General features: G+C 40.6%; 1 protein-coding gene and 1 pseudogene across 1 annotated transcript; one reads left to right on the top strand and one right to left on the bottom strand.

Moving 5' to 3' along the window:
• Positions 1-32,977: 32,977 nt before the first annotated feature.
• LOC100687334 lies at positions 32,978-42,958 on the bottom strand (annotated as a pseudogene).
• A 12,961-nt stretch (positions 42,959-55,919) lies between these two features.
• LOC106557605 (translation initiation factor IF-2-like) lies at positions 55,920-56,552 on the top strand. The gene has a single exon (XM_038571337.1). It carries the CDS (start codon positions 55,920-55,922, stop codon positions 56,550-56,552), a length of 633 nt encoding a protein of 210 aa, XP_038427265.1.
• The last annotated feature ends 15,537 nt before the right edge of the window (positions 56,553-72,089 follow it).

The raw sequence follows: 72,089 nt of genomic DNA, 5'->3' as shown, positions 1-72,089 counted from the left end.
ACACCTGCACCCCACTGTTCACAGCAGCAATGTCCACAATAGCCAAACTGTGGAAGGAGCCTCGGTGTCCATAGACAGATGAATGGATAAAGATGTGGTCGATGTATACAGTGGAATATTCCTCAGCCATTAGAAACGATGAATACCCACCATTTGCTTCGATGTGGATGGAACTGGAGGGTGAGTGAAGAATGTCAGTCGGAGAAGGACAAACATTATATGGTCTCATTCATTTGGGGAATATAAAAATAGTTAAAGGGAATAAAGGGGAAAGGAGAGAAAATGAGTGGGAAATATCAGTGAGGGTTATAGAACATGAGAGACTCCTAACTGGGAAATGAACAAGGGGAGGTGGGGGGCGGTGGGGTGACTGGGTGACGGGCACTGAAGGGGGCACTTGACGGGATGAGCACTGGGTGTTTTGCTATATGTTGGCAAATCAAATTCCAATTAAAAATATATACAAATAAATAAATATTTTTTTGTTTATTGTATATTCTTGGCACCCTTGTTGAAGATAAATTGATTATATATGAGTAGGTTTATTTCTGGTCTTTCTATTCCTAAGTATCTTGTTCCATGTGTCTGTTTCTATGCCAGTACCACATGGTTTTGATCATTATAGCTTTCTAATGTTGTCAGAAAATATGATGCCTCCAGCTTTGTTCTTCTTGATCAAGATTACCTTAGCTGATCAGAGCTTTCGTGGTTCCATAAGAATTTTAGGATTAAAAAATTCTATGAAAAATGGCATTGTAATTTCAATAGAAATTACAGAATCTACAGATCACTTTGGATAGTATGGGCATTTCAACAAGATTAATTCTTCCAATCCCAAAACATGAAATATCTGTATCTTTTAAATTATTTCTGGCTTCTACACTTGGTTTCATCAATGTCTTATCAATGTACAGCTCTTTCACTTCCTTGGTTAAATCTATTCCTAAGTATTTTATTGTTTATGATACTATTATAAATAGGATTGCTTTCTTAATTTTTCTTTCAGATATTTGTTAGTATATAGAAATGGAGCTGATTTTTGAACATTAATTTTTTTATCCTGCAAGTTCACTGAATTCATTTATTAGTTCTAGCAGCTCTTTAGTGGAGTCTTTGGGGTCTTTATATACAAGATAAAGTCATCTGCAGATAAAGATAATTTTATGTCTTTCTTTCCAATTTGGATGCTTTTTTTCCCCTTTTTCTTGCCTAATTACTGTGGTAGTACTTCCAGACTATGTTGAATAAAAGTGGCAAGAATGAGCATTGATGTTCCTTGTTCCTCTTTTCACCGTTGAAAATGATGATAGTTATGGACTTGTCTTACATGGCCATTATGTTGAAGTTTATTCTTTTTACACACAATTTTTTGAGTGTTTTTATCATGAAAAGCTGTTACATTTTGTCAAATAGTTTTTCTGCATATATTGAGATGATGAAATGATTTTTATCCTTCATTCTGTTAAGGTATCCTTCATTCTATTGATTGAGTGTTGAACTATTCTTACATCCCAGGAATAAATCCCACTGAATCATAGCGTATGATCCTTTTAATGTGCTTTTAAATTTGGTTTGCTATTATTTTGTTGAAGATTCTTTTGTCTGTTTATCAAGTATATTGGCCTAGAATTTTCTTTTCTTGTAGTGTCCTTATCTGGCTTTGGTATCAGGGTAATACTGGCCTCATAAAATGATTTTGGAAATGTTCCTTCCTTTTTTATTTTTATTTTTTTAGAAAAGTTTGATAAGGATTGGTATTACCATAGGACCAGTGAAACCATCTAGTTCTATGCTTTTATTTCTCAGGAGATTTTTTTATTATTCATTCAATCTTCTTCTTTGCTATTGGTCTGTCCAAACTTAGTTATTTTAAAAGAAAATAAACATTGAATCCAGGGGGAAAATTAGAACTGTGAGCAACTATATCCATCAGGAATGAGTTAGTCTGTAACAAGAGACTCAAAGCAGCATGGCTTAGACAAGATAAAAGGTTATTTCTCTCTCTGGTGAAAGGCTGGAGCTTTTTATTTGGGAGCTTATGTGGTGAGCTCTCCTACAAAGTCTCCAGGTTCCTCCCAGTTCCTTGCAGTGCCACTCCAGTGTGGTCCAAGCAGGTGACCCTCACATCCCATTCCAGGCACAAGAGGAAGAAGCGACCAAGAAGAGAAAAGGGAGAAGGACAAAGGTGATGCACAAGCTGTTTTGAAGGAAGGCTCCAAGTAATTGTCATGTCACTAATTTAGTTACATCCCGTTAGTCCAGTCTGAATCCCATGACATGCCATATTCAGGAAAGGCTAGAAACATAGTCTGCTTTCTGTGTGACCATATGCCCAGCTAGAAATCCTCTCACTGAAGAAGAAGGAGAATATGGATACAGCCCCCCAGGCTACAGCAAACTTTGCTGGTCACCTTTTAATTGTGGATTCTTAGCCAAAGGTGGTTGAGTGCATGTGGAGAACATAAACTATATCTCATATATGTTCTGAGCATTAAATTACCACCCACTCCTGTGTCCTCCCATCTCACATGACAGCAGGGCATCTCATCCTTGCAGCAGTGCGAATGGTGTCCCATCCCCTCCTTTCGACCCTCCTGAGTTCACTTACAGCTGTGGGGGACAGTTCCTGCATGACAACTGCCACCTCTGGTGGACATGTGTCTCCTTCTCTCTACCTAAGACTTCCTCTCTCTAGCACATGAGAACTTGTTCCACCACAAGCAGGTACAAGTGATGTTTGGAGGCATTAATATGCCTGGAGCAACCCTCAAAGAAGGGACCTAAGAGTCAGTGGGTTCATGCCCGCCCCAGGGTCCCCAGCCTACAGCAGGAGAATTCTAAGGGTGTTCATCACAGTTTCTCAGACATGACCCAGCAGGACTGATGCCAGGTGACCAATAGTTTTCACACCCATTACTGTTATTTTCTCCCCCATGCTTCATTTCTCCCCCACTATGTTACCCAAATAAACTCCCTGCACCCGGGTCCTTATCTGAGGGTCAGCTTTTGGAGGAACCCAAATGAAGACACCTTCACATGCCTTCCCTGTGGCCACCTAATTGGTGGCTAAATCAGAATTCAAACTCAGATCTCTAGATTTTTAGACCAAGTGTTTTTGTTTTTTTTTTCCCCACAGTTCTAGAACAAGAACATGGGAACATTTTAAAAACCACTACCCTGTCAGCAAATTGCATTCTGAAACTGTTGACCTGATTTCTGAATCAAATCCTAGGCCCACAAAGAGTGAATGGAGTAGATGAACATGCACTGAAGACTCAGTCTACTTATTAAAGATAATAGGCAGGATTGGTCTTGCTAATAAATGAGGCCTGTGCCTCCTCCTGCCGGTCATTCTGGGGACAGCTGTTAGATTTGATTTATTGTGTTTTTCTTTATTAGGATGCTGTGCACAGTGGCAGGAGCTACTGTGCTGAGAGGGAGGAACTCTGCCCTGGTAAACCCCAGAGACTGTGCATCCTAAGGCTAGGACAGAAAGAGACACTTTGGGGAACTGCCAAGGTCATCCATGACCTCAGCTGACCCTGTGCCACGGGAGGTAGGCATACAGCCTCCCACAGCCAATGCTTCCATCCATTCCCTGTCAAACACATATACAAGATAAACTGAGGCAAATGACTGAGAACTCATCAGGATACTGGGATTGGAGTCTTGAATAGCGAAGGAGCAGATGAAGGGGGTGACAGTCAGATGGGGCCAGATAGAGAGCCTGGTAAACGTGGCCCTGAGATCCTGCCCCCCGTCCTGTCCCAAGCTGGCATCTCCTCAGCTCCTACCTCCCTGGCTCTGGATTATTGTTTATGAGCTGCAGCTTATACATTTGTCTCAATAGATTTGGTACTTCCAGCATTAATAATAATTATTATTATTATTTTACTATAAGTATAATAATGTTGATAGCATCAACTACTGCTTTCTTTGGCTGAGTGTTTATATGGCAATGGCTTTACTTTTAATACTCCCTTTGAGCCTGACAACAATCCCATTTTACAGATGAGTAAACTGAGCCTGAACAGGGCTAAGTAACCTGTCCAAGGCCACATAGCCTAGTTCCAGTCTGTCTGCACCCAAGGCCATGGCCTTCTGGTGGGTTTTACTGGGACATCAGGTGTTACAGTGCTAAGACCCCAATAGAAATGTTGGTTTTGACTCTCACCTAGGAAGACCAGATAACCTGATTCCCTGCCTGCCCTGCCAAGTTAGGAGGCTGAGGACATGGGTTGAGGTGGGTGAAGGGGAACCAGGCTCTGCTTACTCTTCAGCCTGCCAGTGAAGCCTGTTCCCCCTTCCCGAGGTACCTTGAGTTAAACCTCGGGAAGCCCTGCCTGGGACCACGGAAGGCCTTGGAAGGGACTGAGACCTTCCAACAGGCAAGGTGGGCTTCATCCCTGGGCAGCTGTAACTGTCCTGGCCCTGGAGTGGGCCCAGCAATCCCTACACCTGCCTCAGGCTTTCTTCAAAACATGTTCCAAAACTGCACTTTCTTGGAGAAATGAGGGTTATGAGAGGGGAGAAAGAAAGAACAAAAGTGAGGGCAGAAGTATTAACAAATGATCTGGGATTCATTTCTTTGAGACAGCAGACTCCTTAAATTTTTATATGTGGCAACTTGGTGATTAAGTGTTGCTGGTGCCAGAGGCTTCTGAGAATGAGCAGGGTGCTGGGGACAGAAGGGAGGGCCATCCTGCCCAGCCTGCAAGCCTACTTCCACAGGGTCTGAACATCAAGGACATGCCCATGCTCCTTTGGGCTCTCCTCTGCATTCCAAATCATTAGCTGTACCTCTTCAGGCCCTGGTTCCTTCTACTGAACGTGTGTGTGGTGGGGGCAAGGTGGCTAGTGCACTGTGTTTTGGCTGTTTCTTGATAAAATGGAGAGGTTGGTGTGCGTTCTTGAATACCAAGGAGCAGAGTAGCGACTGGAGCCAGGGTTTTCCTGATACTATTAAAGGGCTAGTGAGCAGAGGGCTGTCTGCTCTTAACCTCTAGAAAATGAACACAGCAGCTCAGCAGCCTGTGATGGATGGGGGCTGGTGCACTAACGACTCTGCAGAAGACGGGAATCTGGGACAGGTCTGCGCTTCCTGGTCCACAACCTGAAACGTGCAAAAGGAGGTTTTCTTTGTTCCTTATGCACCAATTACAAGAGGCCAAACCCCAAAGCCTGGTGCACATTTGCCAACATCCTATTGGTCAAAATGCTGTGTTAGTCCTATCAATACAATGGCTGGGTTGAGACATTTCCCACTGCTTTATTTTTCTCTTGCGTTTTAGGATACAACAGAGGAGGGTTGGAAGTGTTACTCAAAAAAGGATTTCATTTTAACTCCAAGAGAAATCCAGTGTCGTTCTGACTCTGTATTGTTCTTATTAGTAACTAGAAATATCTACTCATCTGGAGGCTCTAGGGCAGGGATATTTGGATATCTGATAGGAGGTCAACAGAGCACTCTGGACTGGAGAGAATTTCTTCAGGAGACACTAGGTGATCTGAACTAGAGAGTCCTTGGGAGAAAGTAGAACCTGCCACAATGGTTATTTGGGAGTGCTCTCAGGGGAGCAGAGGAGAGTAAGGGGAGGAACTGAGCAGAGATGTGGTGAGCTCAGCCTGTCTGCATGGCATCTCCAGAGCATGAATTACACTGGAGTTGTCCCACCTTGAGGGAAAAGGACTTACCTTACTGACCTTAGCAATCTCATGTCACGCAGTCACTGGCCAGATTGGTGGGGGTCAAGGTGACCCTTAATCTTGTCGGATGTTGGGGTGGGAGAGGGCTCCTATTCCTCTGGGAGGGGCCGGCTATGTGCCATCAACGGCCAACACTCAGAGCTGCTGAGGACAGGTGCACTTGCCCTGCAAAGGGATCTGAGTGGGCCACCAATATTACCCACTGCCAAAGGAAACCCCACATTTCATCCACATGAGTAGCTAGCACCAATAAACACACCCAAATCACTGACAAGTAAGATTTATTGTGTGATCTTGGCACTAACAAACACTACTGGTTCCCAGCTTATCATAAAAGATGGGTTCCTTAACTGCTTTATCTCAGTTTCCTGTGGGTAAAGTAAGATCCTCTACGTACTTCCCATCCATTAGATCCTGATATTTTAAATATTCTAATCAATAGCCAGACTATTTGGCTCTGTTGAGCTTTCCATTTTGAAATGTGTGTTTCTGAGCTACTGCTTAGATGAGCCTGGGTCTTAAACAACCCAACTGCGAACCAAAACCAAGAGGAAAGAAAAAGGTAGTTTTCTAAATCCAAATGGAACCAAATCCAAAGTCTTTTAACTGGAGCATGAATCAGAAACGTAAATGACAAACAGATTCATATACTTTCCGAAACTACTGAAGCAAAGAAAAGCCTGCATGTTGAAATAATCTCAAATTTTTGGTGCAATTTCATTTGGTGTGAGTCACTTGTGGACATTTGTCTCTAATCATCAGCTGCTTCAGTTTTGTCATGATGTTCTTATCTCAGTCCTATTTCATCACTATTCACTCAAAAGCTCCCCGTTTACCTTTTCAGTTTGCCTCTTGAAGGTGGAGGAGGAAAGGACGGGAGGAGGCTAGTTTTAGAATCTGCTGAGTATGTTGACAGGAAGAAAGAACTCTTGTTTAGCTGCAAACTTCTCTGGTTGTTTTACTGGCATATTAACAAAATTGACTCCTTCCTGCCTCTCTTGTCCTCATCCTTTGCTCCTAGAAGTAAACCACACTGGAATCATTTTGGCATTGCCATACACACACTACCTTCTAGGCCTCGCCCTGGAAGACTGCAACCAAATAGAGCACAGTCATCTCTGCAGCTCAGGTCGCGTGCAGCTTCAGGACCCATTCGTTTCCAGGCAAGTGCCAAGGGAACTAAGACCACTTCATTTTCCTGAGGACTTCCAGGCGGCGCTGAGACTGGGACTGGCTATCACTTGTGTTTCCCTGGACTACAAAGGGACACGGGCCTGCTGTTCATTCTGGCAGGATCTCGTCAATTAGTTTATAATGCTGTCTCAAGATGACTTCCCCTCTTTTCTTTGAAATATTTGCTTACATACATTTTCTCACTTTTCTTTCTGCCTTCCCATCCTTCCCACATACACACTCAGAAATAGCTCACTGCTCCAGAGCGGCAAGCTGGGGCCCCAGGCTCTCCGGGTAGGGCTGTGGAAACCTATGGTCGCTCCTTGGAGCTGGCTAGCAGCCAGGGAGGGAGATGGGGCTCTGGCCTCGAACCAAGGACGTAATTACTGACATGCTTAGCATCCATTGACTCCTCTCCTGTGAGGGCGTCGCTAATGAGATAATCCACCACACAGGACTTTTGCTGGCTTCATGTTGCAAAGAGAAAGAGAGCAAGAGAGAGAATTGGGACCCAAAGATTCAAAGCCCAGGAATGAGCTCACACAGCCATTTGGAAGCTTCATGAAAAATGTAAGCAAAGCCTAAGCCCCTTAAACAAGCGAAGTCCAGACTTAAGTACCTATACTCGTAACATGCACTTACATCACAAAAATCCCTCCTACAAAAAAAAAGATTAAATATTCGACTCTAAAATTAAGTGAACTCATGCTCAGAGATGAGGGATATGCTGAATGACATCTGAAATCCAAAAATTCCGTGGGAGATGTTTGAGACACCAGATATATTCATGGCACATCACTAGTGCAAGTGCAAATGACCATGATTAAGTGATTGATGTTGGCTGGGTAGGGACCATGGTGAATGAAGAACATGTGTCAGGTAAATGAGGCACCTGTTACATTGCTCCAGGTAAATTTAGCCGCATGTAAGAAAACAGCCAGAGGTGTGAAAAGCTGGCGCTTTTTTTTTTTAAGATTTTATTTATTTATGAGAGACACAGGGAGAGAGAGAGAGGCAGAGACACAGCAGAGGGAGAAGCAGGCTCCATGCAGGAGCTGGATGTGGGACTCGATCCCGGGTCTCCAGGATTGTGCCCTGGGCCGAAGGCAGGCGCTAAACCCCTGAGCCACCCAGGGATCCCAAGCTGGCGCTTTTTAAAAGAGAAGCTAGAAATTCAATATTTTATATGAAATCTCTGATTTTTAAATGCTGTGTCTAAATATTTTTAGACACTGTACAGACCAAATAATGTCTGTATGTGTTAGATCTGGCCTGAAGCCTTTGAGTGAATAAAAGCTTCAAAGAGAAAGTCCTAATGTCCATGAACTTTGCAGACCTTCACAGAGATTGTCCACACCACTCCAGGGAGATGCTAGAGACCTTATTTACATTACCTGCTATTAGGGTTCTGCAATGATATCTGGACACTAAAGGAAGCCAGACCTGCAACGTGAGGCTGTGTTTCTCCATCAGGCCAGGATGACTCAGGGAGCCTGGCTTGGCTGAGCCAAAATCACTGCAGACTCGCTCACTCAGGCAACCGTTCGATGCCTGTGGAAGGAGAGCAGAGGACAGTGCTCCACCCACAGCCACCCACTGCTCAGAGGTCTCTCTGAGCATGGTGTGACCCTCTAGTCTACAGATTCCATATGGAACCCTAATATCAAACTGATACATGACAGGCCTGAGGAGCAGAGGTTCCCCCAGTGAGCCCCTCCTGCTGTCTCATAGACACAGTCCGCAGCCCCAGAACCTCACCTGACATGCAGCCAGCAAACTTGCCTCAGTGCCCCTGGTCTCTTTGGAAGCCTACACCCCTCCCCTGTGATGTCTACTGCATTCCTGAGCCCTGTGTTCCAGCTTCCCTTGGGCGGCTTCTGTTCTATTCCACCTCTACAGTTGCCAAATATTTTAATAGATTCTTCTAAAGACACAAAAGAACATGATCAACATCTTTTACCTCCCAGGCATCTTCCTCCTTCCCCTACTATCAGGAGGGATGCAAATCCCTCCCCACATGGCACATATAGCAGCATGGCAAGTGTGGTGTTTTCGAGCTCTTACATCTACCCTTGAGGACTCACCTGCTTCCCCCTAGCTACCTATTTAAGGACTACCTCTTGGGGTTGCTTCGTGGGCCTGTGACCCATACAGTTGCTCAGGACCCCACATCTAAATGGTCCTACACTTGATTTAAGTCTCTGCTGTCACCATCTAAAAATTCTTAATAATTTTTGAATAAAGGGCTCCACATTTTCTTTGCATCAGGCCTGGCCAATCTTGGGCAGTCAGTCTTGGCTGTACTCCTTTAACCCACACAGTGCCCTAGGAGGATGGTAGAATATGAGGATACAGCTCACCAGGCCTCAGTCTCTTCACCTACAAAAGGTATCAGGGAGCAAAAATCCCTGTCCCGTTCAAGGTCCTTCTAGCCAGACGAAGAAGCAAGTTGACATAAAACAGATTAACAGGAGAAAATCAAATTTAACAGCATACACAGGGAATCCACACAGATAGGGAAATTCCAAAGACAGTCAGGCACAATGAGGTCTCTATGCCATCCTGAACTAAGGAGAAGGGGTAGGGGTCTGGGTCTTCAAAAGGAAGGAATACAATTCATAGGAAGATTTTAAAAAGTATATGTTGATAAACAACTGTTTATTGGGCCACTCAGAAACAATGGGACACAGAGGACTGATCAAACAGTCCTTAAAAAACAAAAAACAGGCCTGGCCGGGTTCTTCCCTGTCCACCATCCTTAGTTGACATCATGATGTAGTTGTCTGTGACAGCACACTTCCCTGACAGCACACTTCCCAGAGCAGGTCCTCTGTCTAAATTCTTTTAGGCAGTTGTGAGGGAGGTAAAGAGTTTTTCCAGAATCTACTGGGTTTTGATTGCTTTTTAACTCAAAATAATCTTGCCAAAGTGGCCCATCCTGGGCCACCTGCCTTTGATTTCCAACATGACATTATCAATCTTAAAGGACACTTACAAGGATTAGATGTGACCATGGTAGGAGGGTTGGCAAAGGGCCAGCACAGAGCAGGAGCTGGTCATTACCCTGCAGGCAAAGCAGAACAGAGTCACGATGGGGAAGCTGTGGGGCACAGGCCATATGCAAGTGGCCTACTCCACAGAGGGAGGGGCTCTGAACTACAGACTCCATGAGGAGGTTCCCTGCTAATAATAAAAATAACATTTACTGGAAACATATTGTGTGTCAGGCACTTTTCATCCTTACAGCTTTCTGAAAAATATGCAGTATGTGATGTTCCCATTTTATAGATGGGAAACTGAGTCACAGAGGGCAATTTACTCAGGTCCAGAATGCTGAGTGGCCGAACCAGAATCCAGACCTCATTCTGTCTGTCTGCAAACCCCCTGCTCTTTCTGCTCTGCCATGCATGGGGAATGAAAATACAGTATCATCACCCCTTCTCTGAGCCTGAGAAAACTTGCTGCCAATCCTGGCACGAACAAGCTCAGAGCGTTGGCTCAGCAGGTCTACAGCAAATGTCTGACCTATGAATGACAAGAAACATCAGAAGAAAGAGAAGTGGAGTGACCACATCACTGAGCATCCAAACCAGGACACTTCTGAGATTGGTTACAAGGACCAACAAAGACTGTACCAAGTCCACCGGGGCATCTGGTTACCCTGGAGAGAACTGAGCTCACTGGCATTGTCATTATTCATAGAGATTTATTTTTTCACTGTTTAAATATTCTAAGAAGATATCCAACTCACTTTTTTTGTTTGTTTGGTTTGTTTTTTTGTTTTGTTTTGTTTTGTTTTGTTTTTTGTTCTCCTCTGGGCTGGCCTCTCCTCCAGTTGGTTCCTGCATTCTGCACAAGCCATTCACTGGAGAGGGTTTTTTTTTCCTGTGTCTAGTTGGCCCTCACCCAGCCCACACACACAGCATCTCCATTGCAAACAGGAGGGACCATGCTGGACACTGTGGCCTGCCATTGGAATGTTTCAGGGTTGGATGATGCCCTGGTGTGCCCACTAGACTAACTTCGAGGCTATACAAACTGATCCGTTGCTCCAAGGTAGAGCACTCAGGCAGTCTTCCACAGTAGACAAGTATTACTTGTCTTGTATTCGCTGCTGCCCAGGAGATGATGGCAGCCTGTTTCTAGGCCCATTTATGGATGCCAGAGACAGTGATTCTCGAAGAAGTTTCCAGTTTCTTGATCATTTTTCTTCCCATAAATGTAAATTTTAGAATCTTAAACATAGAGAAAAGTTGCAAGTCTAGGACAAGGAATACCCATACACTCTTTATTTAGATTCACTGAGTTTTAATTTTAACTTTGTTCCTCCAACACTTCCATTTATGCATGTGCACGCAGGGCTTATCTAGACATATGCCTGTGAACAATAAAAAAGAAGAAGCAGGATTGAGCAGCAAGCCCATCCACTTGCTGTGCAACTGGGCCAAAGTTTTGGGCAACCCAAAACAGAGTTTCAGAGCAGAGAGTGGCTGTTACAAAAGTCCTGTGCTGGGACAGATAGTCGGCCCATGCTCACTCATCAGCTGGGCTGGCGTGTGTGTCAACTTAAGGCTGGGGGTGCTCACTGCATCCTCCTAGCTTGGGGCAAGACCTTTCTTGAGGGAAGATCCAGGTGCAGCCCTGCGACTTCCAGAGAGCCTCACCACTGCACATAACTGTACCAGAGTCTTAGCAACACCTGCAACATTTCCTATTTGCACATAAACCCCACATGTCCTTGACCCAGGGAGCAGATGTGATGGATACCAGCCCATAGGGCACAGTGCTCACCTGTACATGCAACCTACCCAGTGAACACTTGCAACTCTGGCTGAAAGCACTTTGGGGGTACAAGAGCATGTTCTGTGCATAGATGGGGAAAGCCAGAAATGCTGGAGAGTTGCTGGCCCTGGAAGCAGCCCTCCCCTGAGGACCAATGGGACTTGGTGGGTACCTGTCCCAGCTTCCTTGCCAGCTCAGGTGGGACCTCCTGAGGTGCATTCTGCACAGTTTCTCAGAGACCCCAGTGGGACCAGGCCTCAGGGGCTCTCCACAGACACCTGCACAGAAAAGCATCCCACATGGACTTCATTCCCTGCCTGAACTCACTTCCCACTCCCTTCAAGGGCCTTCCTGGGATTTCCTTCCAAATTAACCACTTGCACTTGAATTTCTCATCTCAGGGTCTGCCTTTTGGGGGGCCCAACTCAAAGCAATGCCCATGCATTTGCCATTTTGCTCTTGAGCAAAAGTGAATTGTTGCAAAGGAGGTCAGGCAGAGATGAATCACTAAGCTAGTGCCTGGGCCACAGACTATGTGGCTCCTCATTTCACCCAGGCTTGGTCATTTCTACATGAGGTTGGAAGGATGCACTTTTACTTATCAGTTTTACTTTGTGACCTCTCAAAGATGTCAGAGCATTAATACCCAACAAGTGACTCAACCACTGAAGAGGGGAGTTTGTAGAACACAGCTCAGAATCACCCTACTGACAGGCTAGTTAGAGTGATAGATACTGGGGTATTTAGAGCTCACTGTCTCATCGATCCCCAGTGGGATTTGCCTGCTGCCCCTCGGGATCTATTTTGGCCTCTTTCCCTGTTTATTCTTCTTACTCCTTCCTGGGATATTTCAAATGAACTACTTTGGCCTAAATCTTTGTCTCTGCATTGGCTTTAGGGAAAATACAAACTAAGATGTCCCTACTTTTCAGATGAGGAAACTGGCAGACTTCCTCATTGAGGAATCTATTCAAGGTTGAACAGCTATGATTGTAACCCCAACGAAGTCTGGCTCTACAGCCTGAGTTCTTAATCTCTAACACAGGGGTTCTCAAGATGGGTCGTGCACTAGAATCATTCAGAAGGTATGCCAAACCCAAATTGGGGGGCCCCACTCTTGATGCCAAGAGCTTCTAGGGTCTGGTGAGGCCCTAGAATTTTCATTTCTAACCAGTTTCCAGTACTGTTATTGCTGTTCCCACACGACATTGTAAGAACCACTGCTATAGGACTTAGGCCTCAGTAACTAGGGACTCTGTAATCCTGCTGATGAAGATGTTTGTTAGAATTGATCCCTCTTACCAAGATAGTAGAGCCTATCCCTATGTAGGTTGCATGCCTCAGGGCAACTGAGCCCAGGTGTGATTCCTGCACTGCATGGTGTGCTCACACACACTCCTGCTACACTCAGTGATGTGCTCACACATACTCCTGCCATGCTCCCTGGTGTGCTCACATATACTATATCTGCTCTCCAGCCTGTATTTTCTGAGTACCCACTATGGCAGATATTGTACAAAATACTGCAAAGATACAGAAACCTATAAGAACAATATCTACTCTCGGAGAATGTGGATCTAACCTAGGGTGGAACATTCAAGACCGAGTCCAAACCACGCTATTAGGTAGTTGATTTTGGAAGCCACTAGCGGAGGATCTGATGCCTACAATTAGTATCTCAGAACAGAGAAAGCAAAGACCAGAAATTCACCAAGTCAGTCATCAGAAGAAGTGGGAAGTCAAGCTCTGGTGTGGTGGGCACAGGGCAGTGGTGAACTATGGACACTGCTCCTGATTGTGTGATCCCTGTTCTATCTGCAGTTAATTAACAAAGCTTATGGGGTTGCCTCAGAATGAGATTCAATCAGAAAGCCCAAGTCTCTTGCAGTTTTGATTCTGACATTGGAACTCGTTACTCCACATTCTTCATTGTGCTAGCAAAAGGAGATTAATTGATGGGATGAAAAGAAACCATATTAATGGAAGGGACAATATAAATTTGTATTCAGTGAGGCAAATCAGCAGTGCTCTGCGACTACCAGAGCGGGAGGCAAAGAATGGCATGCTAAATTACTCCTGTCTTAGGTTGTCAATTTAAAACACCTTTTGTGCATTCTTTTCTTTAATCAAATACATGTGCATTTCATGCACAGTGTGAAGGCAATACCCGCTAACCTGCAGCGCTAGGCCCTCCCCCAAATATAAAGGGTTCAATAGCAAAGGCTTATAAGTTTAACTAGAGTTGCTTTTATTGGAAGCCTTTTCTGTGTATAAATATAAGGTAGCTATTAATGTGTGTTGTGTGCATATGTGCGTGACTTAGTTGCAATTAAAAAAAAAAAGACTGCAATGGTTTGAATCATAATGATTTGCAACTAAAAATCCATTAGCCCTGTCTATGGATGATGCTAAATATACCAAATGTCAGGATGTGGTGGACTGGAAGGACAGTCTTAAAATAGTTCCTTTGAAAATAGCCCCTCCGGATGGTTTTTCTCCACAGATCTATCTCCTTGACATATATTCCTGGAGAAATAAAGCCGATGATCAGGGAACAGGGCAAATTCTACGGAGGGAAGAACAGACATGAATATTTTGCAGTGTGAGACCTCGGGGATCCCAGGCCAGGGGTCCCCACACCTGGGATTGCCATCCAAGTCCTGGTGGCAGGACACGTGGATCTTTTAGCCTGGTGAGACAGCTGACCTCACTGTCAGGTACAGATTTGTTGCAGTTCTGCACTGAAGTTGTTATATGCAACATCTAATGTGCAGACAGTGTCAAGGAAGTATAAACAGGCTTTGGCTGTGGGGCTGAAAGACTCTTGAGGGAGCCACTTGAAATGGTTGGAGGTTGTGGCCAGACTTCCAGCTGCTTACATCCACCTTGCTTTTCCTGGGGGCTCTCCCTTGCTGCTTTGAACCCACTCTACTGGCTTCTTTCTTTTTTATTGCAAGCTCTGAGTGCCAGGGAATTCATTCCCCTAGGAGCAATCCTCACTCAAGGAATTGTTCACAAATACCCCAGCAACTTTGCCCTCAAGTGAGACAGATCTGAGGTGCACGTTTTACATTTATTCTTAGAGTTGCTCAAAGGGACTAACTTTCAGGGTCATCCAGTAGTAACCTGGTTACTCCACAACCTTTATTGACTGCCTTCATTTCCCTATCTTACTTCACCAGTGCCCTCCTGGAATTCCCTGACATCACTGCCAAAATTAACTATTTGTACCCCATTCTCATCTCAGGATCTGCTTCTGGGGGAACCCAAAGTAAGATGAATGTATGACTTCTATTATATCTATTCTGAGTCCTTATATATGTATTTTAACAGAATACAGACAAAAGGGAAAGTGCCAGATATTTGCACTTTTATATGCTTTAATTATATAATATATTATGCATATGATAATTATGCATATAATTAGGTACTGTGACCTAGAAGCTGGAAATTAGATTGATGGAGAGGAAAGATGTTTAGCAGACAAAGAACAGTATCAGCCTCTAATCATCATCTTCATATTTTCCTTAGATTACAAGTATTGCTTTGGGTCTTATTCTACATCTAGGGAACTCTAGTAGGTCAAACCAGCCCACTAAGAAGTTTTTTGTATAAATATTCTTTCGCCAAGGGTTCAGGTGCATGAAGACTTTGAGACTATTGGTCTGGATGAAGAACCAGGCTTGGAAAAGACAAAGGCTGCCCATCTACCCTACCTGTTGTCCTGGCCCTATCCCGAAGACAGGACTTGGCTCATGGGTTTAGCAGCATCAATGTCACCTGGGAACTTGCTGGAAATGCAGATTCTCAGCCCCACCTGTTGACCTACTAATCAGGATTTGCATTTCAGGAGAGCCCAAGTGCTCTGTGTGCCCATTTGCCTCTGGGAAGGGGATGGAGGTGGAACTATTTGTGGGCTATTGCTTTTAAATGGGTGGACATATGACTTTGATAAAAGTTTTACACTACCATAAAAAAGGAAATATATGTTTGAGAGTACGATTTAAAGGCGTAAAGTATAAAAACAAAAGAACTAAAAGTTTTAAAAGATACAATAGGTATAAAGGCAGGGTGAAGGCAGGGGAGTAGAACATATTGACCAGATGCTGGATCTTCCACATAGAGGAAAAACATGCAACTCAAGAAATAAGAATAAATATGTTATTTTTTAAAATATTTTTTTCTTTATTTATTTATGATAGTCACACACACAGAGAGAGAGAGGCGGAGACACAGGCAGAGGGAGAAGCAGGCTCCATGCATCGGGAGCCCAGCGTGGGATTCGATCCCGGGTCTCCAGGATTGCGCCCTGGGCCAAAGGCAGGTGCCAAACCACTGCGCCACCCAGGGATCCCTAAATATGTTATTTAGAAGAAATGTGGATAGCTACTGGGAAAAAATAGAAGCAGAATCATTTTAAAGCTCTTGGCTCCAGGGAGCAGTATTAATGGAGAGGTGATGTGCAGGAAAGAAGCTTTTATTTTTATTTTGGGCATTCTATACCGTTTGAATTTTTATTGGAACATGCATACATTATTTCCTTTGTTATTTATAACATTAAGCTTTAAAAAAGAAGAGAGCTAAATTAAAACTAAAGTACAAGGGCAAGAGGGCTTTTTAGAATATAAAATATTTGGACATATTTACAGGTAGAAGATAAAAGAAAAATAAAAAGATACTAAAGATAGAAGAAAAGAGTGGCAGGTAGATCTTGGCCATTTAGCTATGTCTATGCCTCCGCCTGAACTTCCAAAGAACCTTGATTGGAACTTGTTTTTTTCTGAATCCCAGAACATCACTATACAACTTTTCTTTGTTAAAATTTATTCTTTTCTTTTCAGTTGCAGAAGCTGACCGCCAGTCCCCTCCCTTCCTTAAAGACAATCAATGTTGTTAGTTGGGCATGTTTTGTTTCTCTATTGGTTAGTTAATGCCACAACACATCATTTTGGTGACACACTGCAATAGACATGTATTGCTTCGTGTCTAGTGTGGTCAGGTCGGCAGCCTTACTCACTTTGACTGGGTTTGCCCAAGTCAGGGGGGTCACCTGACTATCAGCCAAATATAAGATAGCCTCATCTGGACAACTATGGAGACTAGGCTCTTGTCCCCCAGCAGACTAGCCTGGGTACGTTCTCTGAGTAATGGAACATGAGAGCAAGCCAGCCCCATTGCTCCAGACTCTCTCCAGCTCCCACTTGATTCAAAGTTATTAACATCCCATTGATTCAAAGCAAACCACATGGCTGAAGTCAGGGTCAGGAAGAGATGGGGAAACAAAGATACATAGCAAGAGTACAGATGTGGGAAAGGGTGACGCATCAGGACCTTCATTACAATTAATCACACTACTAAGTCAGGAGCTGGAAAGTTATGGACCACAGGCTGAATCTGACCCACTACTTGATATTGTAAATAAAGGTTTTTTTTCTCTATCTATCTATCTATCTATCTATCTATCTATCTATCTATCTATTTAAATTCAATTACTTAACATATCCTGTATTATTAGTTTCAGAGGTAGAGGTTAGTGATTCATTAATCTTATATAACACCCAGTACTCATTCCATCACGTGCCCTCCTTAATGTCCATCACCCAGTTACCCTATTTCCCCATCATCCTCCCCTCCAGCAACCCTCAGTTTGGTTCTTATGACTAAGTCTCTTATGCTTTGTCTTCCTTTCTGATTTTGTCTTGTTTTATTTCTTCCTCCCTTCCCCTATGATCCTCTGCTTTGTTTCTTAAATTCCACATATGAGTGAGATCATATGATAATTGTCTTTCTCTGATGGACTTATTTCCCTTAGCATAATAACCTCTGGTTCCATTCCATCCACATCATTGTAAATGGTGAGATTTCATTTTTGATGGCTGAGTAGTATTCTTGTGTGTGTGTGTGTGTGTGTGTGTGTGTGCGTGTGTACACCACATCTTCTTTATCCATTCATCTGTCAAAGGACATCTCAGCTCTTTCCATAGTTTGGCTATTGTGGGCATTGCTGCTATAAACATTGAGGTGCAGGTGCCCCTTCAGATTTGCTACATTTCTATCTTTGGGGTAAATCCCTAGTAGTGCAATGGCTGGATCATAGGGTAGCTCTATTTTCACCTTTTTGAGGAACCTCTTTACTGTTTTTCCAGACTGGATGTACCAGCCTGTATTCCCACCAACAGAGTAAGAGGGTTCTCCTTTCTCTGCATCCTCACCAACGTCTGTCATTTCCTGACTTGTTAATTGTAGCCATTCTGACTGGTGTGATGTGGTATCTCATTGTCGTTTTGATTTGTATTTCCCTGATGCCAAGTGATGTGAAGCATTTTTTCATGGGTCTGTTGGCCATTTGTATGTCTTCTCTGGAGTAATGTCTATTCATGGCTTCTGCCCATTTCTTGATTAGATTATTTGTTCTTTGGGTGTTGAGTTTGTTAAGTTCTTTATAGGTCTTGGATATGAGCCCTTTATCTGATAAGACATTTGCAAATATCTTCTTCCATTTGTAGGTTGTCTTTGGTTCTGTCAACGGTTTCCTTTGCTGTTCAAAATCTTTATATCTCGATAAAGTCCCAATAGTTCATTTTTGCTACGATTTCTCTTGCCTTTGGAGACTTGTCTAGCAAGAAGTTGCTGCAGCTAAGGTCATAGAGGTTGTTGTCTATCTCCTCTAGGATTTTGATGGATACCTGTCTCAGATTTAGGTATTTCATTCATTTTGAGTTTATTTTTGTATCTGATGTAGGGAAATGGTCCAGTTTCATTCTGTATGTGGATGTCCAATTTTCCTAACACCATTTATTGAAGAGACCGTCCTTTTTCCACTGGATATTCTTTCCTACTTTGTCAAAGATTAGTTGACCATTTCTGGGTTCTCTCCTCTGTTCCATTGATCTATGTGTCTGCTTTTGTGCCAGTACCATACTGTCTTGATGATTGCAGTTTTAAAATAGAACTGAAGTCTGGGATTATGATGCCACCAGTTTTGATTTTCTTTTTCAGCATTCCTTTGGCTATTTGGGGGCTTTTCTGGTCCCATATAGAATTTGGATTATTTCTTCAAGCTCTGTGTAAAAACTTGATGGTATTTTGATAGGGATTGCATTGAATGTGTAGATTGCTCTAGGTAGCATAAACATGTAAACAATATTTGTTCTTCCAATCCATGAGCATGAAACATTTTTCTATTTCTTTGTGTTCCTCAATTTCTTTCATGAATGTTCTATAGTTTTTGCAGTATATATCCTTTGCCTCTTTGGTTAGGTTTATTCCCAGGTATCTTATGGTTTGGGGTGCAATTGTAAATGGGATCAACTCCTCAATTTCTTTCTTCTGCTTCATTGTTAGTGTCTAGAAATGCAACTGATTTCTGTGCATTGATTTTATATCCTGCCACATTGCTGAATTCCTGTATGAGATCTAGTGACTAGGGGTAGAGTCTTTCGGGGTTTCCACATAGAATATTGTATTATCTACAAAGAATTAGAGTTTGGCTTTTTTGCTGACTCATATGCCTTTTACTTCTTTTGTTGTCTGATTGCTGTGGCTAGGACTTCTAGTACTATGTCGAACAGCAGTGGTGAGAGTGGACATCTTGCCGTGTTCCTGGCCTTATGGGAAAAGCTCTCAATTTTTCCCCATTGAGAATTATATTTGCTGTGGGTTTTTCATATATGGCTTTTATGATATTGAGATATGTTCCCTCTATCCCTACACTGTGGAAAGTTTTAATCAAGATAGGATGCTGTATTTTGTCAAATGCTTTTTCTGCATCTATTGAGAGGAGCATATGGTTCTTGTTCTTTCCTTTATTGATGTAGTGTATCACATCAATTGATTTGTGAATGTTGAAACATCCTTGCAGTCCAAGAAAAAATCCTGCTTGATCATGGTGAATGATCCTCTTACTGTACTGTTGGATCCTATTTGCTAGTATCTTGGTAGAATTTTGGCATCCATGTTCATCAGGGATATTGGTCTGTAGTTCTCCTTTTTGGTGGGGTCTTTGTTTGGTTTTGGGATCAAGGTAATTCTGGCCTCATAGAAAGAGTTTGGAAGTTTTTCTTCCATTTCTATTTTTTGAAACAACTTCAGAAGAATAGGTATTAATTCTTTAAATGTTTGGTAGAATTCCCCTGGGGAGCCATCTGTGCCTGGACTCTTGTTTGTTGGGGGATTTTTTATTACTGCTTCAATTTCCTTGATGCTTGTCAGTCTGTTCAGGTTTTCTATTTCTTCCTGTTTCAGTTTTGGTAGTTTATACATCTCTAGGAATGCATCCAATTCTTCCAGATTGCCTTATTTGTTGCTATATAGTTGTTTATAATATTTTCTTATAATTGCTTGTATTTCTTTGTGTTGGTTGTGATCTCTCCTCTTTCACTCATGATATTATTAATTTGGGTCCTTTCTCTTTTCTTTTTCATAAGTCTGGCCAGTGGCTTATTGATATTATTAATTCTTTCAATGAACCAGCTCCTAGTTTTGTTGATCTGTTCTACTGTTATTTTGGTTCATATTTCATTGCTTTCTGATCTAATCTTTATTAATTTTCTTCTCCTGCTGGGTTTAGGCTTTATTTGCTGTTCTTTCTCCAGGTCTTTTAGGTGTATTGTTAGGTCATGTATTTGAGATCTTTCTTGTTTCTTAAGAAAGGCTTGTATTGCTATGTACTTCCTTCTTAGGACTACTTTTGCTGCATCCCAAAGTTTTGAACAGTTGTGTTTTCATTTTTATTAGTCTTCATTATTTTTTTAAATTCCTCTTTAATTTCCTGGTTAACACATTCATTCTTTAGTAGGATGCTCTTTAGTCTCCATGTATTTGAGTTCTTTCCAAATTTCCTCTTCTAATTGAGTTCCAGTTTCAAAGCATTTTGCTCTGAAAATATGCAGGGAATGACCCAATCTTTGTTACTGGTTGAGACCTAATCTTTTGTGGAGAATGTTCCACGAGCACTCAATAAGGATGTATATTCTGTTGCTTTAGGATGGAATGTTCTGAATATATCTGTTAAATCCATCTGGTCCAGTGTGTCATTAAAAGCCCTTGTTTCCTTGTTGATCTTCTTAGATGACCTGTCCACTGCAGTGAGTGGGATGTTAAAGTCCCCTACTATTATTGTATTATTACCAATGTGTTTCTTTTTCTTGTTAATTGGTTTATATAATTGGCTGCTCCCATGTTAGGGGCATAAATATTTACAATTGTTAGATCTTCCTGTTGGATGGGCCCTTTAAATATGATATAGTACTTTTCTTCATCTCTTATTACAATCTTTGGTTTAAAATCTAATTTGCCTGATATAAGGATTGCCACCCCAGCTTTCTTTTGATGTCCATTACCGTGATAAGTGGTTCTCTACCCCCTCACTTTCAATCTGGAGGTATCTTTGGGTCTAAAATGAGTCTCTTGCAGACAGCATATTGATGGGTCTTGTTTTTTTATCCAATATGATACCTGTGTCTTTTGATTGGGGCATTTAGTCCATTTATATTCAGAGTAATTATTGAAAGATATGAATATAATGCCATTGTATTACTCATAAGGTCACTTTTTCTGTATATTGTCTCTGTTCCTTTCTGGTCTATGTTACTTTTGGGTTCTCTCTTTGCTTAAAAGATCCCTTTTAATATTTCTTACAGGGCTGGTTAAGTGATCACAAATTCTTATAGTTTCTGTTTGTCTTATATATTCTTATATATATAAACTATAAGAATTTGTGATCACTTAACCAGCCCTGTAAGAAATATATATAAATATATAAATATAAATATATATATATAACCAGCCCTGTAAGAAATATATATAAATATATAAATATAAAAAAATATATAAATATATGTGTGTATATATAACCAGCCCTGTAAGAAATATATATATAAATATAAATATACATATATATTTATATAGTTTTATATATATAGTTTTATATATATAGTATATAATAACATGCCAGTTCTTTTTGGCCTACCAAGTGTCTGTGATAGGTCTGCTGCCAGCCTTATGTTTCTGCCTCTGTAGGTTAAGGACCTCTTGTGGTGAGCTGCTGCTTTCAGGATTTTCCCTTGGTCTCTGGGATTTTCAAGTTTCACTATTATATGTCAGGGTGTTGATATATTTCTATTGATTTTGAGGGGGGGTTTCTCTGTGTCTCCTGTACTTGAATGCCTCTTTCCTTCCTCAGATTAGGGAAGTTCTCCATTATAATTTGATCCAATATACCTTCTGCCCCCTTCTATCTCTCTCTCTCTCTTTCCTCTTCTTCTGGGATCCCAATTATTCTAGTATTGTTTTGCTTTATGGTATTACTTATCTCTTGAATTCTCCCCTCATGATCCTAGTTGTTTATGTCTCTTTTTCCCAGCTTTTTATTCGCCATCATTTTGTCTTCTTTATCACTAATTCTCTCTTCTACCTCATTTATCCCAGCAGTTAGAGCCTCTATTTTATTGCATTTCATTAATAGCCTTTTTAATTTTTTACTTGATTAGATTTTAGTTCTTTTATTTCTTCAGAAAGGGATTCTGTAGTGTCTTTATGCTTTTTTTCAAGCCCAGCTAGTATTTTTCTAATCATCCTGAACTTTAGTTCCAACATCTTACTTATGTCCATACAGATTAGGTCCTTGGCAATCAGTACTGCCTCTTGTCCTCTTCTTTAAGGTGGGTTTTTCCATCTTGCCTTCTTGTAGGAAGAGGTCACTTTTCTATTTGTGGAGTAGCAGCTATTCTCTTCTCAGATCTCTAGTTGATTTTGCAGGTATTCAGAATGATTTGATAGCTATCTAGCTGAGTTTCTGAGATCAGAGGAAACTAAGGTCTCCTACTCCTCTGCCATCTTAGACTCCTCTCTGTAAATAAAGTTTTATTGGAAAACAGCCATGATCATTCATTTATGTGTTGTCCATGGCTAGTTTTACACTATGATGGAAAAGTTAAATAGTCACAATAGATATAATATTGACAAAAGTATTTAAACCAGGTTCTTTATATATTTTTTTTAACCAGGCTCTTTATAGATAAATATGCTGACTCTTGTTCTAGACCTTTCTAAGCATTTACACATATATATTTATACATATACCGTATTTATTTTTTTAATTTTACATAAAGAGGAACACATCATACATATCATTTTATAATTTCTTTTTCTGCTTTCTTGGAGATCTTTTTATGTTGGTACATATAAATCTACCCCATCCTTTTTAAAATCTTTTGCATAGCTTTCTGTTTTGTGAGTAAATCATAGTATATTTAACCTCTCTCACACAGAGAGAGGCAGAGACATAGGCAGTGGGAGAAGCAAGCTCCCCAAGAGAAGCCTGATGCGGGACTCAATCCCAGGACCCAGGGATCACAACTTGAGCTAAAGGCAGTTGCTCAACCACTGAGCCACCCAGGCATCCCACCGCCCTTCTATTTTTAATTTTCTGCTATTACAAATAATACTGCAATGACCAGCCTTATGTATGCCTCTTCATATACATGTGGATTATACTTCTCTAGGATAAATAACTAGACATAAATGGAGAGGGTGATGGGTGTATCTATTTTTTCCAATATTTAAATATGAATCTTTCAAACAAACAGTGAAGACTAAATAAATTTAAGTGAGTACCAATATATCACTATCATTCTACCATTAACATTTTTGTATATTTGTTTTATTACACATCCACCAATTCCTCTGTCAATCCATTAATCTATCTAATTTTCTGATGCATTTCCAAGCAAATTTGAGAAATTATTACACTTCTCCCTAAATGCTTCAACTTGCATATAGTTGACTAGTGTGAAATATTTTTCAGAGTTTTCTTTTTATGTAAAATTCAAGTACAATAAAATATTCAGATATTAAATGAACGTTCTATTGAGTTTTGACAAATGTTATGCCTGTGTCACAGTTAAATCCATTAAAATATAGAACAGTAACATCACCCAAAGTAGTTTCCTCATTCTATTTCCTGGTCACTTCCCATCCCCACACCAAGAAGCAACTACTTTTCTGATTGTTTTTTCATCTTTTTGTCTGTTAAACTTCATTTATGGAATAATACATCCTTACCAACATTTAATAGTGTCACTCTTTTTAATTTGAGCCTATTTGGGAGGTGTGTAGTATCTTATTATTGTTTTATATTGTATTTCTCTAATGACAATTGATACCAAATGTTTTCCAGTACTTTATATATATCTATATCTATATCTATATCTATATCTATATCTATATCTATATATAAATCTTTTGCCCATTTATCTCCAGTATTTGTGTTTTAATTGTTGTCAATGTTCATTTTTTTTAACTGTAGTCTATCTATGTCTCAAGGGAATTTGTTTTATTTAGTATAGTTGACAAATAATGTTACATTTGTTTCAGGTGTACAACATACTGATTCAACAAATTCAAACATTATGCTATGTTCACCAGAAGTGTAACTACCATCTGTCCTGATACATTGCTATTACATTATCACTGCCTATATCCTCTATGCTGTGCCTTTTATTCCTATGCCTTGTTCATTCTATGACAAAGCCTGTATCTCTCACTCCCCTTCACCCATTTTGGCCATCCCTCTACCCTTTTCTTCTCTGGCAACCATCAGTTTCTCCTTTGCATTTAGAGATGATTCTGCTTTTTGCTTGTTTACTCACTTTTTCTTGCTTTATTCAAAGTTCTTTATATATGCTGAATCTCAGATCCTTGTCAGATATGTTTTTCAAATATTTTCCTCAGTCTGTGGCTTACATATTTACTTCCTTAACAGTGTCTTTTGATGAGATGTTTTTAATTTTGGTAAAATTAAATTTTTCCATTTTTAAAAGGTTATTGCTTTCTGTAACCTAGAAACATCTTCCTACCCCAATTGATAAGATATTCTTCCATCTTTTTCCAGAAACAATTCATGATTTTAGCTTTTATGTTTAGATCTCAGAGACATCTTGAATTAACTTTGGTGTATAAAGTGAGTTAGAACATAATTTTTTATTTGAATAATCTGCTCTATTTGTTGAAAAAAATTTTCTCTCTACATTGGATTGTTTCAGCATCTGTGTTACAAATCAACTGACTGCATAAGCTTGAATGTATTTATGGGCCCATTGTTCTGTCATTAACCTAATTACTGACCTTTATCCCAATACAGTAAGTCTTGAGTATAAATTTTCTGACTTGGTGTGTCTTTTAAGGATTGCTTTGGATATTCAAGGTTATTTATTTTTCCATATAAATTTGAAAATCTAAAAAAAAAGTTTTGAAAATCTAGTTGTTATTTTCTTTTTAAAAACTGCTGGTTCAGGCTCCCTGCATGTTGCCTGCTTCTCTCTCTGCCTGTGTCTCTGCCTCTTTCTTTCTCTGTGTCTCTCATGAATAAATAAATAAATAAAATCTTTTTTAAAAAAAAACCCTCTGCTGGGATTAAGATTGAAATGGAAAGAAAACTGAAGATCAAGTTAGGGCTAATTAGCATTTTAATAATATTGGATTTTCCAGGTGATTGACATGATGTATTTTTCTATTTATTTAGGGCTTTTAAAATTTATCTCAGCATATTTTCCAGTTTTTAGTCTAAAGTTCTTGTTTAGCTTTTGTTAAAATTTATCCTAAATATTTTTCTTTTCTATTTTTTATTTTATTTATTTTTTTATGTTTTTTTCTTTTCTATTTTTTAAACAATGGAATTTATTTTCTAAAAATTCATTTCCAATTATTTGCTGCTAGTACATAAAAATATAATTCATTTTGGTATATTAACCTGTATCCCATGACCTATATAAATTAACTTCTGAGTTTAATAGTTTTTTTATAGACTCCATAGAATTTTCTAGAATTTATGTCATCTGCAAATAGAGACAGTTTTACTTCCTTCTTTCCAAATATTATGTCATTTATTTATTTTTTCTTGCCTTACTGCAATGGCTAGCATCTCTAATACAATGCTGAGTAGAAGTGGCTAAAGTGGGTATCATTACCAGTCTTAGGGGTAAAATTTTCAAAATTTTACCATTAAGCATGATGTTAGCTATGAATTTTCAATAGATTTGTTTTATTGGGTTGAGGAACATCTTTTATTTCTGGTTTTCTATTAATTGTTATTATGGATAGATGCTAACTATTGTCAAATCCTTTATCTGTATCTGTTCAGATGATCATATATATGGTCTTTCTCTTTATTTTATTAATATTATGAATTTCATTGATTGATTTTCTTTAATGTTAAACCAACCTGGTGCTCAGATAAATATTATTTAATTATGATACACCATTCTTTTAATATATTGTTAGACCCCAGTTGCTAATATTTTATTAAGGAAATATGTATCTATACTCACAAGGAATATTGGTATGTAAATTTTTTGGTAATACCTATGTGAGATTTTAGTATTAGGATTATATTAGTCTCACAAAATAACTGGGAAATATTACTTCCTCCTCTATTTTTTGAAAGAATTTTTTTTTAGTTTAATAAACATTTATTCCTTTAGTTGAACAAACTCTACACACAAAATATATGGTTTAGGATCTCTTTTTGAGTGGAAAGGAATTTAGGTCTCAAGATTTTGAGCCTGTTTTCTGGAAATCATTTAACTAAACCTAAGACTCCTGAAAAAAATATAAAAACTGCTTCAAGGAAACCAGCAATTAGATTTTTAAATTAAACTATGGATTAAGCCAGCAAACTTAGAACTGGGGCAATTCCTCTCCTTTATTTCCTCAAATTCACTCTGGGAAACAGAAACCTCATCTACTGGAAGACAGAATGGAAACAATGTGGTGGTATACCTTACATCAAGGTGGGCACAATTGGGCTGGCAAGTTTATGGAATGGCAAGTATTTTGAGGGGTCTGAATAAGGATGAGAAAAGTTAACTGTGGAGAACACATGTAAGGATCAGAATGGAAACTACTGACATTGACACCAACTAGGAGACTTTTCTCAATAGCCTAAGGAAATTGCACAAGTGGGTTGACCCAGAGGAATTAGGACTTGGAATGAATAATTATGTACTTTTAAAGCCAACCCTATTTTTCCCCCCTAAGGTGTCTAGTGGATAAAGACCAGGGATAAAGTATTTAAAATTCTGATCAAAGCTAACTTTACCTTCACACTTAAAAGGCTGATGGTCACCATTTTCCCAATTTGAGCATTAGTTACTAGCTTACAAACCTTAAGGTAAAGTCTTCTCATTTACCTAATGTTCAATTTCCATCAGTTTTCATATAGACCAGAGTAAATACCATTAACTGACTGCTTAGTATAAAATTCAGTATTCTACATGAAGTTGTGGGATAAAACCAGGAGCCTCCACTTTTTATGTGGATTTCAATGGTACTGTGGAGGAAACCCATGCAATTTTGCTTCCATTGTGCAGGATTATTTTCATTTTTAAGAAAACCTTACAACAGCTTTGTTCAATTTTTTAAAAATGGTGGCATTCTTTCCAAAGCAGCAGTTACATAATTGGAACACTGGATTCAATCTAAAAATGTGTTTCCTATTTAACACTGTTCTGCATACAATCACGATTAAAGATTAGGATTGTATAAGATTGATGTTATTTCTTATATGTTTGATACAATTGATGAGTGAAACTATTTGGGCCCAGAATTTTGTGTGCCAGAAGGTTTTTTGTTATTGTTGTTGTTTTAAAGATTTTATTTATTTATTTATTCATGAGAGAGAGAGAGAGAGAGATGCAGAGTAATAGACAGAGGGAGAAGCAGGCTCCTCCCAGGAAGCCCAATGTGGACTCAATCCCAGATCTTGGGATCATGCCCTGGGCAAAGGCAGATGTTCAACCACTGAGCCACACAGGTGTCCCTCTAGAAGTTTTATTTATTTATTTATTTATTTATTTATTTATTTATTTAAATCTTTTTTTTTTTTTTTTTTTTTATTTCTGATAGTCACAGAGAGAGAGAGAGAGAGAGGCAGAGACATAGGCAGAGGGAGAAGCAGGCTCCATGCACCGGGAGCCTGACGTGGGATTCGATCCTGGGTCTCCAGGATCGCGCCCTGGGCCAAAGGCAGGCACCAAACCGCTGCGCCACCCAGGGATCCCTAGAAGTTTTTTTTAATGCTGAATTCACTTTATAGTTATAGGATTATTCAAATTTTCTCTTTCATCTTACATCCACGTTGGTAATTAGTGTTTGTCAAGAAATTTGAAGGAATTTATCCATTTTTATCTGTTTTTCAGATACATTGGCATAAAATGTTCCTCTCTCACTTGCCTTTTACATTTTGAAGATTCCTCACAGTTTCTGATTCACCAAAAATATTCCTTTTTTTATCTAGTGTAGTTATGGATTTATTAGTCTTTATTTTTATTTTCTACTTAATTATTTGGGGACAGGAAGAAGAGGGTAGAATAGAAGCTCAGTCCACAGCCATGCTAAGAAGTTTGGATTTTATGCTACAAAAAATCCAGTCTCAGTTGACCTTCCCAGCTCCAATCCCATCTCATCACACATTGTCTGCACTGGAACCATGTGAAAGCTCTAGAGTTTCCTCATTTTTTCCATGTATCTGCAGGCCCTTATGTCTTTCCAATTCCATACCCTCCCATGTGCCAATTTCCTACTCATCTTTTAAGACCTAGAACATACCTAATCGCCTCAGTGAAGCATTCATGGACTTCCCCATCAGGGTAGTGAGCCCCTGCTCTCTCTAGTTTATAGCTCTATCAGGACACTTCATTCACTGCTCCAGGGTCCAATTTTAAATTTATTGATGTGCTTTTTCCCCCCTGCCTTGCTAACTTTGTCTTAGGGCAGGGACTGGCAATTTTTCTGTAAAAAGCCAGATGGTAAATATTTTAGGCTTTACCAACCATACAGTGTGTGCTATTAACAACCATACAGTGTATTATTCAACTCTGGCATTGTAGCGAAAGCAGCCACAGACAATGCATAAGTAAATGAGTGTTCTCATGTATTCCAATAGATGTTTATTTCTAATAAACATGTGTGTTCCAATAAAACTATTTACAAAAACAGGCAGTAGGCTGGATTTGGCTTATGAGCCACAATCTGCTGACCCCTGTCGTAGGGGCCACTCATTATCCACATTGTGGGAAAGAGATTAGAAATGATTAGCAGGAAAAAAAAAAAAAAAAAAAAAGAAATGATTAGCAGGGATCCCTGGGTGGCGCAGTGGTTTGGCGCCTGCCTTTGGCCCAGGGCGCGATCCTGGAGACCCGGGATCGAATCCCACATCGGGCTCCCGGTGCATGGAGCCTGCTTCTCTCTCTGCCTCTCTCTGTGTGTGTGTGATTATCATAAATAAATAAAAAATTTAAAAAAATATTAAAAAAAAAGAAATGATTAGCAGATGCTGCCAGTGACTCACTCATATCTCCTTACTTTTTACTTTTAGTACTTGCTGCTAACTTCAAATGGCAAACTTGGGCATTTTTGTGAGTTTGTGAGCAAGGCTGGGGCTTGCTCAGACCTGGAGTCTACTTTGCTATCAATGAACCAGACTGGCAGTGCCAGAGAATTAATGCCCCCTACAAGCTGCTTTCTGCCAGTATGTATCACTTACCTCTTGAATGGATTAACTCTGGGTTGCATGTTTATAGGAGTTAGAACCAACAGCAAATTTGGAGGGAGTACATTCACACAATACTATCCTTGCTACTGATACCAATTGCTTTTGGACGCCCCCAAAGCCACCTTTGGTTACAAAAATTTACCAGAAGGACTCATAGAGTTTACTGAATGCTATTATACTCATGGTTATAATTTATAACAGAGAAAAGAAATAGGTTAAAATCAGCCAAATAAAGAGATGCATAGAGTCCAGGAGGGTCCAGATGTGTGGCTTCCAGTTGTCCTCTCTCAGTGGAATCATGGAAAGGGTTATCTTTTCTCAGCTATAGTGTCCATGATACACATGAAATATTGTCCACCAAGGAGGCCCACAGAGCCTCAGCATCCAGAGTTTTTATTAGGACTCAATCACATACTGCTTGTATTCTGACCTTTTAGTCTCAGGCCCAAAGGCTGCACTATAAATTACATTGTTACACTGTTTGGTGGTCAAAGCTGCCAGGCAAAAAGGGACACTCCTTCAGGCAGGACATTTCCAGAAGCCTAGAGATCACCTCTCATTAGCCAAGCACAAAAGCCAGATCTCTCTTTGGGTAATGTTAATTCCTCACTACACAGTATTCTACACTGGCTCTTTGAGTTCCCAGAATAGCTAAGTTCCAGTTGCTCATGGTAGTAACTTCTTGCCTATATTCTCTTTATTGCCTTCCTACATCTCTTAACACATGTACGTTCTTCACTCCCATGTTGATGTTTCCTGGGATCTTTCCCCAGATAAAGTAAGCACACTTGATTCTTTTTTTTTTTTTTTAAGATTTTATTTATTTATTTGACAGAAAGAGAGAGAGAATGACTTGCCTACAAGTAGGCAGAGTAGCAAGCAGAGGGAGAGGAAGAAGCAGGCTCCCGCTGAGCAGAGAGCCTGATACTGGGCTCAATCCCAGGACCCTGGGACCATGACCTGAGCCAAAGGCAGATGCTCAACTGACTGAGCCACCCAGGTGCCCTGCACACTTGAATCATTATCTCATGACCTTCTTTTGGGGAACCACACAGGGACAAAATGTTGCAAAAAGTACACAAAAATATCAAGAATTAAATTTTGTTCCAAGACAACAATCTGGCCTAGCTATTGCCTGAGAGATTACATTTTCCAACTACTTTAGTTCTTATTTATATTATCATTCTCCTTGTCCTGAGAGTCAATTCTCGTAGGGTTCTCTACTAGTACAGGTAAAATTCTTCTGTCAGCCATTAAGACTTAGATGAAATCATAAAAGGGGATAAGATATCCAAATAGAAAAAGAAAGGAAAAAGTCTATGCATCTGAGGCTCCAAGAGTTCTTGGGAGGGAGAAGTGGGTAAGAACAAAACAGATGAGTGAGACAAGCAGGTACCCATCACACACAGAGCCACCTACTATATAAGGGTAGTAGTACCAGAGGAGAGCCTCTACTCACTCCCTTTTTTATGGTTAGGCTTGTAAATCAGTGGTTCTGAAATCTGTGCATCAAAACCAGAACCACTTGGGAAGAAAATCAGACTGAATCTGTTGATAATTCAGATTCAACTGATGAATCTGTTGCCTCTGAGAGTGGGGTCTCTGAATTTGTGTATCTCTCAATAGCTATCTGGCTGATTTTAGCGTAGCTGGTTACAGTTTGAAAGCCATCATGGATGACTTGTGAACTCCCACACCTCACCACCCCACCTCAGCTGCCTAAAATTCTGAATTTAAGTGATATTTGTTGTTATTCTTCACAGTGTGTTTCCTGAAAAGAGCTCCCATTGTCACATCAGTGTTGATCTCATTGAAGGCTCTGGGTCCTATTGTCTTCCTTTGCTTAGGAAAATACTTTTCACTCAAGTAGGAAATGGGTTGTGAACATTTGTAAATAATGCTGACATCCTCCTACCCTTCCTACCTCTTCCTTCCACCTGCACATCCTCAGGGCTGAAAGGAAGAAGAGGAGCCATTGTGTGTCTAAATGGGCTCCCATTTGTACAGTCACAAAACTGTACGCTCAAGCCTGAGTTTTCACATCAAGCAAATTAGGGGTAATTTTTTGCTTTATAAAAATTATTCTTTGTTGTACAAAAGGATTCAATGTAGGCTTTCTTTTAATATCCAAGTTCTTTAGTGCATTTCAAATATAATTCAATTTCCAACAATTCAGTTGACTTTTTTTTTTTAGGAATACATTGATTGTGTAAAACCAGGTATGCCAGAAAGTTCCTCATTATTGGTTTTTATGTCTTTGAAGTTCAAGAATGAAATTCTATAAATTCATAGGAGACATTGGAGGACCTGGTTATGGTTTCTAGAAATGGAATCTCCCACTGAGTTGTTCAGATGTTAAAAAAGCTAAGAAAAAAAATCACAAGCTACCCTGAAACCCTATAACCTATACTCATTCTCTACTTTTGATAATGTCATTTTTTAGCAAAAATCATTAAAATTTTGCAAAACAATAACTATAGCTGGTATTTCACAAGGTTGTACAAACTTCACCATTATCCATTTGCAGAATTTTTTTCTTTCATCATCTCAAAAAGAGAGATGATGATTTTCTTTTGTTTTTTACAATTGCATCTAGATTTTTAAAAATATAGTTTATTGAAGCATAAATTGACATACAATGCTACATTGGTTTTAGGTGTGCAACATATTCATTCAACAACTCTATATACTATGCTCACCACAAGTGTGGCTCCCATCTGTCCCCATACAAGGCTATTACAATATCATTGACTATATTCCCTATGGTGTGTCTTTCAGCCCTATGACTTATTCATTCCAAAACTGTCTCCTTCACCCATTTTGCCCATCCTCCCAACTCCCTTCCTTCTGGCAATCACCAGTTTGTTCTCTGTATTTATGGGTCTGTTTCTGCCTTTTTTGTGTGTATTAGCCTTGTTTTTTAGATTCCACATATAAGTAAAACATACAGTATTTGTCTTTCTCTGTCTGATTTCTTTCACTTAGCTTAATACCCTCTAGGTCCATCAATGTTGTTGCAAATGGCAAGATTGCATCCTTTTTTATGGCCGAGTAATAATCCATTGTGTATGGAATATAACATGGAATATTGTCATACCTTCTTTATCCATTCACTTATTGACAGACATTTAGATTGCTTCCATGTCTTGGCTATTATAAATAATGCTGCAATAAACACGGGGGTACATATATCTTTTTCAATTCATGCTTTTGTTTTGTTTGCATAAATACCCAGTAGTAGAATTAATGGGTTGTATGATACTTCTTTTTTTTTTTTTTACTTTAAACAAATTTTTGTTACACAAAGGTTGTCACAAATGTGGATATTTCTCTACTTTTTTCATCTACTTTGTACACAATTATTCTTACTCTCCACAGAATGGCTACTTCTGAGCTTCTCATCTAGTGATGGCAAGCACTAAAATCCTGATTTTAACAGAATAGTAGTAAAAACGCCTCAGTGATTTAAGTTGAAAGTAGTACTTTGGTACATGGCTCTTGTACTCAGTTACCAGGAATGTACAAATATCTTTTTATTCAAAAGCACAAAGCAAATTATCTGTAGGTATGGACAGTGACAGCAGTAAACCATCATATGCTGTCAATTGAAACCAGTAAACTGATGGTTACAGTGATTTTCTTAAACATCAGGCAGCCTTTTCTTCAGTCATTTCCTTCAACGGACTTCTCTGGTTATCGTTGAGGAGCTCTGCCTTGAGCTTCCTCTCACAGTTCATTAGTAATGGTAAAGCACTATTCTAGGAATTAGAAAATGTCACCATGCATACCATCTCCCATTCTACCCATTCTGCCCACTCCTAGGTCTTTCTCTTCTTTGGGAACCCTGGTGACTACAACTTCTGCTGTGATTAATAGAGAGGCTACTCCAGCAGCATCCAAGAAAGGTTCTTACAACCTTAGTTGAATCAATGATTCCTTTTTTCCATTATATTCACAAAATCTTCAAGCACAGCATCATAACCAATTTCTGAGGAAGGTCACATAATTTTCTCAACTATCCATGATCCTTCCACACCTACATTCTTAGCAATAGTCACTGCAGGAATTTTGAGTACTCATTTAATAATTTCTATACCAATTTTTTAATCTCCATTAGCTGGGGTTACTGAATGCAAGGCTAGAGTGCACTGAAGCAGGGCACAGCCCCTTGCCAGAACAATGCCTTTTTCAGCAGCAGCTTGTATAGCACCGAGGGCACCCGTAACTTTTTTTCTTTTCATTCACTTCAACATCACTTGTTCCACCAATCTTCAGCACAGCTACTCAGAGAGGGTTTTGCCAGATGTACATTCAGTTTTTCCTTTTCATATTCACTTGTTGAAATATCTAACTACTCAATGATTTCTTTTTAAAAAAAATAAGATTTTATTTATTTATTCAGGACAGACATACACAGAGAGAGAAGCAAAGACACAGGCAGAGGGAGAAGCAGGCTCCATACAGGGAGCCCGACATGGGGACTCTATCCCCGGTCTCCAGAATCAGGCCCTGGGCTGAAGGTGGCGCCAAACCATTGGGTCACCGGGGCTGCCCCTCAATGATTCCTTGAGTACATTTTTCAATTTGAAATGTGCTTGTCATCTTTTCCTTTCAAGAGCATAGCATCAACTCTAGTCACAATGGCCTCTCTAACTTCTCCTAAAGCATGAAGCTGAACATCTGCAAGATTTGGTCAATCCTTCTCCAAATACTGCACCACCAGTACAGTAGCCCTATGTTTAAGCTGGTTCTCTCTATTGTTGCCAAAACCTGGAGTTTTGAGTGCTACAGCCTAAAGACCAAATTTTAGCCTACTCAAAACCACTGTACTTAGAGTGTTTCCATCAATATCTTCAGCAGTTATGACTAACAGCTTACACTGCCCATAGGCAATTTCAAGAGCAGGTATAATGGATAAGACACTAAAAATTTTCTTTTCACTCAGGAGAACATAGGCATCTCAGAATTCATATTCCTGACCCTTTGATGTATTAATAAAGCACAGAAAAATATAACCTCAATAAAACATCATACCTTCAATAATTTCTAATTAATCATTTAGTGTTTTTCTATCTTTACTGTGACGACACCCTCTCTTCAAACCATTTTCATTGTATCAGAAATGATGTTGCCAATTTCTTAGTGTCCATTTGCAGAAATCATAACAACTTGAGCAATTTCTTCAAGGGTTGTTACACGTTTAGACTACTTAGATTCAGCAATTATAGCATCAACAGCTACCATTTCCACAGGACTAGCACCTTTTCTAATCTTCTTAAAGCCTTCCTTGGCTTTAAGTGTGCTAGTACAGTAGCAGTAGCGGTGCCATCCCCAGCCTCTTCATTTGTATTACTGGCAACATCTTGAACAAGTTTAGCACCAATATTCTTATATTTATCTTCTTATCTATATTTATCTTTTAAGTTAGTGGACTTTGCAACACTATCTGTTGTTACTTTGGGACTTACCCAATTCTGTTTAATAACCACTGTTCTTCCCTTTGGCCCCATATTAATGGCTACAGCATAGGCTAAAAGGTCTGCATTTTCTTGCATTAAGGCTCAAATTTTGGCATAAGCCCAAGTGAGATAAGGAGCCAGTGCCCTCTCTGGACACTGGCCTAATTTGGCAAAAGACTGTGTATAATCAAAGTGTTTCTGTGGGGCAGCAGTAGGGGGTGCTTGAAGCTATAGGAGGTGAGTGAGGAATAGAAGGATAGAATGCATGGCATATATGGCCAGAATTGTATATTTCTGTTAGTACTCTCCTACTGTTTTCCACAGTGGCTGCACCAATTTACATTCCCACCAACAGTGTATGAGGATTCCTTTCTCTCCACATCCTCACCAACACTTGTTATTTCTTTTGGATACTAGCCATTCTGACAGGTGTAAGGTGATATCTTGTAGTTTTGATTTGCATTTCTCTGATGACTAGTGATATTGAGCATCTTTTCATATGTTGGCCATCTGTGCGACTTCTTTGGAAAAGTGTCTATTCAGGTCGTTTGTCCATTTTTAGTCAAATTATTTGTGTGGTTTTTTTTTTTTTTGGTTTTGAGTTACATAAGTTCTTTATATATCTTGGATATTAATCCCTTATGTATCACTTGCAAATATCTTTTCCCATTCGGTAGGTTGCTTTTTTGTTTAATTGATAGTTTTCTTCACCATGCAATATCTTTTTATTTTGGCATATTCTCAATAGTTTATTTTTGCCAGAAAGAAACTCTTTACCCCTTGACCAATAATTCCCTATTCCTTTCTCTCCTCAGCCCATAGTAACCTTTCATCTACTTTCATCTCTGTAAATTTGTTATTCTAGTTACCGCATACAGGTGGAACATATTTTCCTTTTTGTATCTGACTTTAGGGTTGAGTAATATTATATATATATTTTGTTTATCCATGCATCTTATGATGGACAGTTGAGTTTTTCCATCTTTTGGCTATTGTGAATAATGCTGATATATACACTGGCATACAAGTATCTGTTTGAGTTCCCGCCCTCAGTTCCTTGGGGTATACACCTAGATGTGGAATTGCTGTATCATGTGGTAAATCTAGGTTTAATATTTTGAGGAACTATCAAAAAACTTTCCACAGAAGCCATACCATTTTTATTCCCACCAGCAATACACAGGGTCCAATTGTTCCAAATCCTCAAAAACACCGGTTATTTTATTTTTGTTTGTTTATAGTATGTGTGTTCATTTATAACAGGTGTGAAGTGGTATCCCATTATGATTTTTTATTTCCATTTCTCTAATAACTAGGGTTATTGAACATTTTTTTATGTGCTTTTGGTCATTTGTATGTCTTCTTTAAAGAAATGTCTATTCAAGTCTTTTACCAATTTTTGAATTGGGCCATTTGTTTTTATGTTGTTGAGTTCTTCATATAATCCCATATCACATATATGATTTGCAAATGTATTCTGCACTCTGTAGGTTGTTTTTCCACTCTCTGAGTAGTGTGCTATAATGCACAAAAGCTTTTGATTTTGGTGAATTTACCTATTTTTCTTTTGTTACCTATGTTTTTGGTATTATAACCAAAACCCACAGTCAAATCCAATGTTATGAAATCATAGCAGCTTTTTATGAGAAAGAAAAATGACTTTTGGAATTTTGTCAATTGCCAACAACAACAACAAACTTTAAAACAGGCATGAATGTTTTAATTCTGTGATGTAGGAATGTTGAAATTTAAGGATGGAAATATTAATTTTTTAAAAAAGCAGGAGTGGCTATATCAATAACAGACAAAATGAACTTCAGAACAAATAAAATTACTAGAGAAAAAGAGGGAAGGTATGTGATGATAAAAAGATCAAGCTACACAAAGACATAACAATGCTAAGTGTGTATGCACCAAATCACAGAGTCTCAAAATATATGCAATAAAATCTGATAAAGTTTAAAGGGGAAATAGACAAATCTGCAAATGTAGTTGGAGGCTTCAATATTCCTTTCTCAGTAAAGGATAGAATTACTAGACAGAAACTCATTAAGGACATAGAAGAATTTAACAACATCATCAATTTACAGAATCTAATTGACATTTATAGAACACACCATTCAACAATAGCAGAATACACTTTTTTTTTTCAAAAGCCCATGGGACATTCACCAAGATAGACCATATCTTGGTTCATAATACAAACTCCAACAAGCTTAAAAAATGGAATCATACAGAGTTTGTTCTTTGACCATAACAGAATCAAATAGAAATCAATAACAGAAAGATAACAGAAAAATCTCCAAACACTTGGAAATTAAACAACATGCTTCTCAAAAGAAAAATTTTAGTATCTTATAACTGAATGAGAATGAAAACACAACATGTCAAACAATGTGAGACATAATTTAAAGCAGTGCCAAGAGGGAAATTAATAGCAGTAAATGCGTGAGGAAACACCAAAATAATTTCCACAGAAGCTGGACCAAATAGGAAAGATTTCAAACCAATAATGTAATTTCCTATCTCAGAAAACTAGAAAGTTAAAGCAAAATAAATTCAAAGCAAATAGAAGGAAAGGAAAAATGAAGATAAAAATAAATATGAATAAAATTGAAAATAAGAACATAATTGAGAAAGATCAATGAAACTGACAAAAATTAAAATGGAGAAGACATAAATCACTTATGAATGAAATTAGGCATATTGCTACAAATATTGCAGTCATTAAAAATAACGAGAATACTATGAACAACTTCATGCTCAGTTTCCTAAAAGAAATTTGAAAGCTTAGAGGAAATGAATCAAGTTACTGAAAAACATAAACTACCAAAATGCAGCTAAGATCATCTGAATTGTCATATAACCATTAAAGAAATCAAATTCATCAACAAAAACTTATTTAAAAATTTCCAGGCCCAAATGGTTTCACTCAAGGACTCTACATAATATTGAAGAAGAATTAACACCAATTTTATACAATCTCTTCCAGAAAACAGGAGAGAGCAATTCTCAATTCATTTTAGGAGGCTGATACCAAAACCAAGCAAAAGCAGTACAAAAAAAGAAAAGTTTGGGCAGCCTGGGTAGCTCAGCGGTTTAGTGCCACCTTCGACCCAGGGCATGATCCTGGAGACCCGGGATGGAGTCCCACATTAGGCTCCCTGCATGGAGTCTGCTTCTCCCTCTGCCTGTGTCTCTACCTCTCTGTCTCATGAATAAATACATAAAATCTTAAAAAAAAAAAAAAAAGAAAAGCTTATGTCAATATCACTCTTCTAAAAAAAAAAAAAAAGATTCTATTTATTCATGAGAGAGAGAGAGAGAGGCAGAGACACAGGCAGAGGGAGAGGCAGGCTCCATGCAGGGAACCCCACGTGGGACTCCATCCCGGGTCTCCAGGATCCCACCAGGGGCTGAAGGTGGCACTAAACCGCTGAGCCACCAGGTCTGCCCCAATATCACTCTTGAACTTAGGTGCAAAAATATTCAACAAAATGTTAGCAAACTGAACTTAAGTATGTATAAGAATTACACACCATAACCAAGTGGGATTTATTCCACATGTGCAAAACTTGTACAACATTCAAAGATCAATCAGTTGTATCAATTCATCACATCATATAATCATATCAATTGGTGCAGAAAAGACATTTGACAAATTCCAACACCTATTAATTATGAAAACTCTAATCAAGTTAGGAATGGAGGAGAATTACCTCTACTTGTTAAAAAGCATCTGCAAAACCTTACAACTAATAACATACCTAAAGGTGAAAGACTAAATGCTTCCCCCTAAGATCAAGAGAAAACAAGGATTCTGTTCTCACCACTCTTACCCAGTAGAATGCTGGAAGTTCTAGCCACTAAAATAAGACAAGAAAAAAAAAAAAAAGGTACACAGATTGGAAAGGAAGAAATAAAACTGGCTATCTTTGCAAATGGCATGATGGTTTATAGAGAAAATTCCTAGGCCACCAAAATATTCCTAGAACTAATCCAGAAATTCAGCAAAGTTGCAAGATATAAAATGAATTCATGAATTCAGTTGTATATCTATACACTAACAATGAAGCATAAGAAAGAGAAATCAAGGAATCAATCCCATTCACAAATGCACCAAAAATCATAAGATATCTAGGAATAAACCTAACCAAAGAGGTAAAGGATCTACATTCTGAAAACTATAGAATACTATGAAAAAAAACTAAGAGAGACACAAAGAAGTGGAAAATGTTCCATGCTCACGGATTGGAAGAACAAATATTGTTAACATGTCTATGCTACCTAGAGCAATCTACACACTCAATCCAATCTCTATCAAAATACCATCAACATTTTTCATAGAGCTGGCACCAACAATTCTAAAATTGTATGGAACAGATAAGATCCCAAATAGCCAAAGGAATGCTGAAAAAGCTGGAGGCATCACAATACCGGAAATCAAATATCTTACAAAGCTGTTAGCATCAAGACAGTGTGGTACTGGCATAAAAACAGTGCCAGTGGAACAGAAGAGAGAACCCAGAAATGGACCCTCAACTCTACGGTCAGCTAATCTTTGACAAAGCAGGAAAATGGAAAAAAGACTGTCTCTTCAACAAATGGTGTTGGGAAATTGGACAGCTACATCCAGAATGAAACTGGACCATTTCCTTACACCATATAAAAAATAACTCAAAATGGATGAAAGACCTAATGTGAGATATAAAACCATCAAAATCCTAGAGGAGAACACAGGCAGCAACCTCTTTGGCTTTGACTACAGCAACTTCTTGCTAGACATGTCTCCAAAGGCAAAGGAAACAGTAGCAAAAATGAACTATTGGGACTTCATCAGGATAAAAATCTTTTGCACAGCAAAGGAAACAGTCAACAAAACTGAAAAGCAACCTACAGAATGGAAGAAGATATTTGCAAATGACTTATCAGATGCAGGCTAGTATCCAAAACCTATAAAGATCTTATCAAACTCAATACCCAAAAAAAACAAAAAATCCAGTCAAGAAGTGGGCAGAAGACATGAATTGACATTTCTCCAAAGAAGACATACAGATGGCCAACAGATACATGAAAAGATGCTCAAAATCATTCATCATCAGGGAAATACAAATCAAAACTATGAGGAGATACTGCCTCGTGCCTGTCAGAATGGCTAAAATTAACAACTCAGGAAATGACAGATGTTGGTGACGATGCAGATAAAGTGTAACATTCTTATGATGTTGATGAGAATGCAAACTGGTGCAACCACTGGAAAATAGCATGGAGGTTCATTAAAAAGGCAAAAACAGAGGAGTTCCTGGGTGCTCGGTTGGTTAAGCATCTTCCTTTGGCTCAGGTCATGATCTTAGGGTTCTGGGATGGGAGCCCATGTTGGGCTTCCTGTTCAGTGGGAAATCTGCTTCTCCCTTTCTCCCTGCCCCTCTCCCCCTTGCTTATGCTCTCTCTGTCTCTCTCTTTCTCTCTCAAATAAATAAATAAAATCTTATTTTAAAAAGGTAAGAATAGAACTACCCTACAATTCAGCAATTGCACTACTAGGTATTTATCCAAAGGATACAAACATCATGATTCAAAGGGGCACATGCACCCCAATGTTTATAGCAGAAATGTCCACAATAGACAAAATATGGAAAGAGCCCAGATGTCCATCAGCAGATGAATGGATAAAGAAGATGTGGAATATATATATATGATGGAATATTACTCAGCCATCAAAAAGAGTTGAATCTTGCCATTTGCAACAACATGAATGGGACTAGAGGTTATAGACACATAAATCAATGGTATTAAATAGAAAACACAGAAGCAGACCTGCACAAATATGCCAACTGACTTTTTATAAATGTGCAAAAGCAATTTAATGGAGGAAAGATAGCTTTTTCAACAAATGATGCTAGAACAATTTGGTATCCACGGGCAAAAAAGAATCACCTCATACCTACACATCACACCTTATAGAATAATTAACTCAAAATGGGCACAGGCTTAAATATAAAACCATAAATTTCATTTTAAAAATTGGAGAAAAATCTTCAGACTTTATGGATAAGAAAAATTCCTTAGACTTGATACCAAAGCAAGACCCATAAAATGAAAGATTGACAGTTGGATCTTATAAAAAATGGAAATTTTGCTTTGCACAAGTTCATGTGAAGAGAATGAAAAGACAAGCTACAGACTGGGACAAAATATTTGCAAGGCACATACTTGGAAAAGGACTTTTTTAAAGAATATATAAAGAACTCTCAGAAGAGTGATGATCCCAGAAGATCCCAGAACTTGTCATCCTATAAAAATACCAATTTAATAACCATCCATGCACAGAAAAGCTTAGGAGAGCTCCAAAATTCAGGTCAGTGGTTACAGCACACCAGTGGAATACAGAAATGAGGAAAGTAATTGAGAACGGTAAGAAAACAGTTTCACTTTATCTGCATTAGGTTCCCCCAAGCCAGCACAGTGCAGTGACAAGAGAGATCCCCTCAGCCAATGAGCTCTCTTCTGGGGGAAAGAGCAAGCCCACCCACAGAGTCCAGCGCTGGGTCCACCCATGGTCTCCGTCAACTGGCCTGTCCAAAATCTGTGGCTAGGCTGATTGGTGAAGGGCTTTCCCTGACAAAAGTAGGTTATAAAGACTGCAGAGGTGATTGCTTTTAAATACTCAGAAACAAATGCAAGGCTACAATAATCATGAAGTATTGGGGGAACATGATACCACCAAAGGAACAAAATAAAATGCCAGTAACCAGCTCTAAATAAATGGAGACCTATGAACTGCCTGACAAAGAATTCAAAATAACCATCTTAAAAAAGCTCAGTGAGCTACAAGATAACACTGATAGACAACTAAATGAAACAGGGAAAAAAAATACATGAACAAAATAAATAGTACAACAAAGAGGTAGAAACCATAAAATAAAGGAACCAAACAAATTCTGAAGCTGAGGAATACAATGACTAAATTGAAATAACTTTTAGAGCATTTCAACAACAGACTTCACCAAGCAGAAGAAAGAATTAGTGAACTTAAAGAGAAGTTTGAAATTATAATGATAATTTGAAATTATCCAGTCAAAAGAAAAAAATACAGGGAAAGAGCATGAAAAGAATGAAGAAAGCCTGTGAGACTTAAGAAAACCATAAGTAAACCAAAATACATTGTGTGAGCACCAGGAGAAGAGAAAAAAGGGGAGTACAGAATGTTTATTAAAAGTAATAATGAATAAAAACTTCCCAAATCTGTGGAGGGAAATAGCCAGATTCATGAAGTCCAAATGACCTCCAAAATATTGACTCTAAAGAGGTATATACCAAGACACATTATACTTAAGTTATCAGAAGTCAAAGGCAAAGATAGTATAGTACACAGGGAGTTCCCAAAACTATTGGCTGGGAAAATGAGAATGCCTTATTATTATGAGTTTTTACAACCAGAGAAGTTCAAAGATTGAAGTTTTAGAAGTTTGTGCAGTGACTGGGTGGAGCCTGGCACACAGAGCTATGCTCCTGTGGAGGGTGGCAAAGGCCCAGAAGCAGACAGCATGCTCTTGAGGACCCCCTGGGTCAAACGGAGAAAAATAGTTCCCCTTCTTGGAGTGCATTTGGGAGAGGTGGTACTGTGTCTCAGAGGACAAAAGAGTTGGCAGTGCCATTGTGCTGCCCTGTTCATTAGCATAGGGGCAGAGACACCTGCTGAGGGCAGCAAACCTGGATGCGGGCTTTTGCTGTGTTTTACTCTAAACACCAAGTGCCTGTGCATTCATGCAACTACCTTTCTGGGACAAACCAGCCCTAGCCCCAGGATGGTGAGACCCTCCCTCAGAGGATCTGTGTGGGTCCATGCCACACCAGGTCCCTAAAATTTTGAAACTCAGCTAAGGTGCTTGAGATAAAGCACAGGTACACTACGCTGTGCTGCCTGGTGGGCAGATGGCTTAGACACAGGGTGAGAGCCGTGATCTAAGGGATGCCTGGAACACATGGAAGGAGATTGTTTGCTCTTCTATGAAGGCTTCCTGGAGAACAGTGTAAGGAAACTCCCCTCAATGGGGATGAGAGAGTGGGTTAGCACTATGTTAATGCTCTCTGTCCATCAGCATGGTCAGACGTAAGTGTGCAGCACAGCCACCCACAGCAGAGGCTTGAGCAACTTACACCAAGCCCTGTACCCCTGTGCCCGGCACATACTTTTTTTTACTAGGGCAAGTGTGCCTGAGAGCCAAATCAGCAGCAGGCCTCTCCCCGAGAAGACCACCAGAGTGCCCCCTCCAACAACCCTCATGTGCACCAAGTCATAGACCATAGACTTCAGCAAAGTTTCAGCTCTAGTGGAAATAGCATCAGGTCTGTTTTAACAAGCAGGCCAGAGCATACCTACTTAAAACTTGCCACACTCTGGACAAGGATCAAACACCCGCCACTGCAGGCAAGGAGAAACTCTGCAGAGGACTAGCCTGAGGGAAAGACTAGCCAAAACACAGCAGAGTGCACACAGCATATGCAAGAAATACTCTCTGAAGAGATAGGCACTGGACAGTATATGACCACTTCTTAATAAAGCCATTACTCTCAGCAGCAGGAAACATAACGGGCTTTCCTAACACAGAGAAGAAGACAGAGACCTAGAAAATGCCAAGACAAAGGAATTCATCCCAAAGAAAGAACAAGAAAAGGTCACAGCCAGTGATCTAATTGAAACAGATATAAGTAATATGCTTGATCCAGAATATAAAACAACAATCATAAGGATATTAGCTGGGCCTGAGAAAAGCATAGAAGATACCAGGGAGTCCCTTACCACAGAGATAAAAGACCTAAAAACTAATCAGGCTGAAATAAGAAATGTTATAACCAAGATGTGAAACTGACTGGATATAATGACCACAAAATGGAAGAAGCAGAGAAATGAATAAATGATATAGAAGATAAACTTATGGAAAATAGTGAAGCTAAAAAGAAGAGGGAAAGAAAACTATTGGATCATGAATGTAGACTTAGAGAATTCAGCAAATACATGAAGTGTAATAACATTTATATCATAGAAGGCCTGAAAGAAGAAGAATGAGAAAAGGGGACAGAAGGTTTATTTGAGAAATTACAGCTGAAAATTTCCCTAATCTGGAGAGGGAAACAGACATCCAAATCCAGGGGGCACAGAGAACTCCCATCAAATTCAACATAAGCAGGACAGCACCAAGACATATTGTGGTAAAATTTGCAAAATACAGAGATAAGGAAAAAAATCCTAAAAACAGCAAGGGAAGAGAAATTTCTAACTTACAAGAGAAGACAAATAAGGTTAGCAGCAGACATCCACAAAAACTTGGCAGACCAGAAGACAGTGGCATGATTTATTCAACATGCTGAATGGGAAAAATATGCAGCCAAGAATATTTTATCCGTCAAGGCTGCCATTCAGAATAGAAGGAGATATTAAGAGTTTCCCAAACAAACAAAAATTAAAGGAGTTCATGGGGGATCCCTGGGTGGCGCAGCGGTTTAGCGCCTGCCTTTGGCCCAGGGCGCGATCCTGGAGACTCAGGATCGAATCCCACATCGGGCTCCCGGTGCATGGAGCCTGCTTCTCCCTCTGCCTATGTCTCTGCCTCTCTCGCTCTCTCTCTCTCTCTCTCTGTGACTACCATAAATAAATAAAAATTAAAAAAAAAAAAAAGGAGTTCATGACCACTAAATCAGCCCTGCAAGAAATAATAAAGGGGATTCTTTAAGTGGGAAAGAAAGACCAAAAGCAGCAAAGACTAGAAAGGAACAGAATAAATCTCCAGAAACACCAACTTTACAATGAATACAATGGAATTAAATCCATATCTATCAATAATCCTTCTGACTGTAATGGACTACATGCTCCAATCAAGACATAGGATATCAGAATGTCTGATAAAAACAAGACCTATCTCTATACTGTCTATAAGAGACTCATTTCAGACCTAAAGATACCTACAGATTGAAAGTGAGGGGATGGAGAACCATCTATTATGCTAATGGATGTGAAAGAAAGCCAGAGTAGCCATAGTTTTATCAAACAAACTAGATTATAAACCAGAGACTGTAACAAGAGATGAAGAAGGGCACTATGTCATAATTAAGGGGTCTATCCAACAAGAAGATCTAACAATTGTAAATACTTATGCCACAAACTTGGGAGTACCTAAATATATATAAATCAATAACAAACATAAAGAAACTCATTGATAATTATACAATAATATTAGGGGATTTTCACATGCCACTTATAGCAATGGACAGGTCATCTAAACAAACAAACTAAATCAACAAAGAAACAATGGCTTTGAATGACACACTAGACCAGATGGACTTAACAGATATATTCAGAACATTTCATCCTGAAGCTGAAGAATATACATTTTTTTTTTAGTACAGATGGAACATTCTCCAGAATAGATCATATACTGGGTCACAAATCATCCCTCAGCAAGTACAGAAAGATTGAGATCAGACATACCATCCATATTTTCAGAACACAATGCTATCAAACTTGAAGTCAACTACAAGAAAAATTTTGGAAAGACCACAAATACATGGAAATTAAAGAACATCTAACTAAATAATGAATGGGCTAACCAGGAAATTAAAGAAGAAATTTAAAAAGTACACAGAAGCAAATTAAAATGAAAACAGGACAGTCCAAAACCTTTGGGATGCAGCAAAAGCTGTCCTGAGAGGGAAATATATTGCAAAACAGGCCTACCACAAAAAAGCAAGAAAATCCCAAATACACACCTAAACTTACCCCTAAAGGACCAGAAAAGGAATAGCAAATAAAGCCTAAAGCCAGCAGAAGAAGGGAAATAATAAAGATAAGAGCAAAAATAAATGATTTAGAAACCAAAAAAACTAAGTAAGAACAGATCAATGAAATCAGGAGCAGGTTCTTTGAAAGAATTAATAAATTGGTAACGCCCTAGCCAGACTTATCAAGAAGAAAAGAAAAAGGACCCAAATAAATAAATCATGAGTGAAAGAAGAGAGATAACAATGAATACCACAGAAATACAAGCAATTATAAGAGAATATTATGAAAAATTATGTGCCAAACAAAGTGTGCAGTCTGGAAGAAATTATATCCTGGGAAGATATAATCTACCAAAACTGAAACAAGAAGAAATAGAAAATTTGGACAGATATATAACCAGCAAAGAAATTGAATCAGTAATCAAAAATCTCCCAACAAACAAAGATATTGGGCCAGATGGCTTCCGAGGGGAATTCTATCAGAAATTTAAAGAAGAATTAATACCTATTCTCAAACCATTCAAAAAAAAAATAGAAATGGAAGGAAAATTTCCAAACTCCTTCTATGAGGCCCATATTACCTTGATTCCAAAACCAAACAAAGACCCCTAAAAAAAATTACAGGCCAATATCCCTAAAGAACATGGATGCAAAAATTCTCAACAAGATACTAGCACACTGAATCCAGTAGTACTTTAAAAGAATCATTCACCACAATGAAGTGCGACTTATTCCTGGATTGCAGGAGTGGTTCAACATCCACAAATCTAACAACATGATATACCATATTAATAAAAGAAAAGATAAGAACCATATAATCCTCTCAACAGATGCAGAAAAAGCATTTGAAAAAGTACAGCATCCATGATAAAAACCCTCAACAAAGTAGAGATAGAGGGAACATTTTATCATAAAGGAAAGCCACATATGAAAGACCCACAGCTCATGTCATTCTCAATGGGGAAAAACTGGGAGCTTTTTCTCTATGGTCAGGAACAAGACAAGGATATCCACTTTCACCCCTGTTGTTCAACATAGTACTCAGCAATAAGACAACAAAAAGAAATAAAAGGCATCCAAGTCAGCAAGTAAGAAGTTGAACTTTCACTATTCACAGATGGAATGACACTCTACGTAGAAAAACCAAAAGACTCCACCATTGCCTGAACTGATGCATGAATTTAGCAAAGTTGCAGGATATAAAAGCAACATGTAGAAATCTGTTGCATTTCTATACACTAGTAATGAAGGAGCAGAAAGAGAAATCAAAGAATTGATCCTATTTACAATTGCACCAAAACCCATAAGATACCTAGGAATAAACCTAACCAAAAGGGCAAAAGATCTGTACTCTGAAAACTATAGAACATTTATGAAAGAAATTGAAGAGGACACAAAGAAATGGAAAAACATTCTGTGCTCATGGGTTGGAAGAACCACTATTGTTAAAATGTCTATACTAAAAAAGAAAAGAACAAACAAACAAAAGAAAATGTCTATACTATATTACTATAAAGTAATCTACACATTTAATGCAACCCCGATCAAAATACCACCAGCATTTTCCACAGAGGTAGAATGAAGAATCCTACAATTTGCATGGAACCACCAAAGACCCCGACTAGGCAAAGCAATCTGAAAAAGAAAGGAAAAACTGGAGGTCTCATAATTCTGGACCTCAAGCTATATTACCTAGCTATAATCATCAAGACAGTATGGTACTGACACAAAGAAAGACATAGATCAATGGAACAGAACAGAGAACCCATAAATGGACGCTCAACTATATGGTCAACTAATCTTTGACAAAGCAGGAAAGAATATTCAATAGAAAAAAGACAGTCTCTTCGACAAATGGTGTTGGGAAAATTGGACAACCACATACAGAATGAAACTGGACTACTTTCCTATACCATACACAAAAATAAACTTTTATAATAGATGAAAGACCTAAATGTGAGATAGGAAACCATAAAAATCTTAGAGGAAAACACAGGCAGCAACCTCTTTGACATCAGCTGCAGCAACTTCTTGCTAGACATGTCTCCCAAGGCAAGAGAAACAAAAGCAAAAATGAATTATTGGGACTTCATCAGAATAAAAATCTTTTGCACAGCAAAGGAAATAGTCAACAAAACTAAAAGGCAACCAATGGAATGGGAGAAGACATTTGCAAATGACATATCTGATAAGAGATTAGTATCCAAAATCTATTATGAACCTATCAAACTCAACACAAAAAAACCCCAAATAATCCAGCAAAATAAAGGGCTGAAGACATGAATAGACAGTTTTCCAAAACAGACATCCAGATGGCTAAAAGACACATTAAAAGATGCTCAACATCACTCACATCAGGGAAATACAAATCAAAAGTATGATGAGATACCACCTCACACCTGTCAGATTGGCTAAAATCAACAACACAGTGAACAACGATGTTGGTGGGGATACTGAGAGAACTGTCTTACACTGTTGGTGGGAATGCAAACTTGTGCAGCCACTCTGGAAAACACTATGTACATTCCTCAAAAAGTTAAAAACAGAACTATCCTATGATCCAGCAATTGCAATACTAGTTATTTATCCAAAGGATACTGATTTGAAGAGGCACATGCACCCCAACGTTTATAGCAACATAATCAAAATCACCTAATTATGGAAAGAGTCCAATGTCTATCAGTTGATGAATAGATAAAGAAGATTGATGAATATAAATAGTCCAATTATCAATTGATTAATGGATAAAGAAGATGGATAAAGAATATATATATATGATGACATATGATATTAAGAATATATGATGCTATCTAAAGAATATATATATATATATATGATAGAATATTCCTCAGGCATCAAAAAAATAGAATCTTACCATTTGCAAGGACATGGATAAAACTAGAGTATATTATGCTAAGCAAAATAAGTCAGTCAGAGAAAGACAAAAACTATATGATTTCACTCATGTGGAATTTAAGAAAAGAAAGCAGGTGAACATAAGGGAAGAGAAAAAAAGAGAGGGAAGCAAACCATAAGAGACTCTTAATGGTAGGGTAGAAACTCAGGATTGATGGGGAGGAGGTGGGTAGGAGTTGGCCTAAATGGGTAATGAATATTAAGGAGGTGACTTGTGATGAGCACTGGGTGTCACATGTTATTAATGAATCACTAAATTCTACTCCTGAAACCAATATTCCACTATTTGTTAATTAGCTAGAAATTAAAAACTTGAAACAAAAAGAAATTAAAAACAAAAAATAAAAATGAAGGAGAGATAAAGACTTTCTCAGATTAATAAAACTGAAAGAATTCATCACTAGACAAACTGAAATAAAAGAATGCTAAACAGCAACATGAAATCTTATGAAAGTATAAACTTTGCTGGTAAAGATAAATATATACAAAAATAGAGTAATGTGATAATGATGGTGTATGAGTCACTTTTAATCTTAGTACGAATGTTAAAAGACAAAAGCCATAAGAATAACTATAACCACAAAAATTTGTAAATGGATATACAATGTAAAAATAAGTAAATTTTGATATAAATAAAATAAAGAAGGGGCTAATAAAAGTGTAGTTTTAATGTAGTTGAATTTAAGTTGTTACCTAGATAGATTTGTATAATAAGAAATTTTATTCAATCCTCATGGTAATTACAAAGGAAAACCCTAGGGGTATTAAAAACATATAAAAGAATCAAAGTATGTCATTAAAAAAAAAAGCCAAACACATGTCAAATCACAAAGACAGCAAGAATGGAAGAGAGGAACAATGGATTACAAACTAGAAAAAAATGAACAAAATGACAAATGACAATATAAGTCTTTACCTATAAGTAATTACTTTAAATGTAAATGGATTAAACTCACCAATCAAAAGAGATAGAGTGGCTGAATGGATAAAACACAAAATCCAACTATATGCTATTTATATAGATTTGCTTTAGATTTAAGGACATACATAGACCAAAAGTGAAGTGATGGAAAGACATTCTGTGCAAATGATAATCAAAAGAGAGCAAGAGTGTCTATATTTATATCAGATAGAAAATGACTTTACATCAAAACCTGTCATAAGAGACAAGGAAGTTCATTACATAATGATACAAGGATAAATTTTATAGTATTATATAACGATTATAAGTATGTATGCACCCAACAACAGAGCACTTTAAATATATAAAGCAAATATTGACAGAACTGAAGGAAAGATTAGACAACAATATAACAGTATTAGGAAACTCCAATTTCCCACTTTCAATAATGGATAGGTCATCCAGACAAAATCAATAAGGAAACAGCCAACCTGAACAAAATATATTCTGAAGAACCTAACATCCATATACAGAACAGTTTTTCCAAAAGCAGCAGGATATACATTCTTTTCAAATGCACACAGAACATTCTTCAGGATAGGTCACATGGTAGGTCATAAAACAAGTCTTAACAAATTTAAGAAAACTGAAATAATTCTAAGTACTGTTTCTGAGCACAATGGAATAAAACTAGAAATCAATAACAGAAAACAGAAAAGTCATATTTGAATGGAAATTAAACACACTATTGAACAAAGAGGAAATCAAAAGGGAATTTTAAAAACATCTCAGACAAATGAAATGAGAACACAACATACCCAAACCTATAGGATACAGCAAAAGCAGCACAAAGATGGAAAATTTATAGAAATAAATGCTTACATTAAAAAAGAAGAAAGATTTAAAAAAATACAAGATCTCAAACAACTCAACTTTGTTTCAATGAACTAGATAAAGAACAAATTAAGCCCAAAGTTAGCAGAAGGAAGAAAATAACAAAGGTTAAAACAAAAATAAATGTAATAGAGAATAGAAAAAAAATCAACAAAGCTAAGAATTGGTTTTTGAAAAGATAAACATAATTGACAAACTCTTAGCTAGACTAAGAAAAAAGACCCACATAATTAAAGTCAGAAGTTGAAGAGGAGATGTTGCAACTCACCCACAAAAATAAAAAAGATCATAAAGGACTATTATGAACAAGTATATGGCAATGAATTGGACAATATCAAAGAAATGTATAAATTCCTAGAAACATACAGCCTATCATGATGGTATCTAGAAGAAATAGAAAGCCTGAAGAGACCAATAATAAATAAAGAGATTGAATCAGTAATCAAAAATTTCCCAAAAAGAAAAGGCCAGGACAAGATCATTTCACAGGTTGACTCTACCAAACATTTAAGGAGAATTACCAATCTTAAAAATTCTTCCAAAAATAAAAAAGGAACACTTCCAAACTCATTTTATGAGGACAGCATCACCTTGATATCAAGGTCAGTTAAAGACACCACAAGAAAAGAAAACTACAGGCCAATATCCCAGATAAAAAAAGAAGCAAAAATCCTCAAGAGAATATTAGCAAACCAAATTAAACAGTGCATTGAAATGATCATACATGATCAAGTGGATTTGTCCCTGGGATACAAGGATAATGCAACATATACAAATCAGTCAATGTGATACACCATACTACCAGCATGGAGAATAAAAGTCATATGATTATCTCAATAAATGCCTAAAAAGCATTTGACAAAATTCAACACCTTCTCATGATGAAAACTCTCAACAAATTAGGTAGAGAAGGACATACTTCAACATGATAAAGGCCATATATGAAAAGTCCACAGCAAATACCATATCTAATGGTGAAAAACTGAAAGGTTTCCCTCTCAGATCTGGAACAAGGCAAAGATCTTACCACTTTCACTTACCAGAGTACTGAAAGTCCTAGCCAGAGATATTAGGGAAAAGAAAAAAGAAAAGAAAAGAAAGAAAAGAAAAGAAAAGAAAAGAAAAGAAAAGAAAAGAAAAGAAAAGAAAAGAAAAGAAAAGGTATCCAGATCAGAAGGGAAGAAGTAAAATTATGTCTGTTTGCAGATGGCATGATCTCAAACGTAGAAATCCCTAAAGATTTCCTCTTCCCCCAAAAAACTGTTAGAACTAATAAACACATTTAGTCAAGTTTCACAATACAAAATCAGCATGCAAAAATGGGTTGCATTTCTACACTAAAAACAAACTATTCAAAATGAAAAATTTTAAAATTATCCCACTTACAATAGTATAAAATACTTAGCAATAGACTTAACTAGGTAGTTAAAGATTTTTACATGGAAAATTAAAAAATACTGCTGTAAGAAATTGAAGCAGACACAAATAAATGGAAAGGTATCACATGTTCAGGATTGGAAGAATTTATATTGTTAAAATGGCCATACTACCCAAAGCAACTATAGATTCAATGCAATCTCTATCAAAATTCTAATGCTATTCTTTATAGAAAAGAAAAAAAAGTCCTAAAGTCAGTAAGGAACCACAAAAAAATCCTGACTAGCCAAAGAAATTTGAGCAAGAAGAACAAAGCCAGAGACATCAAATTTCCTGACTTCAAAATATATTACAAATTTACAATAATCAAACTAGTATGGTACTGACATAAAAACAGATGTACAGACCAATAGAACAGAACAGAGAGACAAGAAATAAGCCAAACATATATGGTTAACTGATGTTTGACAAAGGTGCCAAGAATAAACAATGGAGGAAGAATAGTCTCTTCAATAAATGGTGTTAGGAAAACTGGATATTCAAATGCAAAGAATGATATTGGACCGTTTTCTTACACCATACACTAAATTTAACTCAAAAAGGATTAAAAATTTGGAGTGCCAGGTGGAAGAAATTGGTTAAACATCCAATTCTTGATTTTGGCTCAGGTCATGATGTCCAGGTCCTGGGATCAAGCCCTGTGTCTCCTGTGTCTGGCTCCACATTCAGTGGGGGGGGGGGGTGTCCACTTGTCCCTCTCCCTTTGCCCCTCTCCTTCAACCTGTGCTTTCTCTCTCTCTCAAATGAATAAAATTCTTTTTCAAAAAAGGATTAAAAATTTAAACACAAGGTCAGAAACCATTAAAGTCCTAAAAGAAAAGATAGGAGGTAAGTTTCTTGACACTGGTCTTGGCAATGATTTCTTGGATGTGGTAAAAAGAAAAAAAAAGCAAAAACAGACAAACTAAAGATCTGCACAATAAAGGAAACAATCAACAAAATGAAAGGCCACTGCAGAATGGGAGATATATGTGGAAAATATATTTCTGCAAAGGGTTAATATCCAAAATATGTAAGGAACTTCTACACTAAATAGCAAAACAGCAGCAACAACAACTAACCCTGTTAAATATGGGCACAGGAACCGAACAGACATTCTCAAAAGAAGACATATAAATGGGGAACAGGAACATGAAAAGGTGCTTAACATCATTAATCATCAGGGAAATGCAAATCAAGTTTGCAAAAAAGATCATCTCACAAATGTTAGGATAGCTATTCTTATTAAAAAGAAAAAAAGAGATAAGAAGCATTGACCAGGATGTGGAGAAAACGGAACCCTTGTGCACTATTCATGGGAATATAAACTGGAGCAGCCACTGTGGAAAACAGTACAGTGGGGTATTAAAAAACCCTAAAAATAGAACTACCGCATTGAACCAAACATCCCACTTTTGGGTATATACCCAAAGGAACTGAAATCAGGGTCTTGAAGAGTTACCTACAATCCTATATTCATTGCAGCATTTTTCAAAATACCCTACATACTGAAGCAACTTAAATGTCCACAGATGGATGAGTTGATAAAAATATGAGGTATATACACATGTGTATGTAAATATATATATAATTTATAGTATATATGGTATACATATGTATATGTATGTATGTAGATTATATTTGTGTGTATACATAGACAGATGAATATATGTGTGGAATATATTCCATTACACACATAATGGAATATTATTCAGCCTTAAAGAAGAAAACTCTGGTATTTGTGACAACATGGATGAACCTGAAGACCATTATGCTGAATGAAATAAGCCAGACACAGAATGACAAATACAACTTGACACCACTTACTGAGTCAAACTCATAGACATGGAGAGTATAATGGTAGTTGTTAAGGTCTGGAGGGAGAAGGAAACAGGGAAATATTAGTCAAAGGGTATGAAGTCTCACTTCTGCAAGATGGATAAGTCCTGGAGACCTACCCTATAGCATATCACCTGTAGTTAACAATATTGCATTTTATACTTAAAATTGTGCCAAGAGGGTCAATCTTATGTTGTGTTTTCATTGTACATAATAAAAACAATAGAGTAGGAGGAAACTTTTGGAGGTGATGGATGTATTTATGGCACAGCTTGTGATGATAGTTTCACAAATGTATACTTATCTCCAACTTATTAAGTTGTGTACATTAAATACGTACTGTGTCTTATATATCAATCATACCTCAATAAGGGGCTTTTAAAAAAGAGCTCTCAAAGCTAAAAGTAAAATTCGAAACAACAACCTCTAATTAGAAAATAGGCAAAATATGTAAAGAAACATTTCATTAAAAGGTTATAAAGATGGCAAATCAGCATATGGAAAGATGTTCAGTATCATTAGCTATCACGGAAATACAAATTAAAACCACAATAATATATTGCTGCACCTATCAAAATCACTAAAATAAAAAGCAGTGACAATACCAAATGCTGTGGAGGAGAGAAGCTGGATGTAAAATTGCACAAGCACTCTGGGACAGAGTATGGCAGATAACTAAAAACGTGCTTACCACATGACTCTGCAATTGCCCTCTTAGGCACTTATTCCAGAGAAATGAAGAGTTACATTTACACAAAAACTTGCATACAAATGTTCATGGCAGCTTTATTTGTAACAGCCAAAATCTGAAGACAGCCCAAATGTCCTTCCACAGTGAATGGTGAAACAAACTGTATACACTTGTGGAACCTTCATAGCATGGCATAGTATCCAGCAATAAAAGGAATAAACTATTGATACACCTAAGGACATGGATGAATTTCAAAGGAATTTTGCTGAGTGAATAAAGCCAGTTCAGGGGTGCCTGGGTGGCTCAGTGGGTTTAGGGACTGACTTCAGCTCAGATCACCATCTTAAAGTCCTGGGATTGAGTCCCAGGTAGGGCTCCTAGCTCGGCCAGGAGTGTGCTCTCCCCCTCCCTCTGCTTCTACCCCTCCTCCTACTCTTCTTGCTCTCTCTCTCTCAAATAAATGAACTCTTAAAAAAATAAAATAAAGCTAATCTAAGGAGACTACATTACTTTATAATTCCATTCATATAATGTTCTTGAAATGACAAAATTATAGCAAAACAAGTTAATGGCTTGTCAGCTTGTCCCTTCCCTCCAAGCATGGTGGTTTATAAAAGGCAACAGGAGGAATTGTGTGGTAATGGAGCAGTTCTGTATCTTGAGGGTGGTGGTGAATACCTACACATTTGATGAAATTCTATGGAACTAAATATATGTGCATAGAGGTAAAACTGGGGAAATCTAAATAATATTGATGGGTCAAGGCCAATACCCTGGTTGTGATATTGTGCTGTAGTTTTGGGAACTGTTACCATGAATGGAAAACTGGGTAAAGGGTGGACAGGATCTCTGTGCACTGTTTCTGAACAGCTGCACGTGAGTCATCTTAACATACTTTAATATTATATTAAACGTGCGTTCCTGCTGCAGCATCCACTATTAGGGTTCTTTATTTTTATATTAAAAATGTACAGTCCTTTTAAAATGCATTGTCCAAGGCCAGAAAGCTATTTCGTAAATTTTAAGAAAGCACCTAGCTCGCAAGCGACACTCCCGCACCTTGCTGTCAGCTCGGTGGTGTGCGCAGCATGGGGTTGGAATCGGGAGCTCCGGAGGGAGATCCGGCCGTGGCCTCGCGGTATTCAGGTGTGCGTGCGCGTCTGTGTGTGTAGGTGGGCGCTGGTACGAACGTGAGAAAGAACGGAGAGGGGGAGCTGCTGTTACTGTCAAGGAAGGTGGCCGGCTGCTGAAGGTTTCCGAAGGGTGCTGGCGCCTCGGGAACGCCCTCCCGCTGCATCCCGGGGAGGCGGTGGGCGGCGGCCCAACAGCCGGGGCGCAGGGACCGAACCGCCGTCCGCAGGGAAAGGTGAGCGCGGGACGGCGGCGGGGGGCGCGGTCTCGGAAGCGGCCGCAGGCTGGCGGAGCAGCCCGGCCCGGGCGCTGCAGCGGACACGCCGAGGAGACTCGGACGCCAGGAGCTCGGCGTAGAGGCCGGGGAGGGCGGGGCCGCCCGGAAATCCCGGCGGCGCAGGCCGGGGGCGCGCACACGAGGGGCACGTGGGTGTGGGTGTGGGTGTGGGGGAGCCGCCGCCGCCGAGGAGCGGCGGGCGGGGAGGCTGCAGCGCCCCCGCGGCCCCCGCGGCCCCCGCAGGCGGGCCGGGGCGGGGAGAGCACCGGGCCCTGCGCCTGGAGGCGCTCTCCGCGCGGGTCTCCTCCCGCCGCCGGGGCGGGGCGCCCCCCACCCCCCACCCCACCCCACCCCACCCCACCGCCCCGGCTCCGGTGCGGGAAACCCCGCGGCTTTGTCCAGGGATGGCCGAGGGTGAGGGCGGAGGGCCAAGGGGCTTCCAAAGCCGGCGCGGGGCAAAGACACGGATAGACAGAGACCGGCGGGCGCGCCGCGGGCTTCGAGGGAGCCGCGTCCGCAGCCGAGCTCCGGAGGCTGGCGCCGGGGGCCGGCGGGACCGGCGGCTCCACGTGGGCGGGCCCGAGCCGCGGGCCTCGGTGCGGTCGCAGGCGGCCGTCGTGTGCGCTGCCTTCCCCCGCGCGCCCACGCGGGCCCACGGAGCCGGCCCTCCCCCGCCGCGGGCGCGGTTGGCGCCGGGAGCGCGCGGCGCGGAGGAGGCGGCCCCGCGGGGAAGGTGGGGTGGCGCGCGGCTGAGGCGGGGCTGGGCGCGGGGGCGGGGGCGGGGGGAGCCGCGAGGTCCTGGCCCGCGGCCGCCGCAGCCCCGCAGTGGCGCCCCGCGCGGAGGAGGCGCGGGGGGCGGCGAGGTCCCCGCCGCTGGCCGCACTGCGGTCCTCGCCCGCGTCAGTGTCCTCGGGCTGAAAGGGAAGGGAGGACCATTTAAAGGGACCGGGCGCGCAGAGACTTTTGCTGGCTCCAACCCGTGCGAGGGCTGTGGCCGCGGGGCCGTGGGAGTTGCAGGGCGAGGGCAGGTGTCATAATGCGGGAAGGCGACCGCGAGCGCAGGCGCCTCCGCCGGGCTGACCTCCCGGGAGCGCAGCGGGAGAGCGGGCGATCCTTTGAACTGGGCATTTCCCACAGTGGTCCTAAACCCAGCGTTAACCCCTTCCCAAATCCTACCCCCAACACCTCCAAATTCCTAGTAGTCTAAGTCGGTTCTACCAGCTTCATGTTATGTTTAAAAAAAAAAAAAAAAAAAAAGACAAGATTGTCGCTTTGTTCACCTCTCCGTCCCCAAGTCCCCCGTGAGGCAGCTTTTCACAGTCCGAAGACGTGGTAACTCCAAACCCACATCAAGTTGCTCTGCGCCCGGCTTTCGCTCCGCAAACCCGGACGGTGCCACCGGGGGACGCTGAAGGCGAAGTCGCGGCGGCCGCCGGCGCCCTTGACGCCGCCGCCGAGCGCAGTGCAGACAAGCTCGCGTCGCTCCCGAGGCGGGCGGCTCGGCCCTGCACCGACACTTGCTGTGCGCGTCTGTCTCCCGGTCGGGCAGCGTTCATTTCCTCAACAGAGCTGACCCGGTAGACGATGGACTCGGAATCCCGAGAACCCTCTCGCCCGCGGGCAGCGTCCTCCTCCGGACACCCTGCACTCGGCTGCGGCCGGCGCCGCTGCTCCTGCCCCCCCCCCCCGTGCTCCTGCCCCCCGCCCCCCCCCCCGGGCTCGGTCCGCAGCTCCCCACTGCCTACTTCCCAGCAGCCCAGAGGGGGCTTTTCCGAGTTTCCTGTCTCAAGGCAGCAGCTACGCGGTGGCCATCCCCCTTTTCTGGTTGTCAAGGGCAGAGCCCATGAAAGTTCCAGGCACCTGTGCACTCACCTTCCCCCCAAACCCACCGTTTGGGGCGACCTCTCGGGGTGGTGTGTGTGTGTGTGTGAGAGAGAGAGAGAGAGAGAGAGAGACGCATGTGCCACATAGTAATTCCCGGAAGACAAAGCATTGGTCTGTACAAAGATGGTCCAGAGTTCAAGTTAAAAAAAAAGAAAAAGAAATCTCCTCGAGGCTCTGAGAAAGTGCTTGTCGCCTGCCTCTGCTTCTGTGGCATCTGCATGGCGGAGAAGGGATTTTAACTCTGAATCTCCTCCAGATCCGCTTGGCAGTTATCTCCTCTGGCAGTGCCGCATCAAGGGGCCCCGCCGCCACCCCGGACTACAGCCCCCCGGTCCCCAGTCCTTGCTGGGGGAGGCGACTGGGGTGTGTGCAGGGGCGGGAGGGGGAGACTATTTTTAATTGTGAAAATTCTGAGCTCTGTGTGCTGGTATTCTCTTGTCACAATCAACCCCTATTTTTAAAGCGGCGGCATCATCAAGATTAACACCTGGAAATGGAAAACTTAACCACCTTCCTATTAAAGAGGTGCTGTTTTTATAACCGAGCATTTTTCTTTCCGATGGATTTAACACTTTATTGATAAGACTTCCTCAACCTTTGCGGCTGGAGGAATTGGAGGCGGGGACTTAGGGAGAACACGTTTCTTTTTACATCTGATGTTTCTCTCCACCCCCCCCACCCCCACCCCCACCCCCACCCCCAGTTTACATTGGTCAGATTCTCAGCTTCCTCAGAGGTTCCCTATGCAGCGTTTGTGCCAGAAGCTTTGTGGCTAGACCCCCTTTTCGGGTAAACCTGCTCGGTGCTTGTCCCGCGCCCAGCGAAACCTAGTACCTATGGGTCAGGGGCCCCTGACTTCCATACTGAGTCACAGTCTAGTCGGAAAGGCTCTCGGGGGCGGCAGCCGTGTGGCCCAGCTGATGGAGTGGGGGACGGGCCGGGGCACCCAGGGACCCGTCTTCCTCCCCGAGGTCCCCTTGGCTCAGCAGAGTTCCGCGGCGACCTCACCCGCGTCCTCGCCCAAACCGAGTACAAAAGTACCTTGCACAAAAGTTTGAGAGAATCTAGTGTAGAAACAAGAGTTTTCCTTTCAATTTGGTTATAATAAATAGTCATCTAAGTGTATCCACATAGCCACCCAAGTGGAGAGCAGATGCCCAGATTCGCGGTCCCCACGTGTTGCTGGAGCTGGAGCTGGCGCAGACGCTTCCGCGGGCACAGTGGCGAACGTGACACCGCATTTTCTCCGAATTCCTGCCTTCCGGGGTGGTGCAGGGCCCCGGGGGTGGGGGAAGAGGCTGCGGAATCCGTCCGTACTGCAGGACCAGAGCTCGGGGACGGGGGTCTCGTACGGCTCCGCTCTCCCACGTGAGGGAAGCAGTGCTCGCTACGGTTGATTCATAGCCGGGCTTTCCACGACCAGAGGGAACGTCCCTGCCCGCACCACTAGCTTAATAGTTTTTATTTGACCTTTGTCGTCAGTAACACGCTCCCGGAGACGGGGAACAGGACGCGCACCCCGAGGGCTGCCTCTCCCTCCTCCACCCGGCGGCGTGCTTCCAGGGGAGGGTCGGAACCTTGCAGCTCCCGAGGCGCCCCCCTGTCCCCCGGGATCCCGGAGCCGTCAGACCTCCCCGGGCGTGGTCCGGGCCCTCCAGGGCCTCGGAATTGGGCGGGGTCTGCAATGCTTCGCTTTGGGTTCCCTCTGGCACAAGGTGCCGGTGTGCAGAGAGAAAAACCGAACCGAACCAAACCAAACCAAACCAAACCAAACCCAGAAACACACTCCTGAAGTGCCACTGGCATTTGTGGCGGTGGTGGTCTACACCGAGTGCCCGCGCCCGGAGCCGTGGGGGAGGGAACCGCGGCCGAGCGCAGGGCAGGGGGACCGCGAAGGCCCGCGCGCTCTCCGGGTTCAGCGGTCGGGAGCGCCCAGAGACCGGGCTGAAGGGGCTGGAGGCTCTCCCGCACCCCGCCAGCTCCCCCGCCCTCCCTGTGTCCCCCGGCTTTTCCAGCAGGAAGATGGGGTGCCCAGCGGGGGTGGGGCGCTCGGGGCCGCGGGGCCGGGCTGTCACGTGCCCCCTTCCCCCGCCACTGCTGCGGGAGTTCCAATCAGAGCGCGCCAGGGGGCTCCTCCTGGGCAGGAACCACCCGGCTCGGCGGCGCAGGGTGGGCCGCCGTCACCTGACCGCCCGCCCCCGCCCCCCGCGAGTAAGGGGCGGTGGTAGCGTCTGCTCGGTTACAAATGGCCCCTCCCGCCCCGCTCGCCCGCTCGCTCGAGCTCGGCGCGGACCCGCCCGGGCGCGCTCCTCCCGCGGCTCCCGGCGTCCCGCCGCCCAGCCCGGAGCGGGCCCGCGGGCCCCGCCACCCTGGAGGGCGCCGCCGGCACCCGGCGCGGAGGCTCGCCGGCGGAGGTCGCTGCGGGGGGCTAGACCCCGGCGGCGCGCCGCTCTCCCCCCGCAGGTGAGTGTGCAGGACGGGCGTGGGATGCTGAGGGCACGGTGCGGGGGCACTTACGGGTCCTCGGACGCAGACGCGGATCCGGGCGATGCGCAGGTTAAGTTTGCAGAGGGAGCCCGAGGTTTCTCTCCCTCTCGGCCTCCTCTTGCTGCTCCAGCGGGCTGGGGTCTCCCGGGAAAGCCTGGGTTTGGGGGAAGGGCTTTGGGAAATTCTTGTCTTGAGATACTTGACAAGGTTGAAAAGACCTATCAGGTGGAGCGTGGAGCTGCAACTGAAGGGTTAGACAGGTGCATTCGAGTGTGCCTGTGTGTGTGTGTGTGTTTGAGAGAGAGAGAGAGACTGACTCTTGGCTAGAAGGATGAGCCCAAGATAGGGCGAAGTCTCTGCGGTGGGTCATTCCATCCCCAGAAGCCACTTAGATGCCAGAGAGGGAAATTGCGCTGCTCTGAGGTGGTCACTGGATAGATGATATGGCAGCAAACCATTGACTTCCTCCCACCCCACACTGGATTTCTGATATGCCCTTATAATAGCAGAAGTGCAGGTGCTTATGAAGAATGTGTGAGATTTTCAGGCACCCAGAAAATATTCCTTTTACATTTTAACTTCTTGGCAGAAATTAATATTAAAAGTGCTGAATCATGCAAAAAGATGTGAAAAATAATGTACTTTATTTTTTTGGTAAAGTTTTTCAAAGCTACTAATATCTGCCTTTCTGGATGAATGCTTTAAATTTAAGGTATAGGCACTGGGTGTTTAAAATGCACATTTTTAGACTCTGCCCTTGGCTTTATGAGTATCAGCTGCTTTTCTTTCTTTAGTGTGAGTTGCATCCATTCATTATCTCCTACCACCACCCCCCCCGGGGGGGGGGGGAAGAAAAGAAAACCCAAGCCTTTTTTTTTTTTTTTTTTTGATGTGTCCATGATTGTGAATGGAGTGGAGGAAACAGTCCTCGGAAATAGAAAACATCCTCCTTTGATGAGTGCAATGATGGGCAATTTGATTTGTCATATGCCACTGAAGGGAATGTCAAGCTGATAACATGCAGACTAGAGAGAAAAAGAAACAGGAGTTGCCCATGGAGGGATAAGCCCTAATCCAATTGTGCTAGTCAGTAAAAGAGCTGAAGGAGAGTGCTTCCACATTGGGGCCTGAGTCTTTGGTGGAGGTGAACGGCTGCAGTTTTTGATGCAAGTTCTGAGGTCAGACACCAAGTAACATAAAGATAATTAAAAAAAAAAAATCAGCGTCAGGATTAGTAAAATGGGTGTGTCCAAAGACAGCTCTTGTCCATTTACTCTGGGCTGCACTGTCTGAACTGCTCAGTGGCCTGCTGACTCATAAGGGAACCAGAATGGCTTACAGGGTTGGATTTTACTTGTAGACTCTGAAAGAACTGTACCTGCTGGCCCCCCCCTCAATAAAAAAACAATAATAGTAATAAAAGAAAGAGAAAGCTCCTGCAGCCATCCATAAACAGAAGTCCATTTCCTCTTCCCTTCTTTTCTTCAGGGAGGTTTTTCCCGATTCCTTGACTTGTCACCTTCATTTCAATACCTGTCATCCATGCTCATGCAGATAACATTTAGTTTGATATAAATATTTTAATCTAAATCTTAACATGAGAAATAATGGCACTCCTAAATATGATTATTTCCAAGATATTTGTGAAAGATACTGAAAAACGGGAATATGAACGATTAATTGAGTTTTCTTTGCAGCATAGACTCCCTTAACATTGCATGCAAGACTAGGAGCCCCACCCTGTTTCTGAGCATCTGCATGAAAGGCCAGGAAAGGATTTCAAGAATTGCAGTGGTGCAGAGAGAGGCAGTTTCTAGGCTTGGGTGTTACATTTACTTAAATGATTACTAAAATTGTGAAGGGTAGCCTTTAATCCGTAGGTGGGTCTTGAAAAGCACAGTGTTATTCTGTTTCACCTGACAGCTTGTTAAATATCCATTTAACTTTCAGGGGTTGATTTTGATAGAAAAGCGATATGAGGTGGGAGCTGCTTCCAAATTTTAAGATCCTGGAGCTAAAAGACATGATTGGAAGGACAAATGTCAAAGCATTTGGTAAAGCCAAAAAGTTATTTTTTTATTTTTTTTTGCTCTGATATTTTTAATACGATTTATTTACAAAAGTAAGTTTTTCAGAAAGAGGGAGCTCATTTTCAGGCAATAAACCTGCTTGCAGAATAGACAAACACCTGGCATCTCACAACAGACATGCATAAGTGGAGCAAGAAAGATGTGAATGAGCTTACCTTCTACTGCTTGGTCCTTCAATCAGAACCCAGTCATGTCACGTCAGATTAGGAGAAGGCAAGGCATTTCTGCAACAAGACAAGGAGATTTCAAATCTTATTTTAAATACTATGGGAAAGAAAATGTTTTGAGTTGCTCTGAAGAAAGAGACAATCTGTATAAATTCACAAATCATCATTATTATTATAGCCATGCTTATCTGCATTGTCTATTGCAGATAGTGGGTCTGACCATGACGAAGAGAGATACCAAGACTTTTTTCTTTCCTTTTTTTAAAAACAACTCAAAAGGATGCCTACTTGATGTTACCATTCATTTTTTAAGACAAATAAATTATTTAAAAAATAGAAAATAATACTTTTCCCCTGATGGCTAGAGTGAAGTAATGTACTACTAGTGTAGAAGCAGTAACCAGTTAACAGTATTTTAACAGTTATTCCAGAACGAAGTGAGACTCTAGGTAAAAATTGTATGTTCTCTTGAGAACCAATATAGGTTCAAATCTGCTAAAACTACCTCCTGTTTTTTATTTTTCCTTTTTTCTTATACTATCTCTGCTGTCTTTAAAATCCACAAACCACACCTACAAATCCTAGCACCTAGAAGGCTTTGGGGTTTCACTTGGAACACACAATCAGATAAACTGCCTATGATTGTGGGTCATTCTGAAATCAAAATAGATCTCAGCTTCAGCCTCAAGAATCAAATTGGTAGGATGCCTCCAGAGCTTTGCTTAGACACCAGTATCCTGGCATCCTGTTTTCAAAAAGGGTCTTTTCCGGGATCCCTGGGTGGCGCAGCGGTTTGGCGCCTGCCTTTGGCCCAGGGCACGATCCTGGAGACCCGGGATCGAGTCCCACGTCGGGCTCCCGGTGCATGGAGCCTGCTTCTCCCTCTGCCTGTGTCTCTGCCTCTCTTTCTCTCTGTAACTATCATAAATAAATAAAAATTAAAAAAAAAAATCAAAAAGGGTCTTTTCCTAAGATTTGCAGTGATTATTTTGTGGAAGTTAACTCTGCCCACTTGCACAGTTAATTGCATTGTGAGAAGGTTCCAGAACAGTATTTCCTTGAGTTCTGACAGTAAATATGTACACAGCATTGCATGAAGAGCATTCCAGAACACCCACCTCCCAGTGAAGTGAATGCGCTGGCTGAATAAACACCTGGGCTGCTTTAGCCTGCCAACAAATCTCATTTTTTACTGTAGGAGATGGTATTTCATCTAAGCTTTTGTCGGACCCTAGAGAGCTTTGCAGGATGAAGAAGAACATCTGATGTCTGACTTCCTTTAGAGTTGGCCTACAGGAATCTACCTATTTTCCATTTGACAATGTCAGGTTACACATATTTGCAAGGAAATTGAAGAAAACTCACAATGCTAATCTTATTATAGTGAGTTGTAAGATTAGTAATATCAGTAATATCAGCAGATTTATGTATTTTAAAGTTAATTAATATATTGATATATTTCTCAGTGTGGGAGTATTGGGTTGGGTTAAGTGTTAGTAGGAAGTTGCCTTTTAAAAACCATTTGGGAACAGCCCAGGTAGCTCAGAGGTTTAGCACCGCCTTCAGCCCAGGGTGTGATCCTGGAGACCTGGGATCGAGTCCCATGTCAGGCTCCCGGCACGGAGCCTGCTTCTCCTTCTGCCTGTGTCTCTGCCTCTCTCTCTCTCTCTCTCTCTCTCTCTGTGTGTGTGTGTCTGTGTGTCTCTCATGAATAAATAAATAAAATCTTAAAAAAAAAATTAAAAACCATTTGAGGAGCACCTGGGGTGGCTCAGTTGGTTAAGCATCTGCCTTTGGTTCAGCTCATGATCTTGGGGTCCTGGAATGGAGCCCAGGGTCAGGCTTTCTGCTCAGCAGAGAGTCTGCTTCTCCCTCTCCCTCTGTGATCTCTCTCATGCTTTCTCAAATAAATAAATAAAAATCTTTTTTAAAAAAGTAAAATAAATCATTTGGAAATTGCTACTTCTTAAAAATCATGTGACATTACATACTTGCACCATATATCTCTGCAAAATTAAAGAACACACATTTTGCCACCTATGCATGCATCCTACACAAATTAGAATTGCTATTTAGGATCATTCAGTTATTTATTTTGAGTAGACTTGGGGTAGTGGGGAGCGTCTTTATTTCTTTTCTGGTGGATGTTGGGTTTTGATCCTTCTGTGTTTAATCCTTCTGTTGGGTATCTTCGTACTTACAAGCCTCAAGAAGAGGCAGTGAACAAATGCAGTAGTTTATATTATATGTAAAGTATATTTTTTGCAATGTGTCTTTTAGGTTGCTGATTTAAAAGTATTCATGCTCTAGGTTTTAGAACTAAAAATACCATGAGAAATAACTTTTGTCCCAGTGTAGCTCAGGATACATCTCTTTTGGTCAAATTTCTATAAATCTTCTTTGCTACTTATGGAATTTGGAAACTATCCAGACTGCTATTGATCTAAATATTTTCATCTTACAGGTCTTCCTTTGAAATAGTGGATGGTGACTTGGCTCTTCTGCCTGAGAGTGGTTCAAAATGTAAGTTAAACAACCCAATAATGAAATATCAGTAATTCTGGAGCTCCATGCAAAACAATTTCTTATTTTTGTCCCTTCTGCCCAAGACATTAGCCTCGTAAGTAAGATACCACTTCCTTGGGTTGGGGGAAGGGGTGCCTAGCTTAGACCGGTTGTTCACCATGCAGCAAGGTAGCGACGTTAGTTACCACATTGCCATCACAGCCATGGAATGCCATTCTCCCCTACCCTCCCCAACCTTATAATTTTTCTGGTAATAGAATATGAATCTTTGGTGTCTGGATGATGCTTGAATTGACACTTCCCCAGATGTCACATCTTTCTGGGTGGCCCTGCCTATTCTAATCTCCCAGCTCAAGCAGACGGATTCCAGTATGGACACGCATCTAGCCTCAGGACTAGAGTTCTTTTGTGGCCAGATGAAATTCTATGGCTACTGTCAAGCTCCCTTTCCTACCATATACATTGACTCATATACACTTCTTTAGCTCTGCTGGTAAGGTCATACTATAGGAATTTGGTAAATTTCATTTATAAAACAGGAAGAGTCAAAATCTGTAGGAGGCCATTGCTGTTTCACACAGAGACACTGGATGGTGCAGGATTTTGCAGATTTCCCAGGGTCAGTCTACCTTTTCCACTTTGCGGATATCAAGTACTTCCAAGTACAGCTCTTTACAGAGGGAGCTATATGTTCTCAGAAAAGGACTCCGTGCTGGGTTAGACCCTTCCCTGCTTTCTTAGAGACCTCAACATGAAATTTAAGATATTTTTTCAGGCCCTAGAAAGCTAATTTTTATTAGGAAACCCATCTGCCCTACCTTTTCTTCCCCTTGCTTTTTTGCCTTCCTGTCTCTGTCCCTTTGCCCAGAACATGGATTTCCATGTAATTCCATTCACTAAATATCTCTCCATTTTTGTTTCACTGCAGAGTTTATTGCTAGAGCTGCTAATAGACTTTCAGCACAAATAGTATATTGATCACTTGAAATCTTGTTTGAGCTTGACTGAATATACATAATGGGGTGTCAATTGGGGAAAAAAATCTTATAATAAATGGCAGGCGACTTATATTCATGAGAAAAAATGTCTTGGGCAGCACACGAAATATCATGTTTACTGTAGCATGACAGACTATACCGTTCTCCATCACATTCAACGGGTAGATTTTTAATAGCAGAGGCAAGGTTAGAATACCAAGATCTTGGAAGCTTTCTTTCTTTGTTTATATGGGGAAGCATTTTTGTACACTCTATAGAGTATAAACATCTTCTAGAACCACAGCCAGCAAGAAAGATCTTTTCTACCTGAGGAATTCAGAAATTGCAAACAAATCTGTTTAAGTTGGTGTATATTTAAAATCAGCAACTGATTTATGCAGTCCATATTTTTTAAGTTTTTACCATGTGTGTATCAGTGCATACACTCACTGTATGCAAATATCATTTTCAATGTGTATATGGGAGAGCACAGTATATTTAGAGAAAAGCCTGCTTTACATAAATTATTCTTAAGAACAACCAAGCAGAGAAGTTACCCGTGCGTTAGGAAAACTAAATCTTTTTTTTCCCTTTAAAATTTTCCAGTGAATAATGATAAGTAAAGAAATCTCAATTTTATTGTTTTATGTGCAATTCACTAAAATCTATTTCATGATAGAGCAGTGATTATGATGGTATGTAGTTCCGAGAAAGTGATATTTTTGGTTACTTTCTGTAGTTGACATAGAGCTAACTTCCTGACTGCTTGCTGTCTGGGTGGAATCTGGCCACAGAGGGAACGCGGAGTCTTGTAGCTGCTGTAATCCTGCTTTATCCCAGGATAGTGGGATCCATTATACTCTTCCACTGGGTGGGGTGAACCTAGCTTCCATCAGGAGTTCTTTGTCTCCTATAAGTGAATAAAGTCAATGGGCTCTTTGCTTATCGGGTTTTAATTATTGGGTGGTTTTTTTTTTAATTTTTTTTTTTTATGGCAAAAATCAAATCACTCTCTACACAAATGTCTCTTCCAGTCCTGAGCAGTTTTCAAGAATTTTAAAAGTGTGCTGTGACAGAGTTTTAAAAAAAAATCTCAGGTCATATCAGATAACCAGAAGAATCTACTACTTATCACAAAAAATGGGTGAAACAGGACAAGTGAGGCTATCAAAGCATAAAAGACATGACATCAGGCCCTGATCATGTCTACTCTTCCGTAGTGTTTCAAGAACTTTTGCTTGGTCTTATCTATTTCATTAAAGTGCTTTTGATTTATTTTTTAAGGTTTCCAGTTAGCAGTTAAGACAATGCAAAGTTTGCTGAGAAAATGGGGTTATCTGAGACCTAGCCAGTTGCAGAGGCTTAATAGTATGTGAATATAGGAGACCTATGCATTTTAGTTCTATTTTTTTAGAAGTAAAATCTTTTATCTATATATTCCCTTATGTATATACTAGTTTTGTAACGATTCGGAACTATTTGTCATACGTGTTTTTTTGCACAAAAAGAGGCAATCAAATTTGATAGTTTAAGCTTGGGGAATTATGCATTGAGACTTTAGCAAAATTGAGGTTATATGAGAACCTTAAACTCGGGAATTAACTATTTGCATAAACTTCATTACTTTTAACCTACAGAGAAATGTATGTCTGCAAATGTCAAAACTGGGACTTATTGGATGTCACCAAATTAAATCCTGGGGAGAAGAAAACTGGAAAGAAAACATTTCCCAGAGAAATTTGAGTCTGAAAACTGCATTTACAGGCCTTGCTGTTGTCTTAAGTTTGGACAGTTTTACAAATTTATTTTAATTAAATGAAGGGAGAAAAATTAATAGGACCTAAGGTAGAAGTTCTATGAACTATTTTCTGGTGAAGAGACACTAAAGATTATATGTTGGTAATATAATACTCAGTTTGGTGATATAAATATCTAGTTTCAATAGATTGCTTTCTAACCAGTCCTTAACATCCTACAGTGAGAATATTTAAAGGCAGAACAAATGTAAGCACATATAGATCTCTTCAGTAGAATTAAAAATAACTTCAGTATACTCACCTGGTTCTCAGTAAAGCTTTTGAATTGTTTCAAATCTTTATTTACTATAAATTTCCAAAACACAGTCACATTTGCAGCTGTTTTGCAGAAATGGACATTATGATTTCTGAGGTTTAATATTTTATATATGCTAAATGGAAATTTGGAAGTAGCTTTAACTCCTGTATTTTTTTTTTTTTTCTTGTAACTGCTATATTTTCAGAAACCGGAGTCTAAGCTCTTTTCCCTTTGATGCAGCATAAAGTTACATTCATTTAATAGAAGAACAGCAGTGGGACTATTTTTTCTTCCAACAATGATTTCAGTAATAGGTAATGGATTAAGGGTAATAATATGCTTTTTAAAAATTGATTTTTTTCGGGATCCCTGGGTGGCGCAGCGGTTTAGCCCCTGCCTTTGGCCTAGGGTGCGATCCTGGAGACCCGGGATCGAATCCCACATCGGGCTCCCGGTGCATGGAGCCTGCTTCTCCCTCTGCCTATGTCTCTGCCTCTCTCTCTCTCTCTCTGTGTGACTATCATAAATAAATAATTTAAAAAAAAAAAAAATTGATTTTTTTCACTTTAATAAAAACACATTCAGGCAAAATAAAGAAAAATTACCATGTACTAATTCAGTTATCGGTGAAATAGTTTGACATATACTACTTTTAGTAGATCTAGCTTCACATTTAATAAAAAGTTTATTTTCAGGTGTAACTGCTCATGCCAACAGAAAATCAACAGGCAGTTTGCTTAGGGCATGTACCTTCCAAGCTCTATGTAAGTTAGTGTCACTAAAAGAAACTCTGTGACACAGAGCAAACCTTTATTAAACTCCCATGTGCCTCTTAAGAATTCGTATTCTTAAGGGGATTAGCTGGGGTCACAGTCAGCCAATGACTTTTTGTGCTTATTGATATATTAATAATATATGTACATTGTATGAATTTATAACATATGCATATTGTTATATTTATTAATAGTTAAGTGCTTATGCCATTTCAAGGAGCCTAAACCATTCCAGTTTAATTCAAACCTAATACTGAGAAATAGGCATAAGCAAATGTCCTAACATTAAAGGAAATAGGCTTGACGATTTCCAAGCTTAGTTTTTGTTTGAAATACAACGTGATGAGAGAAATCATCTATTGATAGGCAGACCCACCATGGTCATATAGAAGTTTGGTGAAAATACTATGTGGTAGACTTTTTGGTTTGTTCTGGTTTTGGAGAGCGTCTGTGTGTGTGTTGGGGATAGGAGCTTTAAGTCTCATTTTTAAAAATAAAAAAATCAAGTGAAACCAGTTAGCCTATTTTCAGGTTAAATCTCTTCATCTTGCTGCACTTTGTTCCCCTGGTGACCATGCTTTGCTCACACAGACAACTGTGAACATGCAGATCCATTGTCCGATGGACTTGACTTTGTCTCAGCCAAGCAGAGGGCATACCCCAGTCTGTGAATTATGTACCTACATCAAGAATTTGAAAACCCAGTGTCCTAGCAGTGTTATTCTCCAGCAAGGTAACCATACCCTTTCAGAATCTTCATTTTGTTGCTGTGCTCTTCCGTAAATCCCTGCAAACACCCAGATCTTCCCATAAGTTCTTCAAGATCATTTTTCTCCCTTGTTAAAATAAAAGCTAACATTCAAGGTAAAACTTTAAAATATGAAACCTGTGATAGACCCATATTGTTAAGCTCTAAAAGTGATTTGGGGGAGCATGAATTTTCAGCCTAGACAAAGTTCTAACTCAGGCCTTCATGAACACCCTTTAGGAGATGTGTCTTAGCCAAGTGTTTGCAGAACTGGGGTGCTGGTTATAGCAGGCAGACAAACATTTTCTAGGCAAGGACTTAAATTGAAAATTTAGATAAAAGCTAAAACAGCACAAGGTGAACATTTAGAGAGATAACAATTTCTGCTGTTTCTTTGGATATGTTAGTAAATGTAGGAAAACTGGCCAGATTCCAGGTTTTCTTCCTTTTTTTTTTTTTTTCTTGTGTAGTAGTCTAGGGATGCTGCTAGTGGTGGCCACGATGACTAAACAATCTTAGTTTTCCTAGATCCAAACATGAGGCTGACCAGGTTTCTCCTAGAGCCTACATCTTGAGCAGCATTGTCCAGTGGCACCTAGCTCTGCAATGACAGAAATGCTCTGTATCTGCGCTGTCCAATATAGCACCGCTAGCCACGTGCAGCAGCCGAGCACTTGAAATGTAGCTAGTGTGACTGAAAAACTGAATTTCTGAAATCTTATTTAATTTTAACTAAGAGTTTAAAAAGCCACATGAAGCTGGTGACTATGTGCGAGATGGCATTGCCTCAAAGCATCAGGGAAGTGAGTCAGGCTTGCCATGAAGTCCCCTTCATGGATAACGTGAGCTAAAGAAAGGCAGCACACGCTACAGAAACCAGAGATGGGTCGGCACCAACCATGGTGTTCTCTGCATGGTGGGCCCTGCAACTCATGGTGGCTCCTGGTGCATTCTTGTTTTTACAGTTTTAAATAGAACCAAATGCTTTCAATCAGGACACAGTGTATGATATTGTCATTGCTCTCTCTCTCTCTTTAAATTTTAATGTGGTAGGAACACTTAGAATGAGGCCTACCCTCTTAAAAGATTTTTAAGTATACAATCCAGTCTTGTTATCTATAGGCATAATGTTATACAGCACATCTATAGAATGTATTCGTCTTGCATAACTGAAATTTTATACCCGTTGATTAGCAACTCTCTATACCCCCTCCCCCAGCCCCTGGCAACCACCATTCTATTCTTTGCTTCCATGAGTTTGACTATTGTTGCTGCTCCGAGACTCAGTCCCCAACTGGGCACTTAGCTTCAGTTGTCAGAACCTACCCAGATCCTGGCTCATTTGTTTGGGTTTGGGCGTCCACCTGAGGGGCTCTCAGGGAGAATTCTGGCTTTGAAAGAAGGGGCTTAGGGACAAAAGTCTGGATTTGCCCTTTCACAAGGTCCTTCTGTCACTTCTTTGTGGTCACTCTACCCTGCTGCACATGGTTAGGGCTTCACCATCTGACTGACATGTGGACTCCTGGGTCTGAAGAACTTACCTCAAGTGTGCTTAAAAAGGAAGCTTAGACCCCTTCCATCAAGGCAGGACTGACTGAGAAATGAGGACAACTCGTTGATCCCACAGGCACAGGCCTCTTACTGAAACCAGCTAAAGCTTCCGCCATCAATGTAGAGGGTGTTCTGACTGAATTGACTTTGACATTTTCAGAGTCTGTTCCAGGATGTAAGAGTCACTGGGCTAGTAGACTTTTTCTTGATGGAGCTTGGGGTCTTCAACTCCCACCATCCTAAGACTTTACCAATAGATATGTGGGGGATGAGAGAGGGGTAAAGGCTGCTTTGCAGTTGTGACCATTCCCTTTGTGTCTGCCCAGGGTGACTGTGCAGCCTAGTACCACGGGAAGCTTTTATGGGGAGAGACAGACACCAGGGTGGGGGCAGGTGGGTAAGGCAGCAATGTCCTCAGAAGTTCACAGCCTAGAGCTCATCATCTCCCCCTTGGTCCAAGATCTTCCAAATTGGCCCTACCTCACAATCATCTAGGAGATTGTTTACAAAAATACTGAATTAGAACATTTCTTTCAGTTCTCTCAATTCTGTCTTCGTGGTTAGGGGATTTTCAAAACCTGCTTATGCCAGGCCCCGACTCAGACTGAATCAGAATCTCTTGGGGTGGGGTTTGGACGCTGCATCTGCGACAGCCTGCATCTGGCTACGTCAATAGGAGTTTGCTCTGGGAGGCCGCCACCCCATTTCCCCACTTAGCTTGTGCACACTTGTTGGGTACCTGCTGTGAGTCAGGCCCTCCTAGGCCAGTGTCCTTGGCCTCATCCTCTTGGCTGCCTCTTGGCAGCCTCCTCACTTCTGCTCTGCCGAATGAGCCCTGGGCCTATGTCTAGGCAATGACTGCTCTAGACAGTCTTCTAGCACCTGTGGGACGTGTCCTTGGGTGTAGGTGAAGTGGTGTGCCCTTCCCACCCTGCTCTCCAGGAATTTGGGGTCGTGTATAATCTCAGCAGCTCCTCCTCCCAGGGTCCAGTGTGGTCCCTGAGCCCTGCCACCTCCACTGCCATGGTCCCTTGCAGTGTTCTGTCTCTCCAGCCACTCTGATGCTGACGTCATTCAGGCCTATCTCCTGCCCAGGCTGAGTTAAAGGGCTCCTTGGATTGCTCTTCCCTCCAGTCATCCTTCCAGGCTTGGGGACAGGCCGGTTGTGTCTCCATCATCTGCCCAGCCCTGCCTTCACTGCCCCCTGTCCTTCTGGGCCACTGACAGGGCTTCTGTACCTGGCAGCCCCTGTACATCATCTGCTCTTCTGCCCTCCCCTCTGTGTTTGCTGATCTGATGACCCTCAAGGCCTGCTT

Source organism: Canis lupus, chromosome 23 (assembly GCF_011100685.1).
Source record: "Canis lupus familiaris isolate Mischka breed German Shepherd chromosome 23, alternate assembly UU_Cfam_GSD_1.0, whole genome shotgun sequence".
Classification (NCBI taxonomy): domain Eukaryota; kingdom Metazoa; phylum Chordata; class Mammalia; order Carnivora; family Canidae; genus Canis; species Canis lupus.
The sequence above is the reverse complement of the archived record's forward strand: the minus strand, read 5'-3'. Positions and strand labels throughout refer to the sequence as shown.

Bases quoted from the DNA above. Each gene is read 5' to 3' on its own strand.
- LOC106557605 (XM_038571337.1), top strand. From the start codon at position 55,920: ATGGCCGAGGGTGAGGGCGGAGGGCCAAGGGGCTTCCAAAGCCGGCGC.